The sequence below is a fragment of the Lissotriton helveticus genome, chromosome 7 (genome assembly GCF_964261635.1).
Source record: "Lissotriton helveticus chromosome 7, aLisHel1.1, whole genome shotgun sequence".
Lineage (NCBI taxonomy): Eukaryota > Metazoa > Chordata > Amphibia > Caudata > Salamandridae > Lissotriton > Lissotriton helveticus.
In genome coordinates, this window is record NC_136068.1 from 11,693,333 (window position 1) to 11,765,421 (window position 72,089).

Below are 72,089 nucleotides of genomic sequence, written 5' to 3' on the forward strand. Positions count from 1 at the left end.
TATTACACGACTGAGGTAAGGGTACACCATCGCCACATGGCTGTGGTAAGGGTACATCATCATCATACAGCTGAGATCAGGGGACACCATTGTCATTGGCTGAGGCAAGGGTACACCATTGTCACACGGCTCAGGCAAGGGTACACCATCACCAATTTATCAATTGCAAGCTGCTCCAGCAAAAAATCTCTGCTCCGCATTATTTTGCACGAAGTGTCAAAGATCTGTGAAAACCACCGGTAGAGCCGGATTCTTCACCCACCCTACTTCTATTGTCACACGGCTGAGCTAAGTGTATACCATTGTCAGATGGATGAGGTGAGGATACACCAACTCCACATGGCTGAGGTAAGGGAACACCATCATCACACGGGTGTTGCAACAGTACACTATCATCACATGGCTACGGTAAGGGTAAACCAAGGTCACACGGCTGACACAAGGTTACACCATCGTCAAATGGGTGAGGTAACCATACACCATTGTCGCATGGCTGAGGTAAGGCTACAAAAATCATCACATGCCTTAGGTTAGGGTACACCATTGTCTCACTGCTGAGGTAAGGGCATGCATTCAGCATCGCAAAGGTAAGAGTACACTACCTTCACACAGCTGAAGTACTAACACCGTCACTCCACTGAGGTCAGGGTACACCATCATCACACGGCTGAGGTAAGGGTACACCATTGTCACATGGCTGAGTGAAGGGTACACCATTGTCACAAGGCTGAGGTAATGGTACACCATTGTTACTTGGGTGAGGTAAGTGTACACCATCACCACACAGCTGAGGTGAGGGTACATGATTGTCAGATGGCTGAGGTAAGGGTACGCTATAGTCACACGGCTGAGGTAAGGGTACACCATCATCACACGACTCATGTAAGGGTACACCATAGTCACATGGTTGAGGTAAGGTTACATTATTGCCACATGGCTGCGGTAAGTGTACACCTTTGTCACACAACTGAGACAAGGGTACACCATCACCACACAGCTGTGATAAGGGTATGCCATTGCCACACCGCTGAGGTAAGGGTGCACCATGGACACACAGCTGAGGTAAGAGTACACTACCTTCACACAGCTGAGGTAATTATACACCATTTTTACACAGCTGAGGTAAGGGTAACCCATTATTACATAGCTGAGGTAAGTGTATACCATAATCACATGGCTGATGTAATGGTACACCATTGTCACATGGCTTAGATAAGGGTACAACATTTACCACTAATGTTGAGTTAAGGGTATACCATAGCCACATGGTTGAGGTAAGGGTACACCATCATCACACAGCTGAGGTAAGGTACACCATCGTCACAAGACTGAGGTAATGGTACACGATTGTTACACAGCTGATGTAAGGGTAAACCATTGCCACATGGTTTTGGTAAGGGTACCATATAGTCACATGGCTGGTGTAAGGTTACAACATCATCACATGGCTCAGGTAAGGGTACTCCACTGCCACACGGCAGAGTTAAGGGTACACTATTGTCATACGGCTGAGATAGGGGTACAACATTGTCACACAACTGAGGTAACTGTTCACTGTCTTTACAGGCTAAGGTAAGGGTACACATTCACCACATGGCTGAGGTATGGGTTAACAATTTCCACATGGCTGAGGTAATGGTACACCATTTCCACAAGGCTGAGGTAAGGGTACAGTATCATCACATGGCTAAGGTAAGGGTACGCCCTCGTCACACTGCTGAGGTAAGAGTTAACCATCACCATACAGCTGTGATAAGGATATGCCATAGCCACATGGCTGAGGTAAGGGCACACTATTGTCACACAGCTGTGGTAAGAGTGCACCCCCTTCACACAGCTGAGATAATAGAACACCAACGTTACACAACTGAGGTCAGGGTATACCATCATAACATGGCTGAGGGAAGGGTACACCATCGTCACAAGACTGAGCTAATGGTACCCGATTGTTACACGACTGATGCAAGGGTACACCATTGCCACATGGCTATGGTATGAGTACGCTATAGTCACATGGCTCGTGTGAGGTGACACCATCATCACATTGCTCAGGTAAGGGTACACCACCACCACACGGCTGACATAAGGGTACACCATTGTCACACAACTGGGGTAATGGTTCACCATCATTACAGGCTGAGGTAAGGGTACATCATCACCACATGGCTAAGGTACGGGTACACAATTTCCACACAGCTGAGGTAATGGAACACCCTTTCCACAAGGCTGAGGTAAGGGTCAATAATCGTCAGATGGCTAAGGTAAGGGTACACACAAGGAGATGATGGACAGAGTGCTGAAACTTTTCAGACACTCACCCCCAGTCACAGATCTGGGTTGAATCCATCATCATTTTATAGCTCACTTCGCCACCGCAGTTCAGACCCACCTATATGCAAATCAGTCTTGACCCTGTGCCTTATGGAACCGTCCAGCCCAAACTGTCAAGCCAGGTTTTCCCTGAACCGGAAACAAGCATCGTGAGACTGGTTTCTGGGTAACACCCTTCATCAGCCAGGCTAGCTCGAATCCAATGGAAAAGGGAGCAAGGGATCCACGTCTGGGCATACCCTGCCAACTAGGGGCAAACAAAGCAAACACAAGTAGATGTTGGACGGAGTGCTGAAACTTTGCAGACACTCACCCCCGTCACAGATCTGGGTTGAATCCATCATCATTCTTTAGCTAACTTCGCCACCTCAGTTCAGACTCAGCTGTATGCAAATAAGGATTGACCCAGTGCCTCATGGGACAAGTCAAGCCGAAACTGCAGGGTCAAGACTGATTTGCATATGGCTTGGTCCAAACTGGAATGGCATGGTGAGCAAAAAATGATGGATGAGGCCCATATCTTTCTACTGGGGTGACTGTATGATAATGTTCTGCATTCTGTCAATCAATTCTTGCTTAAGGTAAGGGTACACCATCGTCACATGGCTGAGATAAGAGTACACCATCACCACACAGCTGTGATAAGGGTATGCCATAGCCTCATGGCTGAGGTAATGGTACACTATTGTCACACGGCAGAGGTAAGAGTGCACCCCCTTCATACAGCTTAGATAATAGTATACCACCGTCACACAACTGAGGTCAGGGTGCACCATCATAACTTGGCTGAGGTAAAGGTACACCGTCGTCACAAGATTGAGATAATGGTACTCAATTGTTACACGACTGATGCAAGGGTACACTATTGCCACATGGCTGAGGTATGGGTACGCAATAGTCGCAATGCTGGTGTGAGGTTACACTATCGTCACCCGGTTGAAATAAGTGTACAACACTGTCACACAACTAAGGTAATGGTTCACAACCATTACAGGCTGAGGTAAGGCTACAGCATTGGCACACAGCTGAGGTGACAGTACACTTCTGTTAGACCTGGCACCTTGACTTGGGTCTCCCTTCCACTTTTTGTTGCTGTGCCTCATATGTTTTTGCTGGTGTTAGCTGCTCAGAGCACTGTACCACTGCCAACCAGTGCCACAGTGCAAATGCTCCCTGTGTAAATTGCTATATTGATTGGATTCCATGATTGACTTATTTGGTTTACTGTCACTCCCTAGTCTAGTGCACCAGGAGTGCCCAGGGCTTGTAAATCCAAATGCTGCTAGTGGGCCTGCAGCGCTGGTTGTGCCACCCACAGAAGCGGCCTTGCAAAATGTGTCTAGGGTCTGCCATTGCAGAGCCTGCGTGCAGTCTGGTACTGTCATGCTGACTGGGCAAGTGCACCCACTTGCCAGTCCCTAAACCTTCCCTTACCTTCATGTTAGTCACCCCTATGGTAGGCCTAAGGGCAGGGTGCATTGTATGTATACGGTAGGACAAGCCCTGATGTGTGTGGCATGTCCTAATAGTGAATTACAGCCATTTTTGTTTTTCACTATTACAAGGCTACCTATTCTCATAGGCCAGAATGGGCTATTAGAATTGTTATATTCTATATTCCTAACAGACTCAGGGAACATGGTAGAAATTCGAGTTTAGCATGCCTGAACTCAGAATAATAAAATACATCTTTTAGTGAAGTTTATTTTAATATTCTGTGTTTGCAAATACCACTTTTAGAAAGTAGGTATTTGCTTGCCTAACCATTTCAGCCCGCCTCTGCTAGGATGTGTATCTGCTGTCTGGGTTCTGTGAGTGACAGGGCTGGGGAATTCCAGAGGGCAGGGCTAGGTAGCCTGGTGGTGAATAGAGAGATTTACATCCAGATGGGTGTGAGGAGTGCACCTGGACTCTGAATAGGACTGTGCCTTTCCAATACAGTGCTGACTCCACCTCCCGTGGAGTGTCTGATGTCTCTAGCCTGCTCCCTGAATGAAAAGTCAGAGTCATGTCAACAAAGTGGTCAAGAACTGGTTTTGGCTGGGCACAGGCCCCTCTACCCCAGACGAACAAAGGATTTAGGGGTATAAGTATTGGGACCCTGCTCCCAAGAAATTAGATCCAGATTTGACAAGAAGAAACCTCTGCCCGAAGAGAAGGAACTGGGAAAGCTGAAGGAGGAGTACTGTCCCTGACCTGGGGGATTGGCCTACAGTGGTTGCTTTGCTGCTGAAGGAGAGGAGAAAGACTAAAAAGACTTTATTTTCCAATTGTGCAAAGATCTCCAAGGGCTTGGAAGCGAGCTTGCCCCCTGAACGAAGTCCCAGGACCAGTGGACATCATCCGCCTCGAAGAGAGCTGCTGGAATTGCTGTTTTCGGTAGTTACTGAGGCCGGGAGCTGTGTACGCCTCATACGATCGACTCGCATCCCGCCAAGCACCATATCCCGCAACGTCCGCCTCAATCAACGCGGCTTCCCGCTCGACGACTCGTACCAACGACGTCCACGAGCCGTAGCTAGCACCGTGACTGGCCGACAACACCGCATACAACGCTTCGCCACATCGAATCATCCTGGTCGGAACGACACGTACACTGCCGCTGAGTTCGAGTCTGCCGATCGCACCTGGAGAGAGGTACACTTTGCACGTCCGCGTCGCACCGCATCCAAGACTATATATCGCAGCTCCCGCAGTACGGCTCGTACGCCGCAACGTAAGCTGAACGCATCGCATCAAGCACTGTCCGCCTCAATCAATGCGGCTCCCCACTCAACGACTCGTACAGACGACTTCAGCGAGCCGGAGCTCGCACCATGACTGGCCGACAACGCATCGTGCATCACCTTCTTTTTGCAACGCATCGTCCGTGCCGGACACATAAAGTAAAGGTACTGTGTACGACTCGAACAACATCCGGTACGCATCGGACCGAAGCGTCCGCTGCGCTTGTTAGACTGTTTGTGATATATTCATTGCCGTGAGAGCCTGACAAAGAGTACGAATCGCACAGAACTCTAAAACCAAGCATTTTAACAAGAACTCTTTATTGCTAATAGTATTGTGGATTATTTTTGTCGTTATTTGATCTTGTGCTAAGTCTTATATAAAAGCTGACTATTTTTGATATAAAACCTGTGTGGTGTCTATTTGTAGTGTTGTCACTGGATTACTGTATGTGTTCACAAATGCTTTACACACTGCCTCTGAGATAGGCCTAACTGCTCGTGCGATGCTACCAAGGGGGTGAACAGGGGTTATCTTGGGAGAGTACCCCCTTACCCTGACTAGAGGACAGGGTCCCTACTTGTCACAAGTACCTACCTGTGCCAACTAGAGACCCCCAATTCTTCACACAGCTGAGGTAAAAGTACACCACCATCACACGACTGAGGTCAGGGTACACCCTCATCACAAGGCTGAGATAACGGTACACGACTGTTACACAGCAGACGTAAGGGTACCCCATTGCCAAAAGGCTAAGGTAAGGGTAGGATATAGTCACATGGCTGGTTGAGGTTGAGGTAAGGGTACACCATCACCACGTGGCTGAGGTAAGGGTACACTATTTGCACACTGCTGAGATAAGGGTACACCATTGTCATATGGCTACGGTAAGGGTTCACCATTGTCATGGGTCAGATAAGAGTACACCCTTGTCACACAGCTCATGTAAGGGTACACCGTTTTCTCACTGCTCAGGTAAGTGTATAACATCCTTACACAGCTGATGTAAGGGCACGCCATCATCACACAGCTGTGGTAAGTGTAAACCATCATCACATGGCAGAGATAAGGGTACACCATTGTCATATGGCTGAGGTAATGGTAAACCATTGTCACACTGCTAAGGTAAAGGTACAACACCATCACACGACTGAGGTAGGGGTACACCATTGCCACACGGCTCAGATATGCATACACCATTGTCACGCAGCTCATGGGAGGGTCCACCATTAACTCAAGGCTCAGGTAAGTGTACACCATTGTCACATTGCTCATGTAAGGCACACCATCATCACACGGCTGAGGTAAGGGTATACCATCCTAACATAGTGGATGAAATAGTAAACCATTGTCACACGGATGAGGTAGTTGTACACCATCATTACACGGTGAGGTAAGGGTACCCCATCGTCACACTGCTGAGGTAAGAGTGCACCACTATCACATGGCTGAGGTAAGGGTTCACCACCATCACATGACTGAGGTAAGGGTACACCATTGTCACAAGACTGAGATAATGGTACCCGAGAGTTACACAACAGATGCAAGGGTACACCATCACCACACAGTTATGAGAACGGTATGCCATTCCCACAAGGCTGAGGTATGGGTAAGCTATAGTCACATGGCTGGTGTGAGGTTACACCATCATCACACAGCTGAGAGAAGGGTACACCATTATCACATAGCTGAAGTAAGTGCACAACATTGTCACACAGCTGAAATAAGGGTACACTATCACCACACAGTTATGAGAAGGGTACGCCATTGCCACAAGGCTGAGGTAAGGGTACGCCATCATCACATGGCTGAGGTAAGAGTACACAACCTTCACACGGCTGAGGTAATTGTACACCATTACTCCCAGGCTGCTACCGAGCCACCCCGAGACGCACCCACGGACCCTTCTGCTGCAACGCCTGCAAGTTCACCTGCATCCGGACCTGCACCACTCCAGCAGTGCCCAAGACCTCGACGAGCAACAGCAGCAGCCACCTGAAGTGCATCCTGCTCAACACCCGCTCCGTCCACAGACACGCCGTCGAGCTCTGGAACCTGCTCGACACCACAGCCCCAGACGTCGCCTTCCTCACGGAAACCTGGATGAACGCCTCCTCAGCGCCAGACATCGCCATCGCCATCCCGGACGGCTACAAGATCATCCGGAGGGACCGCACCAACCAGACAGGAGGCATCACCATCATCCACAGGAACTCCATCCGCATCACAACCAACACCGACGACACCCTCGCACCCGCCGAGCACCTGCACTTCCAGATCCACATCAACCCCAGGACCACCCTCAGAGGCACCCTCATCTACAGACCCCCGGGACCACGCACACAATTCAGCGAGGACATCGCCGACTTCGTCAGCCCGCATGCCCTCCCCTCCGCTGACTACATCCTCCTCGGGGACCTCAACTTCCACCTGGAGAACAACAACGACCGCAACACCACCACCCTGCTGGACAACCTCGCCAACCTCGGACTCAAGCAACTGGTGACCACCCCCACCCACTACGCCGGACACACTCTCGACCTCGTCTTCTCCTCCAGCAAGGACATCGCCTTCAGCCACGCCACCGGACTCCACTGGACGGACCACAGCTGCGTCCACTTCAGCTTCAAAAGGACCACGATCCACCACCACCAGCAACAAGTTGCACGCAGAAGCTGGAACAAGATCACAGCCGACCAGCTCGCAACCTCCCTGAGCAAGAACCCACCCACCAGCGCATCGAACCCCAGCCAAGCGGCCACCAACCTCACGAAGTGGATCAGCGACTGCGCAGACGACCTCGCCCCTCTGAGGACCCCGCCTAGCTGACCCGGCAGCAAGAAAGCCCCATGGTTCACCGACGAACTCAAGAGCTCCAAGAAGGACTGCAGAGCCCTTGAGAAAGCCTGGCGCAGAGACCCAACACCGGACAACATGACTGCCCTCAAGCTCGCCACCCGAAGACACCACCAACTGATCCACGCCACTAAAAAAACTGCATTCAAGGTACGACTGGACAACAACGCACACAACAGCAAGGAACTCTTCAACATCGTTAAAGAGCTCTCCAACCCCAACGCCGGAAACAACGACATCACCCCTTCGCAAGACCTCTGCAACTCCCTCGCCTCCTACTTCCACAACAAGATCGCGGACATACACAACAGCTTCAGCACTCAACAGACGCACGCCATGACCGAACCACCGCCCCCAACCACCACCCTCCGTGCCTGGACCCCGATCAGCACCGAAGACACCATCCGCACGATGAACACCATCCACTCCGGATCTCCGACCGACCCTTGCCCTCACCACGTCTTCAACAAGGCCGACGCTGTCATCGCACCCCACCTACGGGACATCATCAACACCTCCTTCAACACCGCCACCTTCCCGGAGAACTGGAAGCACGCCAAACTCAGCGCCCTACTAAAGAAGCCATCAGCCGACCCCTCCGACCTCAAGAACTACCGACCCATCTCGCTGCTCCCGTTCCCCGCAAAAGTCATCGAGAAAACCGTCAACAAGCAGCTGGCCCCCTTCCTCGAGACGAACGGATCCCTCGACCTCTCGCAGTCTGGCTTCAGGGCCAACCACAGCACCGAAACCGCCCTGATCGCAGCCACCGATGACATCCGAGCTCTGCTCGACAACGGAGAAACAGCGGCCCTCATCCTCCTAGACCTCTCCGCGTCCTTCGACACCGTCTGCTACCGTACCCTAGTACAGCGCCTCAGCAACGTCGGAATCCGGGAGAAGGCGCTGCAGTGGACCATCTCCTTCCTCGCCGGAAGGACACAGAGAGTCCGCCTCCCCCCGTTCGGATCAGAAGCCACCGAAGTCATCTGCTGCGTTCCTCAAGGCTCCTCGCTCAGCCCAACCCTCTTCAACGTCTACATGAGTCCCCTCGCAGCCATCGCATGACAGCACAAACTCAACATCATCTCCTACGCCGACGACACCCAGCTGATCCTCTCCCTCACCAACGATCCCGCCACCGCCAGAGCCAACCTACACGAAGGGATGAAGGAGGTAGCCGAATGGATGAAGAACAGCCGCCTGAAACTGAACTCGGACAAGACGGAAGTCCTCATCCTGGGATCCTCACCCTCCGCCTGGGACGACTCCTGGTGGCCCCCCGCCCTAGGCAGCGCACCCAAACCAACAGATCACGAACGCAACCTGGGCTTCATCCTGGACTCATCCCTCTCCATGACCAGACAAGTCAACGCCGTCTCCTCGTCGTGCTTCAACATCCTACGCATGCTACGCAAGATCTTCCGGTGGATCCCCACCGAGACCAGGAAGACGGTCACCCAGGCCCTCGTCACCAGCCGACTGGACTACGTCAACTCCCTCTATGCCGGAATTACCGCCAAACTCCAGAAGAGAATCCAGCGGATCCAGAACGCCTCAGCAAGACTCATCCTGGACATCCCCCGTCGCAACCACATCTCCGGACACCTGCGAGACCTGCACTGGCTCCCGGTCAACAAGAGAATCACCTTCTGTCTCCTCACCCACGCACACAAAGCCCTGCACAACCAAGGACCAGGATACCTCAACAGCCGCCTCAATTTCTACGCTCCCAAATGCCAGCTTCGATCGACCAGCCACGCCCTCGCCGCCGTCCCCCGCATCCGAAGAGCTACCACAGGGGGAAGGTCCTTCTCCTACCTCACCGCCAAGACCTGGAACTCCCTCCCGACCCACCTCCGCCTGACCCAGGACCACCTCGCCTTCAGGAAGCAGCTCAAGACCTGGCTGTTCGAGCAGTAGCGGATCCCCCCTCCCCAAGCGCCTTGAGACCCTCCGGGTGAGTAGCGCGCTATACAAATACTTTGATTGATTGATTGATTGATCGTTACACAGCCGAGGTAAGGGTGCACCATCATAACACAGCTGAGGTAAGTGTACACTGTAATTACATGACTGATGTAAGGATACACCATTGTCACATGCCTTAGGTAAGGGTACACCATTGTCACACGGCTGAGGTAAGGGTACACCATTCACCACACAGCTGAGATGAGGGTATACCATAGCCAAATGGCTGAGGTAAGGGTACACCGTAGTCACATGTCTGAGATAAAAGTATACTACTTACACACAGCTGAGGTAATAGTATACCACTATCACATGACTGAGGTCAGCGCACACCATCATCACACAGCTGAGGTAAGGGTACACCATTGTCACAAGGCTGGTATATGGTTACACAATCGTCAGGTAAGGATACCCCTTTGCCACACTGCTGAGGTAAGGGTACACCATCATCACAAGACTGAGGTAAGGATACCCTGAAGTAACATGGCTGGTGTAAGGTTACAGTATCATCACACGGCTCCGGTAAGGGAACACCAACGCCACACAGCTGAGGTAAGGGTACACCATTGTCATACAACTGTGCTAAGGGTACAACATTGTCACACAACTGAGGTAACAGTTCACCATTGTTGCAGGCTGAGGTAAGTTACACCATCGCCACATGGCTGTGGTAAGGGTACACCATCATCACACAGTTCAGATAAGAGTACACCATTGTCACACAGCTCATGTAAGGGTACACCACTGTCTCACTGCTCAGGTAAGTGTATACCATCTTTACACAGATGATGTAAGGGCACACCATCATCACACGGCTGATGTAAGTGTACACCATTGTCACACGGCTGAGTTAAGGGTACACCATCATCACATGGCTGAGGTAAGAGTACACCATCATTACACAGCTGAGGTAAGGCTACACCATCACTACATAGCTGAGATAAGGGTACGCCATCATCACATGTCTCAGATAAGTTTACATCATTGTCACACAGCTCATGTAAGGGTACACCATTGGCTCACTGCTCAGGTAAGGTTACACCATTAACTCAAGGCTCAGGTAAGTGTACACACCATTGTCACATAGCTGATGTAAGGGCACACCATCACCACATGGCTGAGGTAAGTGTACACCATCATCACACGGTTGAGGTAAGGGTACACCTTCATCACACTGCTGAGGTAAGAGTACACCAACATCACACGACTGAGGAAAGGGTACACCATTGTCACACGGCTGTGGTAAGGTAGCAGAATCGTCACATGGCTGAGGTAAGGATGCACCATTGTTACACGACTGAGGTAAGGGTATACCATTACCACAGAGCTGTGATAAGGATACATCATTGTCACATGGCTCAGGTAAGGGTATACCATCTTCACGCATCTAAGGTAATGGTACACCATCGCCAGATGGCTAAGGTAAGGGTACACCATGGTTACAAGGCTCAGATAAGGGTACAATATTGTCACACTGCTGAGGTCGAGGAACACTATCGTAACACAGATGAGCTAAGGGTACACCATCGCAACTCAGCTGAGGTAAGGGTACACCATTGTCTCACCGCTCAGGTAAAGGTAAACCATCCCCACATGGCTGAGGTAATGGTACATCATTGTCAAAAGGCTCAACTAAGAATACACCTTTGTCCCACAGCTGAGGTTTGGGTACACAATCATCACACAGCTGAGGTAAGTGTACGCCATTGTCACACGGCTGAGGTAGCGGTACACTCCTATAGTATTTTGGGTGCATTCATCTCTGGATTATAGTTGTTGCATTAAATAATGTCACGAGAGAAGGAACAAGCTACTAGAAATACTCAAAGTAAATGGTTGTGAATTTCAGTAACTGTAGCCACTTGTTCATCCTCTCAAATGAGCGGTGTAAGCCCTCCAGTGAGAGAATCCGTCTAGAGGTGAATTACAGAAAATATGTCAACGGCTGCCACTGCTACACTGGGGGGCCCCTCCCAGTCCAGTCCACATGCTGCCAGATAAGCCTGCTCACACTTACATCTCTTCAGAACACCTGGAGTACTGGAGACGCATCTTCCATGTTGTGTAGAATTCACGTGGAACTGTTTGAGCTGGTTACGTTTGGAGCCCTTATTCAGTGTTACAGAATTTCCATTCATCTGTCTTAAGCTGACTGAAGCCTGAGGAAAAAGTCCTGCTCATTTCTGGACTTTTCAACAAAGTAGTACTGTCGCCGGAACTGGGGGATGATTTATTTCGACCCCTCTTCCTACTTTGTTCACGGTATTTACATTTGCATTTGCATTGTGGGTCTGAGAGCATTTAATGTCTTTTATCAATGTTTTAATATGACACAGTTTTTGATTTCTTTATATTGTTTGATCTTTTGGTTGAATTGACTTTGTTTTTGTGACATTTGTCTTATTATATGTTTGACATGGTACTCAAGTTTGTTTGGACCATGAAGGTATTTGATTTCTGAAGTGTATGGCCTTCTCGATAGCTGTTAAACTTGTACTTGGCTGCTCGTGCCCCACTGTGAACGTTAAGCCAGAGATTCCTCCAGGATCCAGTGTTCACAGCTCTCTGTACCACTGTGTCCTCTCTCTATCAAATTTTACCATCTGCAGCTTATCGTTCGTATGACGTCTATCTGTCCCAGTAGTGTTCAGTGATGATTATCTCTCGTCTCTCTTCCTTTAGGGACACAGCTGTGGGGGAGTCTGCTTAGATGGCACCCAACAAGAGTAAGTACAGAATTGGGACAACATTAAAAAGTGTGACCTCTTCGGTATGTTCAAAGGGACCTCCAAGAGCCCAGAAAGGTTTTCATAAGGGACACTCCTGCTGAGGCTTTGTCTCTTTGGGGTCTGATACAAGGAACTAAATCTGACCATGCAAAGCTATGTTTAGAGCTTGTGGTCTACCTTCAGGACAGTGTTAACCCTACCCTCTTCCCTTGGCAAGTTAGTTCCAAATGGCTTTATTGTCTGCAGATCAGAAGTACTTGTGATGATATATGTATAGTGTGTTAAACCTTTGGAGGGGCATCAAGGCACATTATCAGACAGGAGTTACACTATGGAGTGAACAAGCGCATGGTTGGTCTGGTGTTGTGTTTGCAGAGTCGCAGGGCTCCATGGGTGCAGAGGTCTATGTTTAAAGACGTGTCCGCTCTTTTGAAGCGGTTGCTGAGCTGTGTAATTCGAGTCTGTAACTTCCCCACCTTCTGCGCAAAAATGGTGCATGAAAAGCTTCTCTAAGCACAGACATTGCAGACATTGCAGCCATCAGTTGTCCATATATTGTTATTTTCATGAGCCTCCCTAAGAAAGAGTCATGACAGTCACAATCCAGAGGGACAAGGTGTACTTAGAAGCTGCTAGTCTGAGTCAAGTCACTTCATAAGGTGCCTAAACCCCAAAGTCTTCAGGCTCTGATACAATTTGCAATCTCACATCTCCCTAGAACAGAAAGGTTTTATGTTTTTCTGAACCCCTTTATGGATGAGACATTCCATAAATCCAACTTTAGGCCATTCCACCGTGTCACCTGTGTTCCCTGTAGCTGCCTGCCAGCCAGCGCTGTCTACTGAAATTTGTAGGAATCCAGCAGAACCTAAACTTAGGGCCATAGGTAACTGATTGCAGCGTAAACGTGGCGCCTAAAGGGCAGTTATATGAACCATTGTGATAAACAAATTTCTGGAGTGTCATTTGGGCAAAATATTTCATCCTGTCCACAATCGGTAGCCAGTGTCATCTATGAAGTGTTAAAGTTATGTGCTCCCGCAGTTTGACACAAGAAACAACCCTCAAAGTGGCATTTTGAATTTTCTCAAGCGTGCCTCTCTGCTTCTATGGCGCATCCTCCCTTTTAGTCCAACTGTAGCTGACACAAACTACAGCTAAGAGTGTTTGCCTGGCCGTCCATGTTAAGGTGCTTCTCTAAGACCACTCTTAGGGACGTCGTCCTTTTCTTGAGGCTAAATTCAGAATCCCTGTAGGAGGCTGGCTTCGTATAAGGGGCTCACTCATGTAAATGAAGCACCTTGCTCTAATCCAGACAACTGTAATGGTGATTTTAGTGGCCTTAAATACCCTTACAAAGCTCTCTAAGTGATAGGTATGGAGAGCAGCCATCAGGCTTAGTCCAGGAGTGTAAAAAAAGAAAAAGAACCACACAATATAGGTATAAAAATATACATTTATTATAAACACTCCGCAACACATTGCAAAAGCCCACTGGAGTGTCCCTAATTCAAGAAGACCCACAGATGTCACAGATGAACACAAAGAGACAGCGCAGAGGGCATGTGATGCTGAAGTACTTGGCACACATTTTATTGAGTGTATCAAGAAGATGCCCTAGCAGGCCTGGGATTTCGAAAGGTGGACGGGGCGCCAACAAGTGCAGTGGAGTCATAAGGGCCATTCACAATTCAAGTGCTGGTGCAATACTGTGAGTAAATCACTTGCACTTTCTGTGAATCACAAACACACTCACAACAAGCCTAAGTGGAAAAATTAAGTTTTAAAATGGGAACATTGTCAGGCCATTAAGGGTACAGACTTAATGATGGGGAGACTTGGTTTACACTTGGTTCACCTGCAAAAAAGGGCCCTCATATTTCTATTTGGGTTTGGGACATCACACATCAAAAATGATAATAACATTGCATGTGCCAACTACCAAGCTGCATCGTCATCTTTGACACTTAAAGACCTTCATTGGCTGCCTATACATCAGTGGATTTGCTTCAAGGCTTCTTGCATTGTCTTCAGAGCACTTCACGGATTGAGACCTATTGCTCTTCAGAATAAATTGAAATGGTACTCTGCAGCTAGGCCCTTACGCTCCTCCTCTGCTCTCCTGGATGGGGTCCCTCGCATTCAGAGGATGCTAATGGGTGGCCGTTCCTTCAGCTTCACTCCTGCTAAATTGTTGAATGCTCTCCCACTCTCTTTAAGGAAGCTGAACGAGCTGACTCATTTCAAAAAGGGTCTGAAGTCCCACCTCTTTCCTAGGGCTGTGTGATCCTCCTCTGCTTGTGCTGTGATTTTGGAGACAAAGCGCCAGGATACCCTTTGGGTGACAGTATGCGCTATATAATTATGCTATACAATACAATACAAGCTGTCTGTGGATGCTAAAATAATGGGGGTCATGCTCCCACTCAGTGGTACTCCTTTCATCAACTTGGGAAGGTTGAATAAGGCTGAGTTATCCACACTGAGGTTCCAACCAATGACATCCATATTCCAAGGTATAAGCTCCGCCCACCACTTATTCTTATCTTTTGATATCCTTCTTTCCTTTATTGTGAGACGTGTCTGTAAACAATGTGACCTTCCTGAAGTGTCTATATCAGGTTTCAACTCTCTGTAACTGTGCATTATCTGGTTGGACAAAACACAACCCAGAAGGTCACTCGCCTCACAGACAATTGGCATCTCTACAAAGGGCAATAATGCTGTAACATGGCTATTAACTTGCCACGTCATGAGGGCGGCTGTACACAAACAGCACCACGCTTTAGCTTTTCAATTAAACTTAATTCTATAACAGAATACACAGGACTGGCTGAAAGTCATATTCACGACCTAAGGACTAGTATAGAATGTATATTAGGGCTGCAGAATAGTGGAACAGTCAACCTTTCTGTAGATTATATTGAGAAGCTATTGTGTCATGGAAGTTAATATTTGACTGCACAGGGCAACATAACTACTGACCAGGCTATGATTTCAAGATTTATTTATTTAAGTGATCGGTCTTTTAAAAACAAAAAACATTACACCAATGACATTTAAATAGTACTACTGCATACTTATATAAACACGTAAAATCATTAGTAGAATTTTTACACAGATAGTCTACAAAATACTTCTATACATCAATTTTTTTAAATTTCGTTTAAAATGGAGATTTGGGAGTTCATGTCTTCGTGACAGACTATTTCAATCTCCACAGAGTTACAGCCGATTTCCTTTAAATATACATTTAAAAGTTTCACCCCCCTGCATACTAGGGGGATTGAGGCCCCTTCAAGCCAGGTGATTACGGCTTCTCTGCACGTTCGTATGTTCATACTATTCAGTAGTGCTTTTATTAGTGACTTCTGTTCTTTTAGTAACCTAGGGCATACACAAAAAATATGTTGAATCGATTCATATTTCTATCCACAAAGTCTGCAGTCTCGGTTATCACTTTTGCCCTTCCATGCTGGGATTAACAGCCTGATTCATCAAGGTACCGTTTTGCAAGTCTCTAATAGCGATTCATAGCGAATCGCTATTGAGGACTCGCAAAACGGTATTCATGTAGGAATTGCTAAATAAATAGCGATTCCTACATATTCTCTATTTGCGAGTAGCAAATTGCTACTCGCAAATAAGGAATAACTCCCCATTCATTCCTATGGGCCAAAAGGCCCATAGGAATGAATGGGGAGTATCCCTTATTTGCGAGTAGCAATTTGCTACTCGCAAATAAGATAGCGATTTTAAGGGTGCCAGGGGTGTCCAAAGGACACCCTGTAGCACCCCTGAAATGCTAATTGAAACAGGTGTTGCGCACACACATGTCCAAGGGACATGTGTGTGTGCAACATGCAACTTAGAAAAATGCTTTTAAAAGCATTTCTCTAAGTTTTTGCTATTTACCGAGAGGTCAGACCTCTCGGTAAATAGCGGCCCAAAATTGCTAGTTCGCAATTTTTAAATGTGTCATGAATAGCATTTAAGGAATCTCTAATAGAGATTCCTTAAATGCTATTCTTCGCAAATGTGCGAATTCTCTAAAAGCAAATTTTGCATTTGGGATGATGAATCCCAAATGTAAAAATTGCACTCGCAAAAGGCAAGATTCTGAGAATCTTGCCCTTTGCGAGTGCAATTTAGCTTGATGAATCAGGCTGTAAGTCTTTTGTTTCCCACATGCCAAGACGCAGCCTCATAAATTGATGTTTTAGGGTAGGCGAGAAATAGGCTGATAAATATTCCTGTGGCTTCTTTTTTCCACATGAGCTGATAACTGTCCAGGCATGCCGTTTTAAGAAGTAAGGTGTTCTCATCCGTTGAGTGAGACAAGAGTTTTATTGTGGTGTTAATTAGTTTGTTGAAAGCCTTTTTCTGTATGCTGAAATTCCAAATGTCTTGCGCAGACAGATCCTTTACAGCCTGGTTTAAATAACTTTCCCAGGATCCATGCATCCTCTTCTCTTTTTGTCTGCCTATTTCTTTCCAGCATAGTTGGTCTATGGACCCACTTTCAGAAGCACGTAGCCTCTAATATAATTTAATGAAGGCGCCTTTGCTCCGAAATTCCTGATTTTGTAAGCCATGCTCTAGCCACACCTGGGCTGGCAACTGTTGGCATTAACTGTGCCTGCATGGCAGTTAATAGGTTACCGTATGATGGACAGCTTAATTTATTTTTTAGAACGTTAAAACCATATATCAGGTTTCGAGTATTTGACCTCATTGAGGTGAGCTGTGATGTATAGCTCAATTTTTGTTCTACCATGAAACCAAGATATTTATAAGAGGTGACCGCTTCAACTTTTTTATCCTCTATGGGCCGTGTGAATCTCTTGTATTTGGCATCCACCAGGTGCACAACCTTTTTTTTTAGTGAATTCAGTTCTAGCCCTGTACTGACAAATATTTGGCTAAGGCGCTTATTCCTTGTTGTAAGCCGATTGGAATTTGGCTTCATAGTAGTAGGTCGTCGGCGTACTGAAGGCACCTGATTTCCTCATTAGCTATCGATGGGGGATGACTATTGGTTTCCAGAAGAGCGTCTTCAAGATCAGATATGTACAGATTGAATAGAGTTGGAGCTAACACGCACCCCTGTTTCAGACTATTTTGGGTGTATATTTTCTTTGTTGTTCACCGGCCATCCCCTAACTTTACCCGACTCCATGTATAGTTCTCTGATGGCATTTAATAACTTTGTAGGGATGCCCCAGCTGTCCAGTTTTTCCCATAAATATTTACAGGGCACACTGTTGAAAGCTTGCTTAAGGTTAACAAAACAGGTGAATACGCGGGTTAACAGGCAGCTCGCATATAACTTTGCTTCAACGTCAATTAAAGCAATCGATCTGTAATTTGTCAGCTTTGTTGAGTTTCCTCCTTTGAAAATTGGCTGGATGATGCTTCCCCTCAATGATTCTGGGATTCCATTTGTAATGATCAATTTGTTGTAGAGTAGAGTAAAGTAATGGGCCCAATATGAGGCGTCTCCCCTAAAAAGGGCATTGGGGATTCCATTGGGGCCTGGCTCGCCCTCTAAATTTAATTTCTTTATAATTTTTATTAATGTACTTACTTCCGTTAATTCACCGGAGTTTTTTGTGTTGTAGGGCGATATGTTTGTTATTCAAGTTGATGACCCCCAGGGGAATTTCCTTTTTTCGTTCCTTGCTCCTCCTGCAGTCCTTTTTTGCTACTTGGCTGACTGATGTTGATTTGGGAGTTGGTTCTTTATACATACTCATTATGTGTGCTACCCACGTGTCTTCGTTTATCCCTGCGTTTTGATGTCTATTTTTCCCAAGTGGCAGTGAATTTATCTGATACCAGAAATGTTTTCTCTTCCGTTGTATACTTGTCAGAAGAAGTTTATTCCATATTGCAACGCGGTATCTGGTTTTGGCTATTTGACAGTTTTTCTTATATTGCTTTCTTGATTTTTTAAGCTCACTTCTGTCTGGTTTTCCCCCCATTTTTAGCTGGTTTGAGACAGCTCTTATTTTGCGCACTATTAGGCTTTTTTGTTTTCGTCTTCAGGGCTGAACCAGGCATGGTGACTGCTTGTCCAAATGTGCTTCCTGTGACACTTCGAGGGATGTTTCCTCTTGTTGTCCGCGAAGCTTTCCATTGGGGCTCCCTCTAGATTTTCCCAAGCACTTAATCTCTCGCCCTTCCCTCTTTGCGTTGCCTTCGAAATTCCAGATTCCGCTAGGCTTCCTTCACTCGTGCCCTCTTTGCAATATACTTCAGCCATTATCTTCTTAATCCCTGTTCCTCGCCAATTAAATCTTTTTAAGTTTTAGGCATGTGGCGTTGAGAGTAGATTTTTAGTTGCTGTCAGCCTGGCTGTAAATTGCTCCAATTGCAAAGATTGTGGCATGTGATCGCTCTCAACGCGTGAAACTATTTGGAATTTTTGGGGTCTGTCGCGCTACAGTTTCACTCACTAGGGTATGATCAATGCTTGAACTTTTGGTCCCGCTTAAAAAGGTCATTGCGGCTGGTGAATCCTCTTTTGTGTTTCCGTTAAGGTGAATCAATCCTAGTGTTTCAAATTGTCGTCTAAAGTTGATGCCGTTTTTGTTCAGCTTCCCTGGGGTATTATATAAATTGATGTTAAAGTCACCTGAGATGATAAACTGTGCCTGACAATACTGCCTTTGTAATGCTTTTATTATTTGAAACAACATATTCATATGCTCGTCTTTTGTCTCCTCACTTGGGTGAATGTAGACGTTTAGTAGTATTAGTATTGTTGGAGCCCCCTCATTCTTATGCTGTTCCAGCTTGGATATGAGAACCCAATGTGTCCCTAAATGGAGTTTTTCTTATGACCAGTCTAATTTGGTTAAAAAATACGAGGACAAACCACCTTTTGGGTGTTCACATTTTTCCAATTTCATTGCTGGTTCGTGATGTCCAATAAAACCTATAATATTGTAATGAGCCTTGCTCCAAGTTTCTTGGACTAGGATGATGTCATGTGCTTGCAGGAATTCCAAAGCACCAGGGTTCCCTATCAGATTTTCTAGGCTGTGAGTGTTTCACGAGCAGATATTAGAGAATTTTTTAGTTTCACACTTGTCAGGATTGCAAATTAACTCGAGTTTCGGTAAAACCCTCCTATTTTCTTTTGTCACTTGTTTGGGCATATTTAATTTGACTATGCGCCTTCCGAGTGGAGCAGTTATTAGAGTCCTTGTGATTATTAGATTCTCAAAAGCTGTCTGATTTGTTGATGCACCTATGGCACCTCTCAGTAGGGATCACTCACTTTCCATTTTGGGGAGAAGCGGACCAGGGTAACGTCGGGCCTCCATCCTTTGTAATTCAATGGCCAAAGCCTGAAACTATTGCTGATGGGTCATTATATGCTCTGCAATTTCTTTGTGAAGACCAAGTTTTTACTGTTACCTCTGTCTTAATCATAGATGAATGCGGTTTAAATTCAATCGATAACAAATTGGAAGAATTGTTGTATGCTATTTCCCGCACTCCCTTTACCGGTTTTATGATTGTGCCTCTATTTAGAGTGTGAAAGTTACCTCTTGAGATGTAATTTGGGAGTAACACAATTTAGTTTGAATTGTTGACCCTTGGCGTATTTGTACATGGCACCTGCTTCTTTGGTGTATCCCCGCCTTCCACCGTGGGGGGACCTCTATTTCTGGCTTCCTCTTTAGTTATTTTCCGAATCCCGGGTCTCATTTGGACATATCCCTCTGAGTTAGTATTACCTTCCTTTCGGGTGTTGGAAGTTTCCTAAAACTTATGAGCCATGAGGGTTTGCCTATTGGGTGATTTCTCTTGTTCTCCTGCGACTAACATCGATCTGCTTTCGGTATCGCTTTTGGAGAGTAAGCTGGTTGTTCTCTCGTATCCTGTGAGATTAGTTCCTTGAGTGCTTATTAGTGGGGTTTTAGATTCTGAATCTGTTTTTATTTCGTTTTTTAAAGATGGTGACCTGACATTCTTATGTTGCATGAATAATGGCCATATTTTGTTTTTTTGGACTGCTTTCTCTTTGTTTCGTGCTTTTCTTTGCTTCTTTTTTTCTTTTTTTGAGAGCACAGACTTAACCTCCGCTATTTCTGTTTTTTCCCGCCCTTGTTTCTGTTTGTAATAGGGTTAATATCTTTTCCCTTAGAGTTGCTTTCACTTGTTTCTGTTAAGACTGTTATTTCTGGACTACACGTTTGGTTTCATTGAGTGTTGTTTGTATCTTTTTGTGGCAGTCCTGTTGTTTTCCTGGGCAAATCCTCCACTGCCCAGTCTTTTTGTCTTTCAGATGGCCTGGTAGCTTGGGCTTGCACTTACATCAGTATATCTGTAGGGATTGTTGTTAGTGTTTCTGGATCTCCAAATGTTGTTGGGCACTTGCAGTTGACTTGCTGCGCATAGTTATGCTGTTGAGCTCTTGTGATCAAGGAGTTGAGTGTCTGTAGCTTCTTATCAAAACCTACTATGTATGTTGCCATTATGTTTAGTAGATCCACATAGAGATCGTGTTTGTCCGCTTAATGAGAAATTGCTGTTGACAAAAGTATGCCCCAGGTACTGGGAGGTGCTTGATCTTCCATGTTTGTTATGTGAGTATATTTGATTGGAGAGAGATGGTTGCTTGGTTCTGAGAATTGATCCCCTAATTGATGTGAAATGTCTATGGCCCTTAACTTTTCTGTTGTTAATAAGCGCAAGCTTGATGGTGTTCCTTTATCTAAAATTGAAGGACTTTCTGCCTTACACACGTCTGTCCCTGCTGCATGGAATTACAGAGTTGACATAACCTCTTCTTTAACTGATGAGGTCCGTTGAATGTTACAATTTTGTTTCCTCTTTTTGTATGAAGGAGAGGTTGTTGCTGACAGTTCTGATAGTTTGTGGTCAAGCACTTTCCCTTTGGCAGGTGAATTTATTGATTCTTGTTGCAGGATTTGACTGACTCTCTCTCCCTGCTCATCCCAGTTGCTGAGATCGAAGGAAAGAAGAGTTTCACTGAAACTTTGATTGTGAATTACTGCTTCTGTTGTTATTTTTCTTGCTGAGTTTGTTGCTGTGTGTTTGCTGACTGCGCACTTCTGAACTGAGACGTCTGCGAATCCTTCTTGGCTTTGTCCATCCTTTCTGGCTACTGCTTCACTTGCTAGTTGTAAGTCTATTTTGCTTTCCTGGTCGGACCGCTGTTTTCGTAAGGGTGCACCTTCTGTTCCGTTTTCCTGGTCGTGCTGCTGTTTTGTTAAAGGTGCACCTTTGGACTCGTTTTCCATCTGCATCACCGTACTTTTTGAATTTCCCTTGTTTGTTAACCCTTTGGCAGTTAGGAAGTCAGTTGTCTATAACCCTCTTCCCATTTGTTATGGACCAACCTTGCTTTCTTCGTAGCGGAAATTTTCTAGGAGATTTGTTCTCATTTGTGACAGTCTGGGCTATAACTGAATCATGTTGTTGCTCCTGACAGGGGCAGTCTTTCCTGCACCTCTTTGGATGTCTCTGTTTCCCAGGTGGGTGGCCGTGACCTTGGTCAAGGTCCTGGTCAAGGTCCTGGTCCTGGTCCTGATCCCGGTCCTGGTCCTGAGCCTGGGCAGGTCAATTTCTTCCTGAGCATATTTCTGATGCCATTACTGCACCTTTTTCTCCTTCTTGCCGATACCTTATCTTTTTTCTTTTTACTGGGTTGTATGACCCCCTTACTTTTTCATTTGCTTTTTTGTTCTTCTGCTTTTTTAAAAACTGTTTTAACCTTTCGATCGTATGTTTAGGGTTTTGGCAGATGATCTTTAGGCTGTACTTGAGTTAAACTTATTTTGGAATAGCTGCCCCCAGCGATAGACCGTGTGTGTCTTCTCTTTTGTTGGTGATTGTTAATTGTTGGTGGTTTTTTTGTGATTTTGTTCTGGTGTCTGTTAATGTATGTAAGTTTCAGCTTTTGCTCTTTGGATTTTTGCTTTTAACTTTAAACTTTTAGCTTTTGGTGGCCTTTTAGCAGTTTTCAGTGGCAATGGTGATGATGATAGTAAACAAACCCACCCGCTTCTTGCCTGCTCGGTTTTCCCTCCGAAACCAGCAGATACCCGAGCTGGTTCACTACTCCCTGATCGCCCCTTAGGGGTTTGCTTTATTGTTTTACTATCCTGCCTCCTCTAGTGGAGCAATCATCCACAAGTGGGACCAGGTTTTCCTGAGTCTTTCAAAAATCAAGATTTAAAGGTTTTTTTCTTTTCGAAAGTTTTAGCTGTGGACAGTCTGGCAGTGTGGCAATGTGGCAGCGTGTTGAGCAGCGCAAAACCAGGAAGGGAGTAACGAGTAGGGAACACAGACACAAACCCGGGCACAGGGGGTACAGGGCTGCACAGGACCGCCGAGCACCGAGCGGCCCCACCACACCGCCGTGAACAGAAGTCTACAGCAAACCACCGCTGAGCCTGCTTGTGAATATGCCCCCTGCAGCCTCCCCCAGCCTCACCTTTCGTCTTGCCTGCGGCCCATTTGCCACCCGCCTCGGTCGTCTTCACTCGACCCGCGATGGGGAGTAATCAGCTGGGGCTACTGCTGCTGCCGAGGCTGATGGAATCGGGGAAGACGAGTGAGCAATCAGCATAGGCAAAGCGGGTTCAGCAGGGCCACACTGGCCGTAGCGGGCACCGGGCAATACCCCTATGCGCTTCACGGGTGGGGGTCGGTTTTGGGTCCCTGGGGGCCATTTTTGTTACAGGGCTGTTTTTGCAGTATAGCTGCAAAATCATCCCTGTAACAAATTTGGCAGAAAACCGGCCCTGGCAGAGAGCTCGGCGGCACCCCCAGCCCCCCGCTAGGGTGGGGGCGACGAGCACTTTGCCAGGGCCGGTTTCGGTTCCCAGTCCGGCCCTGGGCTTCAGCTGTCCTGTATCCTGCTCACGGCCCGTCCTCTGCCTCCTCCTCCTGCGGTTGGTGCCAGATATGTTATTAATCCAAGATCATTCCTTCGTTGTTTTCAGAGCGCGGCAAGCGCTTCAGTGAGGATTACTCGTGCTTCAAATGTATCCCGCGAGTCTAGCTGTCCTTCGCCATTAGGTTCTAGGACTATCAAACTGTAGCTTTGTGAAGTTGTAAACCCTTTTTTGCATAAGGTAGCCACACTGCAGCCCTATTTAAATAAAGCCTGATCAGGGTTGTATCCTGCAGTCTGACTTGCAAGCTGAAGCATGGTGAACTTAAGGGTCCTATGCCTGGAGTGGTTGTGCTGCAGTCCAGACAACGTCAGCTGCAGCACTGTGTACTCATGAGACATTATGCCCAGGGCAGCAGTGCTGTCAACTGAAGGAGAAAGATGCAGACTTATGAACTGACATCACATATTCACAGACCAATGGTAGAGGTGGACAAGACACTAAAGACTCAAGCGAGAAGCCCAAATCTGTCTCAGCTTGAGGTCCTTTTGAACACTCAAGCCCAACACGAGCCAAGCTTTCATTTCTTATGTGTGCCACCTATGGTCTTACCCTGTGTTGTAAGAATAAAAACAAAGCAATAAACTTTCATGTAAAAAAGGAGAACGAGATACCCATCTGGCACCTCTATTGCACAATTCAAAACCCAAATATCTCGAAACAATCAGGGGTTTCCCCCTTGAACAAAGTGTGTGATCCTAGGCACATATTTTATTTCAATGTGCCTCCTTTTTCTTCATTATAACATGCTAGCACTTTGAAATTTGTGAGCTCAGGATGTGTGCTCTACAACAACTCTCTGGTTTGATTTGATGCTCTGTAATGTTGCTTCAAATATAATAAAAATCAATGCCAAATATATGGTGTACATGATGACTGGCTGGCCTCTTATTTCACTAGTATCATTGTCACCAGGGCAGGGATGGAGAGACATTAATGTTTCTAAATGCATGTTAAAAAAAACCTATCACTTCTAAGAAATGTTTTTATGGTGTACCAAGTTGAAACTCTTCCCGCACGTAAAAGAAATACACTTTTTAGAAACTCAGAGAGACTCTTCTATATCTTTAAATGATGAGTTTGCACGAATTACGTATAGCCCGGGGCTGAGTAGGCGTAGTGCCTCTACGCAAAGTTCCACGCAGTTGGGAAGCAACTCCTTGGCACTTCGCTCCACTTCGTGCCCTCCCGCACTAAATAAAAATAATTTAAAAGGCACCTACCCCGTGGCTGCCTCCTCCTGGAACGGAACGTGGAGTAGGCAAAACTACGTAAACTCCGCTGGTGGAGCATAGTTACCTGCCCAGGTTTAATTATGTATTCATAGCTCGCCTTGTGCATGGACTCTTAGAGCCAAGTGTGAGAAGCTGGCTTGGTATATGGTGCCCACCTATGTAAGTGGGCACCCTGCACCAATCCCGACAACCCCTATGGTGATTTTAGTGGTCTTAGAAAGCTCTCTAAGTGGTAGCGGGGGAGAGCAGCCTTCAGGCTTAGTCCAGAAGGAGTGTAAAGGAGCTTGTTTTACCTGAGCATAGTATTATTGGTATAGGTTAAGTGAAAAAGAACCACATAGTATATTTTTAGAAATATGTATTTAATATAAGATACTCACTAACACATTTAGATATCTCCTACTCGGTGATATCCACAATACTTTTCAATAGAAAACAGATAAGTAGCACAAATACACAGTGGTCACCAGGGGAAGACCAAGCCATATACTAAAACAGTGGTATGCGGATCCTGACTCAAGACTATACCAAGAAAATATAACAGTGAACCACCCAAGGTAAGTAACCAGGAACCCCACGGAGGCCGTGTACAGAGTGGGAACATGACCGTGGGCTCAATACAGATCAATGAGTAAGACGCCGTTGCAATTTTAAAGAAGGACCCTGAAGAAACCCTGTGGAAGACAGAAGGTTGGACAGCCACCCCACTCATGGATACCATAGGAACCAGGGCACCGACACCAGGGATGCCGGGTGCATAGGTGTGAAGTGTCGGAAACTGCGGCCGAACTCAATGGAGGACTTCCGTAAGATGCCACTGCTAGAGAAGGCGTAAGTGTCCGGTGGAACCCAAAGGTGGATTCAAGTTGGGAAGAACCTGTGAGCAGAAGGGACAAACTGGCAGATGCATCAACGTAGCCTTTTGCTATTCCTAAATAGCGATTTTTAAGGAATTGCTATTTAGGAATAGCAAAAGCCTATGCATGTAGGAATCGCTATTAAGATAGCGATTCCTAAACATTCCTTAATTGCTACTCGAAAATTGCTAGTCGCAATTAAGGAATGCTGTACCATTCATTCCCATGGGCCTACAGGCCCATAGGAATGAATTGGAGATTGCATGAGCAATTTGCGAGTACCAGTTGGTACTCGCAAATTGCTCATGCAATTTCAAGGTTGCAAGGGTGGCAAAATGACACCCTGTTGCACCCCTCAAATTGATCTCTGAACATATGTTGCACACACACATGCCATAAGGCATGTGTGTGCGCAACATGAAACTTTGATAAATGCAGAAAAGTGCTTTTTTAAAAGTTTTAGCATGTTACCATGAAGTTCAACTTCATGGAAATTTGCTACTCCTATAAGCGAATTTGCTATTTTTTTGACTTTCATGCATTGCATTTAAGGAATCTCAATTTGGGATTCCTTAAATGCAATAGCAATTTAAGGAATCTCAATTTAGAGATTCCTTAAATTGCGATTTTTGCATTTGGGATGATGCATCCCAAATGCAAAAATACCGGTTGCAAAGGGGCAGATTCTGAGAATCTGCCCATTTGCGACCGGTATTAACTTTGATGCATATGCCTGATAGTCCATGCCACTCAGGAGTGACATGGAGGCCCGGAAGATAAATGCCCTGTGATGTAGAGTGTTGCAGAACTGCTGACAGTGACCTTGGAACTGTAGCTGTGTGGAGGACCAGGTGACACTGTGGAAAACCAGGAGCTGTGTACAAGCTGTCCCATGTTGGATCTCAAGAGTTGAGGGACTGGTCTCCTTCTAGCCCCCAACAAGCCTTTGTAACTGCAAACAATGGGAAAGTGAAGAAGGCTACATGTGGGGACCAGCAAGGTCCAGGTGACTCACCACAAGCAGGGTAATCAGGGAAAGGCCCTTAGCAGCAGTGGGAGCCCACTGAATTAAAAGTTGCCCTTCAAAAGGACTCACAGGCCGAAGGCACAGGAGTCGCAAGAGGACCTAGAACAGCTCACTAATGATGCAGGCCCACGATGCAAGTGCTGCGGTGAGGACAAAGATCTTGGTCACTGGAGATGCTGGAAGTTGGGGCTACTAGGAGCCCGAAGATCTTAGGATAAGCAAGCCAACAAACCTTTGCAACAGCAAATTGACGTGGTGCACAGGGGTTTGGTTCCTGCAGCTCCGAAGACTGCCAATTTGCTCCAGTTCAGGAAGAGCCTGAAGACCTGGCTTTTTAATCTTTAGTCTGTTTTTACTGTCTATTGCTCTTATTGTTTTCCTCTGTTGTTCTTTTTCCCTCATTTTAGCTGTGTTGTGTTATTTTTACTCTGAGCTGCAGGTGGAAAGCGCCGGGACACTCATATCGAGTAGCCGTGCGCTATATAAAAGTTACATAACATAACATAACATACTGCCCATAACCTTGGTGAGAGGACAAGGCAGGCCTTGAGGGATGTGAAAAACCATCACCTGTGTTACTGAGCCTTTCGAAGTCCATGGAAGGTCAGGATCAGCAGACCGGTCAGCTTTGTTGCGGTGCCTGCAAATGCAGGGAAGTGACTCCTTAACTTCGAGGGAGATTCCTTCAGGTGTCTTGGATGTACACATGAATTGGAATGTTCCTGTATGGAGCACATGCACGAACATTGCAGCAGATGAGCAGGGCGACAAGACCAAGAGCAGCTTCCAAGTTGTAGTCTTGATGCCCCGAGCAAAGTCCAGCGAAGTCCAGAGTGCGCAGATGGTCGAAGAAGAAGTAGTGTCTTGAAATTAATCTTGCTCCATTATAAATCTAGGGACCCACCCACAGGTAATAGCATAGGTACCCTAAAGAAAGGGTAGGGATGATTCAGGGTTTCCTCCTACGTGGGACGCACCCTCCATGCCAAAACGGCAACAGTCGGCCGCTGCGCAGCACCACAAAGCGTCCAAAAAAAGAAGGGAGGCGCCACGGGCTGAATCACGGTCCGCGGTGCAACATCAGCCATGTTTCAGAGTACATTTGACCTGACTGCTGGCTAATGGCAAATTAGACTAGCTGAGGATGCAAAGCAAAAAAACAGCATTTTCAACCCCTAGTGGGCGTTATCAATTCATTGTAATGCCCTTTGGTCTGAAAAATGTACCTGCCACATTTCAGAGGTTGGTGAAGAAAGTTCTCACACGTCTGGAAGCCTATAGTACAGCCTATCGAGATGACATAGCTGTCTTTAGCTCCACCTGGGGGGATCTCCTGGTCCACCGTTGACATTTTCTGGAGGCCCTGCAAAAGGCAGGCCTCACTATCAAGGCCACAAAGTGCCAGATAGGGCTGAGCAAGGTTGTGTTCTTGGGCCACCTGGCAGGTTAATCCATTTGAGAGAAGAATCCAGACACTGTGTCTGGGTTGGTCCACTCCCCAGACCCAGGTCAGAGATTTCTTGGTCCTGACTAGGTACAACAGAAGCTTTGTCAAAGGGTATTGGTCCATTGTGACTCCTTTGAATTCTCTAACATCCAAGCAAATGCCAAAGAAAGCTCAGTGGACAGTAAGTTGACAAAAGGCATTTCGTTACCTGAAGCAAGCCATGTGCACTGCTCCAATTCTGCACTGCCCTGACTACTCTAAGACTTTTATTGTCCAGACAGATGCATCTGAGATAGAGGTAGGGGCTGTGTTATCACAACTTAATGCAGAGTGCCAGGATCAACCAGTAGCTTTTATCAGTAGAAGGTTGACCCCCAGGGAGAAACATTGGTTAGCCATTGAGAGGGAGGTCTTTGCTGTGGTCTGGGCCTTGAAGAAGCTGAGGCTATACCTGTTTGCCACTCACCTCATTGTTCCGACAGACCACAAGCCCCTCTTATGGCTTAAACAGATAAAGGGTGAAAACTTAGGTACAACCCAAATTGTCTACTGGTGTACCTGTATAAGTCCCTAGTATATGGTACTGAGGTACCCAGGGCATAGGTACACCAGGTGTTTCCCATGGGCTGAAGCATGTATTATGCCATCCATGGAAAGCCATGCAAACACTGACTTCAGGCCTGCCAAATCTTCCTGAGTAAGCTGGTGCTAGAACCACTTATGAAAGATATAGGTTTCTCTATATCTGAGGGCTCTGCACTTAAACCCTATAAGTTCCCCCTAAAGCATGCCTTTTAACCCTAAAAGGCAACATGCACAGTTCTAAGTGTGAGAGTGCTCCTGCATGAGCGGGCCACCCCTACAACCTTCAGAATACATTCTACTAGGTTGTAAGTGTATCAGCCATTATGATATGTAGAGTGGCTAACTCTAAACTGGCTGTAACAAACCCTGTCATGTGTTGAATCAAACATATTAGAATCTTACCCCGACATTGCAGCCGGTGTGGGAGGTATGATTCCATGCACTGTAAATCCACTCTGGGAGGCCCTCAGTGCTCCCAGTACCAGTCTCCCAGAACTGGACAGCAGGCTAGGGCTACTTCCGACCTGAGACATGTACTGCCCTCCTGCTGCTGAGCCAAGCTCGAGTGGGGGAAGGTAGAACAATAGATATCCTGTCACAGGGAGGGGTCCCCACCTCCCAGACAGCATTTAGTGTATTGTGGCAGGGTGGGGTCACTTGCCAGCACCACTGAGACTGCTGGAAGGTCACATTTGGTGCCCTTCTTGCATACTCCAGTTCAAACCACTTCAGGAAGCCATTGGCTCCTGCTCTGGTGCAAAACTGGACAAAGTATATGGGAGTATCCTCCCCACTGTCCAGCCCCTCCTATGGGAGGGACCACTGAATCATCCCAACCCTTTCCTTAGGGTTACTTGTGGGTAGGTCTCTAGATTTGTCCCGGGATTTGATTCAGATTCAACTCTGCGTCATCTTCAACCATCTGGACACTCTGACCGCGTCATGCTGACCGAGTCGGACTGACCGCATCAAAGTTCGCTCTGGGAAACCGAGACTGTAACCGGGAAGACTTCGTCTGCCTTCAGTGTGATTGTCCTGCAGGTCCATTGCATCACCCATGTCCTTGCTTCATACAGGTCCCTCACAGGGCCTGTAGACATCTAAAGGAATCTCCTTTGGTGTGAAGGAGTCACTCCCCTGCAACTGGAGTAACCGCAGCGTAGATGATCGGTTTGCTGGTCCTGGACTCCTACAGACTCCAACAGGCTCAGAAACATAGGTGACGGTTCTACAACTCCCTCAAGGCCTGACCTCAGACTGAATCTGAAGCCAGTATCCCTTGCCGGAACTGCTAGAACCGAGTCCCTGTGCACCGTGTTGGCTGGCCATTGCTAAGGCTCGGCGACTCTTGTCTCCAGAGATCTTCGGGTCCTCTCAAGGGACTTCTTTGATCCCAGTGGGCTCTCATGGTTGGTTGGGGACTGCTCCAACTCACTTGCACTTGGTGTGTCTCTTGGACCTTGTTGGTCCTAAACTCTACACCTTTTAGCTTGCACCTTTTTTTGCAGTTGTCTGGGTTGGTCGGGGCTCTCGACCGACACAACCCCTCAACTCTCGACATCCCACATGAGACAGCTCGTGAATAGCTCCAGGTTTTCCACAGCATCGCCGGGTCCACAGAGCTGCATCTCTCAGGTCATCGTCAGCTCTCCTGCAACACCTGATATTGGTGGGCATTCACCTTCTGCGCCTCCTGGTCACTCTCAAGTGGCACAGACTCTGTCCCCTGTTCTTGTATGTACTTCATCTCTTGAATCCACCTTTAGGTTCTACTGGTCACGTTTAACCTCTTCAACAGCGACATCTTCCTGAAGTCCTCCATTGTGTTCAATGGCGGTTTCTGATATCACTTCACACCTTTACTCCCGGCTGCCCTGGTGTATGTATTTGGTTTCCTAGTGTCGCAGGGATTCCGTTCTCTTAGAGAACTGTGCATAGAGACTTGGAACCTCAATGAATTAGGGTGTGCCAAAACTCACCATAGTACCCAAAATCCCCTACCAGACTAGCTACAGTGTCTCATTGGTCATTACAAACTCCCAATGCTTAGACAAACCGGCCCATGGACTTAGAATACCTCAGGTAACGTGGAACACATGAACACTCTTTCGTTATACAATCAGTTCAATCCAGAATAGGGAGTAAAAGAGGACGCGTGCACATTTGAAATTTTTATTTACTAATGCAGTGCTCTCAAATGCAGTATCTTAGCTAATACAAGCAAACATATTATAAGAAACAAAGTAATCAGCATAGTTACTAGTCCATAGAATAGAAAAGGTGAAAGCATGTTAAAATGCTAAAATGAATAGGGTTAAACAGCACCTAATTCTCACCCTCCCTAGCTAGTATATTATATTATATCTAAGAAGGTCTCTTTGGGTTTTAGCAGGGCGGGCCCATACCTCTGATCCTAGTGGTAGGGATCACATCATCTTCCACCAGCTCTCTGTATGTGAAGCACCATCAAGTGTATGTGCATGCTCATGTAAAGCAATATAAAACGTGGCTAAAGCCAGAATTTGTCCGCAGCTGCATGTATGTTATGTCTAGGAAAGTGCGAAGATCAGACCTCACAACAACCACTGTGTCGAGTTATCCTAGAAGGCTTCAGCACTCACTGTACAGACACAGCTCACTAAGCAAAGCTGATATCAGAGTAACAACTTATTATTCTTGTGTGAATCAAAACACTCTACTAGGCTCAAAGCTAAAATAGCAGTTATGTGTTGTGTGCAGAAGCAGTAGAAAGGTAAAATGTTGTTTAAACTTCTAATAAGCTCATGCTAACTTAACACAGCATATAGGCAAAGCATATCTATATGACACCCTCCCATGATCCGAGCACGGATAAGATAAGATAATATAAGATAAGGGGCTGATTTTTGAAATGCAGAGTTCAAGAACGATAGTCAATTCAATTTGAGTAAATGAGAAAAAAATATTTTCGTCACGCAAAAAAACAAAATCTCACCATCATGACAATTTAGTGTTCACTATAATCAAAGTCAATAGGTCTGGGACTCTGAAAAGTTCTTCAAAATTTTCAAAAAATCATAACGAGAAAGTTAACAGTCAACAGAGGCCTTGATTGGTTCTCAGTCTAGGACTGAATATGCAAAATAAGCAGCAACCGCTTCCAAAAGGAAGTCACTGTTATCATCGGAAAACAATTCAGCCATCCAATTCAATAGAGGGAAAGAACATACATGCTCTTCAATTACCGGAGCCTCTAGCACCATCAGAGGAAAACTCGGTGGGATCTCAATGAAGCTGTGTGCCAAGAAATCTTGCGTCGCTGCGAATATATCCCAATGACCCAGTACTCCATGCATCGCTGCCAAGGCCATAATCCCTCCGTCAGAACAAAGCAACTCATGAGCAACTAAGGGACTCATGAGGTGATTAAAATCCACGTCAGGAGACACCATATTGCAGAGACACAAATCCAGGGCCCAGTCTAAATCGCAGCTCAGGCAATGAAAGACAGGCTGGACACATGTAAAGTAGGAAAATCTAAACGATAATCCATATGCTGCACTTAAGGTGGCGAGCAGCAGCGTGCCACAGTTTTCAAGCATCCTGTTGCGAAACAGTGCCAGCCGCGACAGTTCGTCTTGGAACACAGGATGTGCATCCATTTTTAATAAAACAAAATAGCACTAGAACGCCTGCAGCCAGCGCCAGTAAAACGGGAAATCCACCAAATAGGCTGGAAAAGATTGAAGGAAAGAAAGCAGGAATGACTCCAAATATCTTTTGAAATGAAGTCACAAGACCGCTGCTAACTACTTAAAAAAAGTGCGCCAGCCCCGTTGTGAAGGATGCGTTAAAGATTTACGAATCAGTTCACCGAAATGCAATGGTAGGTCAGTATTTAATAAAGCATGCACCTCCGTGCGGGTGTTTGCTACTTAAAGGACAAATGTTTCTCGAGCAAATGTCAGGGCAACTCCTTTTTGTGACAATAGGGCTCTTATTCGACTCATCCCATTGAACTCTGCTTTCAAGGTCAGAATCCTTGGCCAGATGGAAACATTCAAGTTGTCATGTGTGGGTGGGTATAAAACAATTTTACAGCAAACCACACGTTCACTGACTGTTACGACATAAGCAATGCCTTTTATTAACCTACAGCAATCTTCATTATTTAAAAGTAAATAACTGCCGTTTGCCAGTAATGTTAAAGTGGGGACGATAGCTGGCATGGGAGTACCTTTCAAAACACAGGCTAAATTAGGCTGTTCTTGATTGCAAGAGCCGTGTAATTGAATATGTCTACACATTAAAGAGTGATCTGGTGTTTTGGTGCCCTCTTGACCTTTCAGATAAACTTCCTTTCCCTGCATCTGTATGTAAAAGGAAGAGACCAGGCTTCATGTAAATAGGAACTACCAAGAGGTTCATATCTAACAATGGCAAAATATTTCATACAATTTGTAAATTTGAAAAGAGCAAACAGTAATGTTATTAACCCGTGGATAAGCCACGTCGCAGCAGTGGCCTCTGCCACAGAGAATTGTAAAGACTCCAATCGTTCAATGTGTAACATGGAAAAAGATGCATCTCTCATTGAAAACAACCGCTGTTTGTCAGTCAAATTAAGTGGGGCAAATAGAGACGAGACATTCATGTAATTCCAAGGCACTCTCCCCGACTTAAGTGTCTGTAGGATCCACGCAAACTGCATAATAAAACGCAATTGATTTTTACCATGGTATAATACAGATACTTCATCTTTTACAATATCAACAACAGATGACACAATATTATCCAACGTTTAAATGTGGGAAGAAAGCGTGTTAATGCTATTATCCACAACTGCAAGCATCTTTTCTAAATTAGCTTGATCAATAGCTCTAAGGCGGGTATCTGCCTCAATCTGTGATATTTTCCAGATTTCATTGTAAACTACATATATCCATCTTCTAGATCTACCTTTAGCCGGGCCTTCAATGAAATCATTCAAATCAACATCGTCAGTAAGTTTAGATAAATGCAGTTTAACTGATGCTATGGTAGAATGTTGGAGCCAATTCTGACATAATTTGCCTACCGAGTAAGTGGTGACAGAATGGTCATTTTCAAAACGAGGATCGACCCTGACCTGTGTAAAGCTAATAGCTAAACCCAGAAAACGATGTTGGCACGAGTCTGCACTTCTGTGCCACAGCAGCCAACCTTTGGGATCCAAACTGGATATGTTAAAGGACGAATTTAAATATAGAGTTTGCAACTCTCTGATTGAAAATTTAGTAGTATTACTCCAACCTGAATATTCTTCCAAATCAGGGAAGGAAGGAGTATTTAATTTTTTAGAAGTCGCCAATCCAAAGCACGTTGCCTGTGAAATGGTAGAATTCAAAAACAACATGTGATTTAGGATGAGACATGCACGGTGCAAAGCCTCAGTGCCTTGTACCTGCCAACTTTTAGAACCCCAAACTGATTTAAGGGCAACAGTTTCCTTCCACAACTTGTAGCCTCCAAAAGCTAGCTGGTCTAGAAAGGACTTTGAGTACAACAACTTAGTATCGGTAAGTCTAACTTTGGACATGGACTTTTCTGTCATTTTAAAATAAAATGAAGCGGGATTGGACTTATTAAAGTCTGTAAAATAAGTGTAATTTTTCAAAAAGGTACTTGAACTGCCTTGTAAAGGAGCTGGGAAATGCTCCCACTGTGTATAATTGAAAGCACTCCTCCTGGAATTAGGTTTAATGTCGGTAGTGAATGCCAAAATGTTGGAAACAAAACAAATCACAATAATTAGCAGATTCTAAATACAAATCTTCAGCATCAAAGGCAGCATAATATTTCAAATCAGAAAACAATGCCTCTACGACCTGAACATCCCAATAATCAGAACATATGTTTTGTTTAACTACATGACCCATGTTAACTCTAAGGACATTAGGGACATTAATGACTTCAGTGGGGCCATGGCTTTGAAATTTAACAGCATCCCATACAATCCCATCCAGGACAGGCCAAGCAGTGATGTTAACAAATGCCAAGTCTCTCTTCAATCTATGGGCAGAATGTGATGAGGAAAGGGGTGCCAATGTTCCATTAAGATGTCTAATTCATGTTCTCTCTTCGACATAGTGTCCATTGACGAATCGGAAAAAATAAAACACAAAACTAATTGACATAAAAAGGTAAATCGAAAGAAGCACCAGCCAAATATATGTCCAAGGGGGAATCAAAAAATGTTTTTTAAATAAACTTGTATAGACTGCAATCCGTGAGGGCTTTCCCGATGTGTGTGAAACAGTGTCAAATGAAAATCTGGATTCTGTGGCCAAACGAGTTTGTAAATCAGGCATCGATAAGTCAGTTGGGTAAGTGTAATCAGTTTCATCAAGTTGAGTACCAGGCAATGTACTCAATAAAGGACTAGAAATTGTAGACATCTCGATGGCCACCTCCGGTTCAGGATTCGAAGTAGTGGTCAATACAGAATTTCTCACAATCGAAGGACAGGAGAATGCTGGTGTCATACTAAGAAGAATCGGTCACTCTGTGTATCTTGACATTGTCAATGGAGATATACCTGTTTTCCTTACGACCAGGAAGTGGTGGTAAAATGACTGTTCTTGTGCCCTTCACACCAAGCACTGGAACTGGAGCACGGTAAGAGGGACCAAATTCGTTCTTGTTCTCGATCTTCTCCCGAACCAATTCTCCAACTTGGGGTAGCCAGCCAACTACCGGGATCTGCAACGCATCATCCGAAGTGGAGGGCAAATGTTCCTTTGCAAGACTGTCTCTTGTCTTTTGAAGAGTCTGTAAAACATTGAGATGTTCATCTACGTCAAAGGAGGTAGCGTCAGCCACCGAATCTAGACCGTCAAGGTCCGGTACATACATCTTGATACCAAAGAGCATTTCGTATGAGGTCCGCCCACCCAGAGACCTTCTAGGGAGATTATTAAGAGCACGCTGCACGCCATTGAGATGGCCCAGCCAGTTCCTGTCAGTGCCTATAACTCGAGCTGTCAATGATTTCTTTAAGTCACGGTTCATTCGTTCCACTACACTGTTGCCCCCAGGCCTGTATGGAGACGAAAACTTGACTTGGACCCCCAACAAACCCATGGCATCCTTATACGCCTTAGAGGCGAAAGCAGGACCCTGACCCGAATGGAAGGTACCACAGGCAAAAATCCCTACAAAGACACACAAATCCCTTATGACAGTCTGTGAATCTGCGCTGCGGTGAGGCCACACCCATACAAAGCGTGTGCATGAATCAACTGCGACTAAGATGTACTTATATGCAGTATCAGAAGAAAAAGAACCGCAGTGATCTAAATAAACACAACCTAGCGGTTTATTAGAAATGAACAACTGTGTTTGGGGCGGACGCGCAGCAGTTGAAGACTTAATCTGCTGGCAAATGTCACATTGAAGGACATAATCGCGCATCTGTTTGTACAGTCCCCGCCACCAAAAACGCTGTTGTAATTGAGACACAGTGGCAGAAACGCCCGCATGCGCAGATGCAACACCTTCATGTGCCGATGTGATCAATGTATTTCTGCGATCCGAGTTGGGAATCAATCTCTCCCCAACGTCAGGTATTTTCACATAAGGAACCTTATCGGGACTTAAGTGGTATGAGTACTTCGAAGGGAATCTTTTAGGATAGTTACCACCCTTCTCAGTGGCAGCAACAGCCGCCAAGATATCATCATCAATCTTACTTTTGGACCGTGTAACTGCTGCAACTAAATAGGTCGATACTGCTGATTTCGCTGCCTCATCAGCAAGCGAGTTGCCAAGAGCGTGGACTCCAACGCGCTGATGACCAAGAGTATGAATTACAAACACGAGCGGCAACTGCTCTTTAAGCTCAGCCACTCGGACCCGGATCATTTTATGTTTTATTGTGCTACCCTTGAAATCACGAAAATCATTCTGAATCCAAAAGAACAAGTTCTCATTGTAAGACTGGACACAGTAGTAAGAATCACTTACAATAAGAGTCGTCACACTAGGATCAGCGTACTCCAATGCAAGCATCAAAGCACCAAGCTCTGCCAATTGTGTGGTGCAGTCCCCTAGAGTCTGTGTGTGCACAACTCTGGACTTGAACTCATCGTTCACCATGGCACCTACCACAATGGCGCATGCGGAAACGTAGGCATGTTTAGAACCATGCACAACCTGCGCCGAACCATCAGTGTGTATGATGCAATGGAAATCCTCCAAAGGCCGCATAGCCAAAGGTGCAGAATGAACAAATTCATATTGCAAAAACTCTTGCGACCATAAGGAGGCATCATAAATAAATGTGACATCCATGGACATCAATGAAGCAGCCTATTGTATCCACCGAGGATGCAAAGCTTTAGAATTAGGTACACTGGCTTTCGTAACTGCTTCCAAAGCAGGACACGGGGTAACAACCAACATGCGTTTTCCTTGTGACAGAGCACGTTCCTTAAGAATCGCCATCTGTACAGCTGTTAAAACTTTCGCCACAGTGGAAAATCGCATTTCAGCCGAAGTGTACAAGTGTGACTTGTAGGCAATAGGTACAGTGTCTCCTTCGTTAAAAGTAAGGTAAGTGAAACCCACCGCCCCAGGGACGAGTCTTATCACCAGGTTGGTGTGGTTATCACGAGTCAGTAAGTATTTAGAAGCGAGCAGTTCAGCCTGCAAAGATGGCAGTATTGCTGAGTGTTCTGGCAGTCAGCACAATTTGGTAAAATTTGGTTGTATCAATGCCTACAAAGGCTTGATACGCTGGGCATATTCCGGAATGTATGTCCTTCCAAAATTTAAAAATCCCAGCAAAGACTGTAATTTTTTCAGAGTTGTCGGAGCGCGCAGTTGTGCGCATTTCTCCAAGAAGTGAGGAGCTAATCCTCTACCTTCATTGTTGAGCTCATAGCCCAATAACAACACTGTATACTCTGCAATGTGCAACTTTGCAAAGTTGAATTTGTCATCGAAGTCCACAAAGCTACAAATTATGCAGTCAACTCGACACAGATGCTCCCAAAGTTTGTCGTCTGTGAGATAAATGTCATCCACATACGAGAATGCATCAGGGTTGATTCTCTCCAAGAGAGAGACTATGCGGGCAGAAAATACGCCAGGACTATTCTTATAGCCCATCGGTAAACGTCGAAATTGTTTTTGTACGCCGCCGCACGTAAAGCTGGTCCATTGGGAACTTAGACCATCCAAATGGTGGGCATAAAAACGGTTGGAAAAGTCAAGCGTGGTTTTAAACCGTTTACGCACAAGACTATCCACTAAGGCAGAGCCGTGAGTATTCTGTACTGCACAGGTACGGCAATGCAAGTTTAAATGCCGGTAATCCAATAACAAATGATATAATCCGTCAGACTTGCTCACAGTAAAAAGAGGGTTATTCATTGGTGACACACATGTTTCAATCACACCTTGATATTCCAATTGTTCAAGGATTTCCGCAACGGAAGCCTTAGCTTCACCTCTGATGGGATATTGAGGTTGAGGCTGTGGCTGTGACCGCAAAGGAATTTCGTGGTGTGGGAAAAATTTATCCCAACCACAGTGTGTACGGTAAAGAGCCGGCGCAAGGGCTCTAGCCCACTCTTCTGCAAAATTCAGCGCATGCTCCTTCGAGACCATGTGCGCGAAACCAGGGAGGATTACCTCCTCCCATCTTGGAGCTGCGAGAACAAAAGATGGGTGCCAGTCAGCCTCCACAAAATGTCATAGGTAGTTGTAAGATTTTCCCAAAATATCCCTTTTATGGTACACTGAATGTCACCTTCAATGAACAGGACTATTTCATAAAGTCTGTCAGTGGGAGCAACTCTAGTGTCAGCTGTTTCCACAACAACATAACGATCAGTCGCTGTCACCTTCCGTAGTGGACGAGCGCCTCTTGCACTATGGTGATCTCCTCGCGCTGTCTAGCAAGGTCAGAGCCCATGTCTCATTCCGAAGCTGCGTTCTTACTATCTGTGGCATATCTCGCTATTAAAGCGGCGACTTTATTTTTCTGAAACTCGGGTCTTTTTGGTGTAGAATTGTCCTGCTTGCCTTTACCGTCTATTGGGCGGGGCTGGTCTTATCCTTGCTGGCCACCCCGACCTCTGCCTCCTCCTCCACCAACGGTCGTTGAGGCCGATGACTCCTGAAAAGAACGAGGAGAGCGTTGATCGGAAACCTGAAATCGATAAGGTGATTTTTATCGTCGCGCGATCGCACAAGTCATAAACACGTTCTGTAGGCGCAGGCAATGGAGACCAGGACGAGACTCCTGTCTCTGTTGTTGTTGCTTCCCCTGTTTTTGTTTTTTCGGCCCATTTTGCTTTTTGGTCTTTGTGAGAAGTTGGCCTGGTATATGATGCTCACTAGTTCTAGTGATCACCTTGTACCATGCCAAGCAACCCTTATGGTGCAGGTTGTAAAGTCAACCTTATAGACAAGCTATCCTAGGGGTAGCATGGACTAAGCAGTCTTAGGCTAAACTCTGTAAAGGCATGTGAAGCAAGCTGTTTTACCATACACAATCCCTTGAATACCAAATGAAAGGACACCACACAGATATATATTGAAAATATATATAGATTTATTTCTACAAATAACCCTGATACTCTTTATGAGCACAGAAGCAAATGCGTTAAAACAAAACACAGTTTAAATACACAAAAGTTGCACAATTTTGGATGAGCCCTAGGGGCCACCTAAACCATATACTAAAATAGTGGTATAAGAACCACTATGGGGAAAGTGAAGAGGCCTAGGGCCTGGGGAATCGCTGGAGCTGTTCGGGACTAGCAGTGAAGAAGTCGGGAAAGGCCCGCGGGACTCGGGTGCAGTGCGGAAAGTGCACGCTTTACCAATGCAATGTCAATGGTGCGTAAAAGTTACAAAGTTAGTTAAAAAGGAACCTTCCGAGTGACCTAGAAGGATGAAACTGTAGACACAGACACTAGAGGTGTGTACCAGTGTGGGAACACTGGCGGAGCTGAGTTACCTCACCCACAGGAAGCGGGTGCATAGGGTCGAAGTAGTGTCGGGTTTCGTCACGCAGGTCGATGGTGCTTGGAGCTGAAGATGCTGCAGGCGACTCGAGGTGAAGAGTTCCGGTGGATCCAAGGGTGGATCTGAAGAGGTGAAGACCTGAAAGCAGAGGGGACAATGTTCAAATTCACTAGCCAGTGACTACCGTGGAACCAGAGTGGAACCAGGCGATGTCGGGTGCAAACAGGCGTCGAGGTGTAGCTTCTCTCTGCAGCCACGTGGACACGAGGGATCGAAGACGTCCAGGAGTCAGTCAAAAGCTGTCCCACGCAGGCTTCTCGCTGCTGGCGGTGTCGGCAACTTGATTGGAGCAAACAGGCCTTGGCTAATGCAAGCCACGCAGGAATCAAAAAAGGCTTGTTACGCGGACCAGCAAGGGCAGAGCAGGTACTCCTTTTTACAGGAGTGAGGGCAAGTCTGGAGCAACCAGACCCGCAGTGTAAATTGAAGGTTTCATCGCCAAGATGGCCGCTAGCCACGTGGCAAGTGGCCGGGATGGCGCGTTGAGTGGCACGATGCAAAAGGGCCCCACGCAGATCGTGGAGATGCTGGGGGGCTGATCTTTGGTGCAAGGGCTGCTCGAGGTTGGGGCTTCTCAAACCCCTAAGCACAGCGTTGAGGGTGCCTCTGATGCTGCGCAGTCAGCTTCTCGGGGTCTTTCAAGAGGTCCGGTCCCACGTCTCTCGGTGCCTCCACAGGTCCCTTCTTTGCAGGGACTGTGGATCGGGCAGTGAGAAGTCTGGGACTCTGGGTCTTGTCAGGCTCTGGGCTCGGGCTCCGGCGGGAGGCGGCGGCAAAGCAGATGTTGAGTTGCTGGTTGGTGCCTGTGTTCACAGGGTGGTCACTCCTTGGCCACAAGGGAGATTCTCTTCCGTCTTCTGTGCAGCAGAATGTCGAAGTCCAGTCTTCTTCTGTATTTCAAGTTGATTCAGGATGATCTGAAGTCTCAGGACACAGCTCCCACTCTTATTCGAATCTGGGGGGCCGGATCACCTACTAGGTCCCTCCTCTGGGTGGAACCAGGAAGGGGGGTGGTTACACCCCCTTTCCTTTGTCCAGTTTCACGCCAGGACTGGGGCTGGAAAGCCCCAGCACCGGTTTGAACTGGCCTATGCACAGGGACACCTTGTGTGCCCCAGGCATGTCTGATTCTATTCAGCCCTGTCCTACCCAATACACAAAATCCTGTCTGGAGTGGTGCTAGCACCTCTGCAGGCAGGAAACCCTTTGTCCAAGCTGCCCTCGCTGGAAGGACTCCCAGCAGCAGGAGGTCAGACTTGTGTCTGTGGTGGCAGCATCCATTTTGGGATGCGAAGGCTCTGTTTAACTTTAACCGGGGTTCAGGCTAGGTACATGTCGTGTCCCTCTAGAAGGGTGGAATGCTACCCCCGTCGCCAGAACTGGCGAGGGGGTAGTATTCAAATTCGTATGACACTTTACTCGACATGTTTTGATAAAGCCAAACCCAAGATAGCATTTAACCGCGAGGTTCATAATGCACTTAAGAGTATATGGTATGGCAATATCATGAAACAGCTAAAGGACATGGTTCCGAAAGCTGCAGACAGGCTCAGCTCATGCCAGAGCACCATCTCACATATTTCCAAGCACTCTGCCTCCAGGATTGATGAGGCCTTCCATAGGAGTGGCTGATAGGAACATATGTGTCCATTTTAGGTTAGGTATAGGCATACTACACCTAGGTAAGGGGTGGTTACACCGACTTACCCCAGCTGAGTGATCAGCCAGTTGTGTCAAATATGGAGGCCAGGCCAGGGGTTGCACAATACATGCTGCAGCCCCTGGTAGGCCTTGGAAGCACCTATGCCCTGGGTACCTGGGTACACTGTTACAGGGGCCAATAAGGTGAACCAGTTCCAATTTCGTTATGCACCTAAAGTACATGGGTAACAATTTAGAGAGAGAACAGCAGGCTGTGGGTCTGATTAGCAGGCCCACAGCCACATTAAGTCATAAACCAGTGAAGCAAAAAGCAAAAATTTGGGGTGACCATAGGATAGCAGACCCTACTCTCCTACACAACCCCCCCCCCCCAAACGCAGGGACATTAGACTATCCTTGACCAGTTGTGTCTTCATGTTCTAAGTGGAAGTACCTGGAGAGACCATCTGCATTACCATGGTCAGTCCCTGGGCGGTGCTCCACTGTAAAGTCCATCCCCTGTAGGGAAATTGACCACCTGAGCAGTTTGGGGTTTTCACCCTTCATCTGATTAAGCCATAAGAGGGGCTTATGGTCGGTCTGAATCTTGAAGTGAGTGCCAAACAAGTATGGTCTCAACTTCTTCAGGGCCCACACCACAGCAAAGGCCTCCCTCTCAATGGCTGACCAACGTTTCTCTCTGGGGGTCAGCCTTCTGCTAATGAAAGCAATGGGCTGGTCTTGACCATCTACATTAAGTTGTGAAAGCACAGCTCCCACTCCCAACTCAGAAGCATCTGTTTGGACAATAAACTCTCTTGAGTAGTCAGGACTCTTCAGGATAGGTGCAGAGCACATGGCCTTTTTCAGGTCATCAAATGCCTTTTGACAGTATTCTGTCCACTGAACCTTTTTGGGCATCTTCTTGGATGTCAGATCATTAAGAGGAGTCACAATGGACCCATAGTTCTTAACAAACTTCCTGTAGCACCCAGTCAGGCCCAAAAAAGCTCTGACCTGAGTCTGGGTAGTTGGAGGAGTCCAGTCCTTTATGGTCTGAATCTTATTCTCCAGTGGTTGAACTTAGCCTCCACCCACAAGGTGGCCCAAGTACACAACCTTACTCTGCCCTATCTGGCATTTGGTTGCCTTGATAGTGAGGCCTGCCTTTTGCAGAGCCTCTAGCACTTCCTTCAGGTGGACCAGGTGATCCTCCCAGGTGGAGCTAAAGACAGCAATATCATCCAGATATGCTGCACAAAAGTCATCCAACCCAGTAAGGACTTGATTCACCAACCTTTGGAAGGTGGCAGGTGCATTTTTCAAACCAAAGGGCATCACCACAAACTGGTAATGCCCACTGGGGGTAGAAAATGTTGTCTTGGCTTTAGACTCCTCAGCTAACCTGATTTGCCAGTAGCCAGCTGTCAAGTCAAATGTGCTCAAAAACTTGGCAGAAGTCAATTTGTCTATGAGCTCATCTGCCCTTGGAATTGGGTGAGCATCTGTCCTGGTGACAGCATTGAGTCCTCTGTAATCCACACATAACCTCATCTCTCTCTTTCCATCTTTGGTGTGAGGTTTGGGGACCAGAACCACTGGGTTAGCCCAGGGGCTCTCTGAAGGCTCAATGACACCTAACTCCAGCATCTTTTGCACCTCAGCCTTGATGCAGTCTCTGACATGGTCAGGCTGCCTGTAAATTTAGTTCTTTACAGGAAGACTATCACCAGTGTCCATCACATGGGTACACCAGTTAGTCTGACTGGGTGTCAGGGAGAACATATGTCGATATGACTGCAAAACCTGTCTACAGTCATGTTGCTGATGTTCAGTGAGGCTGCCATCTAAGGCCACACCATCAACTGAGCCATCCTCAGGATTCTGAGTCAGCAGGTCTGGGAGAGGGTCACTCTCTTCTTCCTGCCCCTCATATGTAGCCATGAGCAAGCCCATGTCTCTCCTGTCAACATATGCTTTCAGCCTGTTAACATGGAGCACCCTGTGGGGGCTCCTGGGAGTTCCAAGGTCCACCAAGTAGGTAACCTCTCCCTTTTTCTCAATGATTGTATGGGGTCCAAACCATCTGTCTTGGAGTGCTGCTGGGGCCACTGGCTCCAACACCCATACCTTCTGTCCAGGCTGGTACTCAGTCAGGACAGCCTTTTGGTCATGCCAGGCTTTCTGTAAGGCCTGGCTAGCCTCAAGGTTTTTGGAGGCCTTCTCCATATACTCAGCCATCCTGGAGCGGAGACCAAGTACATAGTCCACTATGTCTTGCTTGGGCTTTTTGAGAGGTAACTCCCATCCTTCCCTCACCAGACATAGGGGTCCTCTTACAGGATGTCCAAACAACAATTTAAAGGGGCCGAAGCCAACTCCTTTTTGTGGGACCTCTCTGTAAGCAAACAGAAGGCAGGGCAGAAGGATATCCCATCTTCGCCTGAGCTTCTCAGGTAATCCTTTGATCATGCCCTTTAGGGTCTTGTTGAATCTCTCAACAAGCCCATTGCATTGTGGATGATAGGGAGTGCTGAACTTATAGTTAACACCACATTCCTTCCACATAGCTGTCAAGTAACCTGACATGAAGTTTGCACCTCTATCAGATACTACCTCCTTAGGAAACCCCACTCTGGAGAAAACTCCAAGTAAGGCCCTGGCCACAACAGGAGCTGTTGTGGTCCTAAGTGGAATTGCCTCTGGGTACCTGGTGGCATGGTCCACCACCACCAGTATGAATCTGTGCCCAGATGCTGTAGGGGGATCCATTGGTCCAACAATGTCAATCCCCACCCTTTCAAAGGGTACCCCCACCACAGGTAGTGGTATTAGGGGGGCCTTTGTGGTACCACCTGCTTTGCCACTTGCTTGGCAGGTTACACAGGAGCGACAAAACTCCTTGATATCCTCTGACATGTGAGGCCAGTGAAAGTGACAGACAAGTCTGTCCCATGTTTTGTTCTGGCCTAGGTGTCCTGCTAAGGGAATATCGTGTGCCAAGGTAAGAAGGAAGCCCCTAAATTGCAGAGGTATGACCAACCTCCTGGTTGTTCCAGGCTTGGGGTCTCTACCCTCTGAATAAAGGAGCCCATCATCCCAATAAACCTTATGGGTACCTTGAGCATTCCCAGCAGCCTCAGCAGCAGCCTGCTGTCTGAGGGGTTCAAGAGAAGGACAGGATAACTGAGCCTGCCCCAAGTCTGCCCTAGAAGGTCCCCCTGCCCCCAGAAACTCAACCTGATCAAGTTCAAGCTCTATAGGGACAGTTCCTTCAGGGGTCTCAGAATCATCTTCCTGTGAAGGCTGATCCTCACTTGTAGGCATTTGGGAAGGCACAGCCTTTGCCCTCCTGTTCCTTGTCTTGGGAGGTACTTGGTCCATTGTTCCAGGATCCAAGACCTGAGGTTCAGAGAGGCACTTTTTGGCCTGTGACCTGGTCACAGCAAGGACATGTGATGATATCCCTAACATCTCTGCATGAGTCCTGTACTCAACTTCTGACCATAGAGAGCTCTCCAGGTCATTGCCCAACAAACATTCTACTGGGAGATCAGCACTAACCACAACTCTTTTTAGGCCAGTTACCCCTCCCCAGGAAAAGTTAACAATTGCCACACTATGTGTAGTAGTGACATTGCTGGCATTGGTCACCAGGTAATTATCACCTGGTATGTACTGTCCAGGGTCCACAAAGCTAGGTGTCACCATAGTGACACTGGCACATGTGTCCCTGTATGCTTGAGCCACTTTTTCATTAATTAAAGGTGTCTGTCTGTACTTGCCCAAATTATTGGGACTGACAGTAGGGGAGAAATCAATCTCCCCATCACAGATCAGAACAGCCTGTGTGGGGACTCTGACTAGGTCAGAATCTCCATCAGTTCCCAAGGTGATACCCACTACCCCCTTAGTCTGTGGTCCAACACTGCCAACTGTACTAGCGGGTGCAGGTGCCTTAGGGGCTGCAGTGTTGGTGGCTCCACCCTTTTTACAATCACTTGTCCAGTGAGTGGTGTTTTTGCAAAAGCTACACCAGGCTTTTCTTTGACCTTCTTTCGTCTTCTTCTTGGAAGTTTGGGACCCACCCTCAGTATTAGTTTGGGGCCCTGTTGAAGACTTCTGGTCTTTAGCTTTCTGCTCCCCACCCTTCTGGTCTGTTTTCTTTTGGTCACCACCCTGGTTCTGGTTCTGGTTCTTTTGCTTAACTCTGGTTCTAACCCATTTGTCTGCCCTCTTTCCCAATTCTTGGGGAGAGGTTAGATCTGAGTCAACCAAATGTTGATGCAACTGCTGGTTCTGACAGTTATTTAAAATCTGTTCTCTCATAAGCAAATTGTACAATCCTTCATAGTCTGTAACCTTACTTCCCAGCAACCAGCCCTCCAGAGCCTTAGTGGCACATTCAACAAATTCAGACCAGTCCTGAGTCTGTGTCTTCCTGGTGTCTCTGAACATTAACCTGTACTGTTCAGTGGTTAAGCCTAACCCATCAATCAGAGCACTCTTCAGGACCAGGTAGTTTCTAGAATCCCCATCACTAACTGTGAGGAGTCTGTCTCGGCCTCTACCTTCAAAGGAGAGCCATAAGATTGCTGCCCACTGCTCCTGAGGGACCTGCTGTACTTTGCAAGCTCTCTCAAGTGCAGTCATCCACTTGTGGATATCATCCCCAACTTTGTAGGGGGGCACAATCTTACTCAGGTTTCTATTGTCATAGGACCTGTCTTTATCCTTAGGGATAGTGCTGCCACCAGTGGAATCTAATCCACTCTCTCTAGGCTGCCTTGCTCTAGCAAGTTTCTCTTTGGCCAGGGCAACTTCTAATTCTTGTCTCTCGATCCTAAGTTCAGCCTCTCTCATTTTGGCCTCATGTTCCCTTCTCTGAGGGCTAGTGAACTCCCTTCTGGAGTTACCATGAGAACCTCTAGAAACATGGGAAGTATTGGATTCACCTGAGTGATTCCTCCTCCTCCTATGCTCCTGGTTAAGTCCATTTGGGGGTCTGAATGGGTTGGGCCCACCTTCAGTCCCAAATAAGCTTAGGTTAGCCTGGTTAAGCCTGCTGACTAACACCTGGCTAGCTCTATCATCATCAGACTCACTTTCTTCTACCTCCTCCCCCTCTTCTTCTTCCTCAGGCTGAGAATTCCCAGGGGTTTGGTCTTCCTCATCTATGTGGATGACAGGGGCAGGGGCATCAGGGTTATCATCTTCAGTGGGAGAGCCTCCATCTCCAGTCCCTGATGTGCCTGGTTTGGAGTTCTTTAGAGCTTCAGACTAGTCTAACAGCTCTCTGAGGTGTCCTGCTGTAGGAGTAGGACCTGTTTTGATTCCCCTCATGGAACACAGTTGCCTCAGTTCCTTAAATGGAAAGATAGCAAATTTGGATGGTGCCCTTGGAGGGTCACTCTCAACAGAGGTGGTTCCAGTGGATCCCTCTGCTCCAGACATTGCTCTAGTGTGGTGGATGTGTTGCAATCTACCTACACTTGTGTTTTCCTGCAAAACCTATCTAGTAGTTGTAGTCAGGGTGTGCTACTCCCTATCCTCTACAACAACTAGGTTCAGTAGAACTTAAGTATATCTAGTCTTGTTTTAGTGTACCTATCAGGTACCTGTATGATCTTTCAAATGATATTTTCAAAGATTGTAATGGTAAAACAACAGCAAGCTCAGATCCCAATCCGCTGCTCACCAATGTGAGAAGTTGGCCTGGTATATGATGCTCACTAGTTCTAGTGATCACCTTGTACCATGCCAAGCAACCCTTATGGTGCAGGTTGTAAAGTCAACCTTATAGACAAGCTATCCTAGGGGTAGCATGGACTAAGCAGTCTTAGGCTAAACTCTGTAAAGGCATGTGAAGCAAGCTGTTTTACCATACACAATCCCTTGAATACCAAATGAAAGGACACCACACAGATATATATTGAAAATATATATAGATTTATTTCTACAAATAACCCTGATACTCTTTATGAGCACAGAAGCAAATGCGTTAAAACAAAACACAGTTTAAATACACAAAAGTTGCACAATTTTGGATGAGCCCTAGGGGCCACCTAAACCATATACTAAAATAGTGGTATAAGAACCACTATGGGGAAAGTGAAGAGGCCTAGGGCCTGGGGAATCGCTGGAGCTGTTCGGGACTAGCAGTGAAGAAGTCGGGAAAGGCCCGCGGGACTCGGGTGCAGTGCGGAAAGTGCACGCTTTACAAATGCAATGTCAATGGTGCGTAAAAGTTACAAAGTTAGTTAAAAAGGAACCTTCCGAGTGACCTAGAAGGATGAAACTGTAGACACAGACACTAGAGGTGTGTACCAGTGTGGGAACACTGGCGGAGCTGAGTTACCTCACCCACAGGAAGCGGGTGCATAGGGTCGAAGTAGTGTCGGGTTTCGTCACGCAGGTCGATGGTGCTTGGAGCTGAAGATGCTGCAGGCGACTCAAGGTGAAGAGTAAGCATGGGCGGATCTAGCGGATCTCACGTACGCGAATTTGCGTATTTACGGATTCGCAATCCGCGAGAATATGCGAACTCTCGCGGATTTGCGGATTTTCCCGTTTTTTGTGTTGGCGAGCGTTCGCGCGGATTTTGGGACAATTTCGCAATTGCGAACTTACTTTTCGGCTCGCAACGGCCGCGACTATGTTGTTTCTACGTCTGGTTTATCATCACAGGTTCACAGCACCCTCTGTTTCACCACTGCCACCCTCTGGGACACCCATGCCACCCTCTGGTACATCCTCACTGCCACCCATTAGGTTTGTTTATCACTGTAGTTTATGGGGGTTGAAAAAAGCAAGCACACCTCCCCTACTTCAACTGCCATGAATTAATTTGGGGTTGATTAATGTGTCAGTTATTTTGAAAGTTCCAGTCTGGCTGGCACCTGCTTCCTTCCTTATCTGTAATTTGCTTTCTGTTGCAGTGCAATTTTTTTTTCACAGGACCTTTATGGTCTACTTGTAGCTATTCTATGAGCCTGCTGTTTGGGTCATAGCAGGGTCATAGAATAGTTGCAAACTCTGGAGGGGCCCCTCAGGAAGCACTAGAGTGAATGTTACTAATGTTAAGTTTGAACTTTTGCACCTGCTCATTGCTTTCAGTTTAGCAAAAATCGTTTTTTCTGCAATTTCGCGCGTTTTTTGGGGCGCGAATCCATGCGAGATCGATTTCGGAAGCCGCGAATGCTTGCGAATACACTAAGTTTTTCTTTGCGACGTGTATGTTCGCGTGATTTTGTGCGTGTTCGCGAGGCGCTTGTAGCTATACGTTTGCCAAGTTACCCTAGCGGTCGTACACGGGCGCGGCCATCTTGTTTGCATGACGTAATTCCGTTTCCGGCCGCTATGTGTAATCTCGCAAACTGTGCTGCTCGCTAGTACAATTTCGCGCGTGCTCGCGAGGAAAATCTCGCGCGAACTTACCCACGCGGTCGTGAACGGGCGCGGCCATCGTGTTTCTCATTCATTGCTATGGTTCTGGGCATGCTTTCTGTATCCTCTCTGAATCTCTGCCATCCTTTGCTTGTTTGAAGTTTATTTGATCTATTTTACTTATGAATCTATCCCTCTATTTTTCTAGCTCTATATTTTTGTGTTTTCTGCTGCTTTTAGTTACTTTTAAACTACTTTTTTAAACTCTTTTCTTTTCTTCTTCACTATTCTAGTTCTTCTTTATCATTTAACTTTATTTCTGCCCAGACCATGGTAAAGGGAGCCGGGAAGCACCCTGAGAAGGGGAAGGGTCCCGCACCCCGTGCCCGGCTCCCGTGCGGGCGTGTGAGGGGGGAGCAAGTGGTGCCACGGGAGATCTTTAGCGCGGAGGAGGTGGCCGCACTCATCTTCCACGTCCAGCGCCGCCTCCCCAAGACGATCCTGGGAGGCGGCAAGATCGCAACCGGCTATGGCATCCGGGAGCGCCGGAAGCGGTGGGAGAAGGTGTGCCGGGCCATGTTTAAGCTCTCTGGGGTCCGGCGCACATATAACCAGGCCACCCACCGCTGGACAGATGTCATGGACCGGGAGCGGGACTTGCTGGACGCGCTCGGCGTAGAGGTCCCCGGGCTTGGTGAGTAGTAGTAGCTATTCATCACTACTCTGTTTTATCCGGCTCTGTCATTTGCAAATCTTTGTTCTTTACCAAGAGCAATAATGCTGCCGATTACATTGTAGGTAAATTATATTTCAAAATCTTCTATGCATTTCAGGTGCACTGCTCTCCTTCTCAGTAGCCTTGCTTGCTACTATGCTTATTTGTTTTGTATTTTGTGTTCATTTCATTGGCCTGAGAAATTATGTATGAGTGTAGTGTAAAGATAAGAACTGCGTAATGCTAGACACTAAGGGTCATATTTTCAATTACCGGCGCATCCATGCAAAGTAGCAGGGGTGCGGCAGTAATTGTGTGCCATGCCACCACCACCCATTGGCCCAAAATGTCACAGAAGCATTACGCATCTGTGCCGTAAAGGCGGCGCATTGCTGGAGTTGCGTGCCAACGATGGCGCAGCTCCAGCAATGCTCTGGGGTACCCTATCTCCCCAATGCTGCATCAAGCCGTACGTCGGCTTCAAGCGCGCAGGGTTTGAGTCATGCATCATTGTCCTAAAAGTGACTGATTGACATCTTGAAGATTTCCCTCAGCCACTTTTAGGATTCGTTCCTGTGCAGGTACGCCCTCCCTTGCGCCGGAACGCCCCCTGATGGCGCAGGGCTTTACAACGTGATGCATATATACGCCGCACCAACACCATGGCGAGTCTTTTGTTCTGCCGCTGCGTCACAAAAGTCATGCAACAATGGAGGAAAATGAGCCGCAAGGGACTTCTAAATCAGCCCCAACAGACTGAAGTCCAGTCCTTCCTTTAGACACATGGCTATAGGAAGAAATAGTGGCGGTGGTCGGTGGATTGATAGTTTGAGTATTCACTGATCTGCAAGCAGGATGGACTTTGTCTGTCACTTCGCGTGCTGCGGACTGCTGCCTGCCAGGCCTAGGCAAACCTCTTTAGTAGTCTGTTTATTGAGTTACATAGGAACTTTCTAAGTCAACGGTCCGCAAATCAGGCAATACGAATAACGTAGTATACCACATGAGATAGATCCCGTGGAATAGTTGTCTATCTATTTGCTATTTCTCCAAAATATTTTGTTATTGTTCTTTTGAAATGTTTGATTTGGTTGACAAATCTCATCCATGTTTTCTGGTCTTTCTTTCTTTCATGTTGTACATCAGCTCCCCCCAAGGGCAAGAGGACACAGGAGGAGGGTGCTGTTCAGGAGGATGCAGGCCAGGATCGGGCAGGCGAGGGCTCCTTTGCTGGCCCCAGTAAGTTTAAATTTTAATAAAGAGTACCTATTTTTTCCTAGCGTTCCTCATTCGATTTTTTCTAAATCGTCTTTGATCTTCTTGTAGACTGGATATAAATTCTTATCCTGCCTCGAATATGACTCCATGTGGTATTACTAGATTATTCTTATTAGTCTGTCTGTGTAGCTAACTAAGATTGGACATTTGGCAATTCCATTGTACTCTCATTCTATTCAGCAATAGCTCTATGCACTGTCTCCTTACTGACTAGATAGTGTGGCAGAGTCATTTAGCTCCCGAAGTCACCGATGATTGATCCCCAATGATCTTTAGATTATCCTACGCAGGACAAGAGTACGGAGTCACAGTCAAGAAGTGTCAGAGGCACTCATGCTTGCAAAAATTCCAAAACCTTTAGCTCATCCACTCTAGTCTGGAGGACCAAAAACCACAGAGTCTATTTAAGTTTAATAGCTTTATTAAAGGTAAACACATTTATTAAAATCAACTTTGTCATAAAACTATTTAACTGAAAACGGAAAAGTGCTTAGTGCTGACGATTAATTAGACACATTTCTTGTGGTCGAGCCGAGCTCTCACCTGGTTTGAACTTGATCCTGGACTCGTGTTCTTAGAAGTCAAGCTTCTGTCTGTTAGGAGAAAAAGTGGTGCATGTTAAAAATAAAAAGCAAGCATTCATCAGTTGTGCATAAAAGTGCAGCAAGACAACAGCCTTCCCTGGAAAAAGGGACATTTTTACTTTGGAGTAGACAGTCACAAATTATTACATTGTATTCTGTTTTTTTAACATTTCTTTATTACTCCTAGACCAAATATTATATAGTAGTGAGTGGTGTATTCTAACATTCTTAAATGTACTTTGTAGGTGGAACATCTGGTGGCGGGGCCAGCGCGGAGGTGGCGGTGTTGGGCGAGGACTCGGAGGACTCTGGGGAGGAAGCGGTGCAAGAGCCGGCGGACGGTCCTGTGGGGGTTCCCACGGTGGTGGCGGGAACAGGTAAGCTATATATTCCTTACTTATTGAGATTGAAGACTGCATAGTGTGCTTTCTGCACAGGTGTATTACAAATCAACCAGGTAGTAGCCTCCTCGAAATGTACTCCGACTTAGCTGTGAAGTTTTTGGTGAGAAGAATCCCAATAAGATCTTAGATGAACGTGATGGATGGGATGAACGAAAAGCGAAAGAAGGGTGTAAGTAAGTGGGACGCGAAATTTTATGATGGCTGGCAAAGAAGAACGATATGTGTTTGCTTGGCCCCCGAGGTGGCTGGGAAGGAAAGAATATGGTATGGTGCATGGCTGGGTCAATGATGAAGCAAGGATGGGTGGAAGGACAGCAGCCTGGGTGGGTGAAATAGAAACTGTATGTGTGCGTATACTTTGAATGAATGGATGCCTGGAGCATGGTAATCTCTGACTCTTAGATAGCACATGTGTATCTAGAGAGAGTAGATGGTCGCTGGATGAACTAAGTGTTACCTTGAAGAGCATGTACCACCGCACCCGCACGTCCGTTCCAGTGTAGGGAAGGCAAGGAAAAGAAATTGTAAATGTGTCCAATACTACCATGAATAGTAGCAGTACTTTGTATTGCAACTGCAAGCACAGCATATATCCGGTTATTACGGTGGACACTCCGTACCTCTCTTAATAACTTTAGTTTAGTTGTAGTACGTCATTCATGTGTGGGTGTATCACTGTTCACTCAATATTAAGCAAAGCACCTAAAGTCATCCCATATGTCATCAAATACGTCCCATGTGAAGTGATAGATAATCAAATTATTTAGCTTCTTCATTTTCCTTTTCTAGTACTCATTTGCACTGTAGGGTGAAAGGTAAATTAATTAAGCAGTAGCCCTTGTAATAGAGTATTCTCAGTGCCACCCGTAATAGAAAAGTAATAGCTTCACCACCTGCATGTACTGGACCGGTACAGTAACGCAAGTCTGTCTCACTCATCATGGTGTGCAACTGTTTTTCTCGGGTGCAAGTTCACTGTGCTGCCATTCTGCCGGCTTGCATAAGATAACGTACCAATTTTCCTAAACAAGAGAGAAGAAGAAGAATAAGACTGGGGTACTGTCATAGTCGACTGTAATGGAAGTCCATAGTGGTCGTAGAATTTGTTCATTAAACTACCACTAATGTTAGAGCAAGGATGCAGAAGTGGGAGGTTACATAGATACTGTCCTCAATAGTTATGTACTGTGCTTTCAATTTGCTACTTGTACTGTGACCCAACTTTCGGCTCATTCACTTTGTGTTATTAATGCTAAGGAGCATTGGTTACAGACTATGTCTTTCTTTCTTCATATAGTTGCTCCTTCCAAATCAACATCACGGAGGGAGCAGGCTGGAATGGCCCTGCAACGGAGCCTGGATGCCACTGTCGCCGAATATCGGCGGCTGGTGGCCCTGGAGGAGGAGGAGGACACGCAGTCGACCGGTGCAACCACCACAACATCCTCGACTGGGACAGCTGCATCCTCCTCCGTGACCCCACGGGCCGCCAGCATGCGCAGTGCTCCAGCGGTACGGAGCCGGGCTAAGAAAGCCAACCGCCACCGCCAAGCAGCAGAAAGACCAGCTGCCCCCCACAGGAGCTGCAAGGCACGCCAGCGCCGCCTAGGAGTCCGAATGTCCTACCTGGAGCAGGAGGTCCTTACGTACAAGAACTTGGTGGAGGGCCTCCGCTTCGACCTTGCCACCCTCCGCAAGGAGTATGATGCCCTGGACGCAAAATTCACCAGCACCCTCCAGTAGTGGAGTGTCCCTTGCCCTTTTTTTAGAGACTTTTGGGGGGTGGGATTTGGGAGTTGGGTTCTTTTTGGGACTTTTCAAAGACAATCGTTGGGGTTAGGGAGGGTCTTGAGGGAGATTATTTTGTTAGGGCTACATAAATATACTTTTTTGAACTTTATCTGACCATACCTGTTTTTTACTGCTTTTCAGTCTGGTGGGTGGGGGACGGGGGTGTAACAGTAAGTTTGTTTTCATGAACAGTCGTAGGACTTTAATAGTACTACCGTCAATCTCTCGTCTAGTCCTAATACTCCATTATACTACCTCCCATCAAACGCTTATCTTACCTGTAATTTGTGTTAGAAATTAGGGCTAGGCCCAGGGCTGGCTCCACGTGAAATGGGGATTAACGTTGGCAATCCTGGGCGGGTGAAATTTCCTCATTGCGGTGGTACTAGTGGTGTGACACAGTGGCAGTTGCATGCCTATGGAAAAAAAGAAAACGTTTCCTGGTTTGTCCCTACTGTAGCATTACAACAGTTACGGTACGATCGAGAATATAGCAGGTGACAGTACACTAGAACAGTGCCATAATGTAGCCTAACAAATGGTAAAGTATTTGCTTGCAAGTATAACTAGTACTTGCGTTGAATTTATTTGACATTGGCTCCTACTACTAGAAGAAATAGTACTGAAGCTGAGTAAGTCTAGAAGATATCCTCGTATTCCTTCGCCAGCCTGTTGCTATGACCTTATCCTCCCCAGCAAGTGTGTGGAATTATTGATGTCATTTTAGTCAGACATCAAGCAAAACAACACAGCCCGGGGGAAGAGGGTTAGGGTTTGGAAAATGGATGGGAATGGGTTTTTTTTTTTGGGTAGGTTTTGTGGAGAGAAGAAAAAAAATGCACAGCCTGGACAAACAATAATTGAAGATAAAGAAATCTTTTGGTACAAACTAAAGCTAAGCACATGCAGTCACACTCATAGAAGAAAACAATGGATACTGTATCTGTATTCTGTATGTTGTTGGAGTTGTCCTGTTGAATTTGGTAAGTAAGTTGCATGCAGCAAACAATTCCTCTTATTAGCGGCACTCCTCCATTCCAGCTGACGCTTCGTCCATCAATGTTGGTGACCACTGACAGAAGACACCCTGTCCACTGCCTGCCTGGCGGATGTTGACTGAAACCCGGCCTGTAATTATTGAACGGAAAACAGGAAGTGCTATTACAATACCACTGATAAATAAATAAAAGGTATGTACGCTGTGTGGTGCAAAAAGTCACACTTTGATTTCCCTAATAGACAGTACAATATTTTTGAAATTGCGTGCTCATTCTGAGTCACCTTTTTAAGGATAAATAAATATGGCCAAAATATTATAGCGGATCTTTCCCCTCAAGGTAGGTGTACTGTAAACTGTGTTTTAGAACACAATTTGACCTTCCCAGCAATGCTCCCACCAAGACCCTTACTAAAGCCAGTCGCAAAAATGTAGAAGACCCCCAATGAGATCTCCAAAAACGATGCCTAGCAGAAAAATGGTGACAAAACGTACTTTGAAAGTAACAGTAGGCCCAAATACACCCTTACCGACCGTGGATTGTATTCAAACCACTTGCAAGCAAGCAAAAGTATCCATAGCCAGCATCGCTCCAACAGTGCTCTAAAACCCCAGAACTGCGTTGCAATAGAACACCCCGAAACACATGCAATCCTGCTGCTAGGGCTAACCCTAACAAATCCTAACTTACAAAAAGTGCCAAAAGGTGTTTCCTTATGGATTTTGTCCAAAACACTTCTATCCGTTATTAGACCTTCCCAGGAATGCCCCAGCCAAGACCCGCCAACCCACCCGCAAAAAAGCACGCGACAACCCCCCGAAACAGCGAAAAAGATAAATCTCATACTTACTATATCTCTCGGCCTTAGGTCCAAACGCTCTGTGCAGCTAGGTCATCATCATAACTCCTGTTTTCCACCACGGATTTCCTGAAAAGCAAATGCAATCAAGATTAGACTGTCGCAGCAGTGCTTCGACAGAGACCCCGGCCGCAACCCACCCACGAACAGCAGGAAGCCCCCCAAAACGCTACATTGAGCAAGATGTCAGAAGAAATAGCAAAAAAAACGCTTTTCCTTAAGGTTTTTGTCCAAAACACTTCTATCCGGTATTAGACCTTCCCAGGAATGCCCCAGCCAAGACCCGCCAACCCACCCGCAAAAAAGCACGCGACAACCCCCCCAAACAGCGAAAAAGATAAATCTCATACTTACTATATCTCTCGGCCTTCGGTCCAAACGCGCTGTGCAGCTAGGTCATCATCATAACTCCTGTTTTCCACCACGGATTTCCTGAAAAGCAAATGCAATCAAGATTAGACTGTCGCAGCAGTGCTTCGACAGAGACCCCGGCCGCAACCCACCCACGAACAGCAGGAAGCCCCCCAAAACGCTACATTGAGCAAGATGTCAGAAGAAATAGCAAAAAAAACGCTTTTCCTTAAGGTTTTTGTCTAAAACACTTCTATCCGGTATTAGACCTTCCCAGGAATGCCCCAGCCAAGACCCGCCAACCCACCCGCAAAAAAGCACGGGACAACACCCCCAAACAGCAAAAAAGCTAAATCTCGGGGGGAGGAGCCAAACTCGCGTCCGAGATGGCCGCGTTTTAGCTCGGCTCCGTTCGCCTGCCTGTTTTTATCGCCTATCCTGCTGTTATCCTGCCCCGGGAAGTCCTCTTTGCTATGCTGTAGTGCTAAGACACCTTGCAGGCACTCACCTTTTGCTCTGGTTGTCCTTGGGTGCCGTGGATCCTGCACGTCGCTCCCACTCGCTTCGGGGCCTCCGGAGCGGGTTGGCCTGGATCTTCTCGGCGGCGCCCGGACGGGGCGGAGCGCGATGGTCGGCCTTTGATGGCGCTGTGGACGCGGTCGTAGAGGCCGTTGTGCGTATAGGCCGGCTGTGGCTTGCTGGCCGGCTCCGGTGGGCCGGTGGCCTTGGGTGGAGGCGCTGCCTTCCGTTGACGGGGGTGACCGTACATTCGGCTTGCTCCCCCTTTGTTCTCCGGTCCGGCCATTTTGACTTCCTCCGCCCGGACTCGGAGAACGGGACCGGCGGCACTGGGGAGCCGGCGATCCCCCTTCTTCTGGTGGCCCCCCTTCCTGCTCGGGAGGTGCCCTGCTGCCGGTCGGCTGGTCTTCATTTGCCTCGCTGCTGCCCGGACGGGGGTTGACGGACGCCGCGGCCCCGCCGGGCTTCCAAGATGGCGGCCGACCCTGAATGTCTCAGCCGGGCCTGGACGAGCGCTGGAGGCCCGCCGCATGGCCCGGGTGCCGGATACTGTAAAGGTTTTCCTACACTTGAGGACATCCTGGACGCCCTACACTCCTGGCGAGCTTCGGTGGCCGCACCCGTTGTCACCCTGGAGGTGGATCCTCTCTTCGGGCCGTTCGGGCCCCCTAAACTGGATGCGGCTTCGTCGCCGTTGCAGGGTGCGGCTGGAACTATCCTGGGAAGCATGGGCCCGGCGACTGTCACGTCTGTGGGTGTGTGGAGTTCCGTTGCCCTTCATCGTCCTGCGTTATCTCCGGCGCCACTGGTCCGGGGGCCGGATCCCGTCTGGACTGGACTCGATGGTTCTTTCTGCCTCTCTTCGCCTCGAATGACCGACCATGGCTCCTGTGCCGGCCCCGCTGAGTCGGCTTTTCTCGAACTGTCCCTGAAACTGTGCCTGCATTGCGTGCGATGTTCTCTGACTTTTCCGGATCATCCGGGTTTTACTCCACGTATCTTATCTGGGCTGCCGTTTGATCTCCCTGTTCTTCGCCTTCTGTTCTTCGTGGGCTGGTTCTTAGTGAATCGGACGACTACAACTTTGGACAAACAAGGACAGGGTTGAGACGGACTTGCCTCTGTGTGCGGTAGTCTTGTACTGGTTGGATGATCTGCATGTAACGGTATGACTAGGTTTGAATTTGTGGTGCTCCTGGTGTGTATCCTGATACTTTTTTGACTTCCCGAGGGCTCTGCCTTTTTCTCAGGCGGGTGGGTGGGTGCTGATAATTCTGTTCCTTGGCCCTCTCCCGTGCGTTTTCTTCCCTTTTCCCTTCCCCCCCCCCTTTTTGTCTTATGTTTCCGTCTTGCCGTTGCTCTTCTATATTTCGGGTTCTAATTAGGGCGACAGGCACGCTGCCGGGGGGTAGGCCATAGCCTTCTGCAGGGGTGCAGGGTGGGCTTGCGGGGTGGGTGGGGGGGTCTGTCACTTTGGGGGGTCTTTTTCCCCCCCTTTTTTCTCTCCTTTTTTTTTGTTCTATGGCTCTTAAGTATTCTCTTTTTCGGGACTCCGTCTCGTCATGTGTCCCCCTGGGGTGTTTCTGATGCACTGGCCTGCCGGTCTTATTGTGATTATGGCTCACTGCGTGTTCTGTCACTAATCTTTATTGTATGCCGTGTACCGGTTTATGTTTTCCTGCTTCGTTGCCGGGGGGCGCATGTTTGAGGAGGAGCCCCTTCCTTTTTCTTTTTTCTTCCTTCCCCTCCCTCTTTTGTGGGGGATTACCTTCCTTTTATTGGGGTGTGTACCGTATTGATTGATACGATGGGCTCTTTTTTACATCCGTTTGTTAAGTCTGGTTGTAGCTGTGGTGGGTGGGCGCTGGACGGCGAGCGCAATTGCTTCTCCTTGTGGTACTTCCGTTGGGATTGTATTTACTGCCATGTTTAGTTCTCGTTGGATATATCCTGTACTTTCTATGATCGCCTGTTCGCGGCTCACCACGGCCCCTCCCTTTTTGCCTGACTCACTGCCCGTCATGATCCTGTACTTCCCGTTCCCATAATAGAAAATCAACCTTCACATATCCTGTCCATGCTGGTTGCTCTATGGCTTTCGGCCTATATCTCCTGTGTTCTTGTTGTCATATCCTGTGGATACTTTTGTACTGCTGATTATGCTCCTGCTATGTGGTGGCCAGCCCGCTGGGTTGTAGGCCCGTATTTGTGAGCACTTTCTGTACAATAAAGGTTTCAAAAAAAAAAAAAAAAAAGCTAAATCTCATACTTACAATATCTCTCGGCCTTCCGTCCAAACGCGCTGTGCAGCTAGGTCACCAATCATCATAACTCCTGTTTCCCACCACGGATTTCCTGAAAAGCAAATGCAATCAAGATGAGACTGTCGCAGCAGTGCTCCCAGACCCCAAAACTCACCCACAAACACCCGGAACCCCGCCAAAGAGCACCTCAAAGGCAAGCAAGTCAGCAAAAACGGCAAGAAATTTCCACCTCATATTTGGTCCAAAACACTTTTATCCATTATTAGAGCTTGACAGCAATGGGCCCAAAGCCGTCAACTCACCCGCAAAGAAGTAGAACACCCCCACAAGTGCTGAGTCTTTCTTCATTGGGCGTAATCCAGCACTCTGCTTTGAGGGAAATCGCAGTCTGGAGGAGGAGGATAGAGGAGCATGTTCTTCTGAACTTGTGAACCTGAGGAATGTAGACTGCGGCACCTTCAAATCAATAAGCAAACAAGTGAAGACAGTTCTGCTGATGGGCTTGTTTTTGTGGTTAGGTGATTAAAGTTTGAATTAAATTAACTGTGCAAAACAAAGAAAGACAGACACACAGGAATAAAAGTGAATAAGGACGAAAAAGAAAGTTATTGATTCATTGTCTCATTTTCAGGGCTCGCTGTCAGGGAATAAGAATAAGAGTTCGTCATCATACTCTGCGAATTCAGGCAGGATGAGGTCAGCGTCACCGAACAGAGAACAAATTCCCTCATCTACGTTGCTGTCCTCCTCGTCTTCATGCGGCGTGCTTTCTCGTACTTTGTAATCTGGTGGTATGAGGTGCTGATTCATCTTGATCATTGTTAGCCTCTCCACATTTTTGGGCGAGAGGCGGCTCCGTTTGGGAGTTACAATGCCACCAGCAGCACTGAAAACATGTTCAGAAGACACACTTGCGAGTGGGCAAGACAAGTAGTTTATAGCCAGGTTGGAGAGCTGTGGCCACAATTGTTTTTTGCCATGCCAATACTGCAATGGCTCATCATTAAGAAAGACCTCTGTTGAGTCATTCAGATAGTCCTGCACCATCGACTCAAGGTCATCAGCGGTTCCTCCACTTTGCTTACTGTTTGCTGTGCCTGTGGCTTTTTTTCGAGAACCATACCCAAGCAAACTTAGCCAATCCTCTACAGCAGCCACTGTTACTGTTGTGTGTGGTGCAGATGATCCAGTTGCCGGTGTCTTTAACGGCTGAGAGGTCTCTTGTGCCCCAGCCACAGGTGCAGAAGTGGATTCTTGTGACTGGGGATGGCCTGCTGATGCTGATGCTGATGTACTGCCTTCTCCTTCAATAACCTGCCGTTCTTTTTCAAACCTCTTGGCTGACCAGGCTAGCCAATGTTTGTACTTTTGAACATCTTCATCAGTAAAAGGAAAGAATGCTTCGCCTGCCAGCGCCTTTTTGTAGCGTGGATCCAGAATAGTAGCACAAATGTAATGCTGTTCTGACTTGATCTTTTGAAGACGTTCATCACCACGTAGGCGCTCTAATAATTTCTCAGACAAAATAAAAGGGTCTTTTTTTACATCTTTTTCAAACTCAGAAGACACCGCCATCAGTTGGTGCTCCAGCATGCACAACAATGGGATAGCTTTTCCCAAATTACAGTCCTCCTGGCTGACTGCACGCGTGAAGAACTCAAAAGGACGAAGCATGTCTGTCAGGCTTTTAACTATGTCCCATTGCGCCGCAGCCATCCGCAGGTCCTCCTTCTGAGATGTACCCTCTGTTAAGAAATAGTGATCGAGTACCGTATACTGCTCATACAGACGCTCAAGCATGTAGAAGGTTGAGTTCCAACGTGTTGCCACCTCCTGGATGAGTGCTTTCACTGGCATTCGACGTTCAAGTAGCAGCCTCCTCAGATGCTTCCGGGCCTTAAAAGAATGGCTGAAATGGTTGCACATTTTGCGGCAGGTGGCCATTACCGCGAACGCCGCACTGTCTCTATCACTCAAGAATTTTTGAACTACCAGGTTGATACAGTGCGCCAAACACGGCACTCTGAAATAGCCACCCAGCGACATGGCCTTAACTACATTGGCGCCATAACCAATCTGGCGTTTTTGGGGATAGCATTTTCGAGACCTTTTTGTTAAACTCGTCCAAAATGTTTTCGGATGTGTGACTTTTCTCCAAGCCAAACATGGCTAGTGTTGCATGTTTCCGAGCAGCTTTAAAAACTTGGTCCGGGTCAACACCTGCGTTTAGCATTGCTTTAACACCTGAAAAAGAGACCCAGTGTGCAGTGATGCACATGTAATCAGCGCCTGCGCCACTGGTCCACATGTCTGTTGTCAGATGTATTGTGTGAACAGCACTCTTCTGCAAAGCTGCCCCAATCGCCTCCAGCACATCTTCATGTAGTGCTGGAACCGCAACTCTGGCAAAATAGAACCGGCTAGGAACCTTCCATTTAGGGCAGAGCGTTGCCACTAATTCTAGAAAACCTACCGCTTCTACAAAAGAAAAAGGGAGAAGGTCCACAGCTAGCATTTTAGCCAGCTTAGTGTTATACAGACGCGTCAGTGGGTGGTTGCGTTCATATGGCACGTCTGAAGAAAACATGGTTCTAATGTTGCCCTGGACCAAGCATTTACGGGCTGATAATGACTTCGTTGACCCAATTTTGCTCGCTGGTGAACTTTTGTGCGTTGGTGTCTCACTCGCTCCAACACTCTTAGTGTGCCTCACATTGGGTGTGCTGCTGACAGGGGTACTGGGTGTAAGGGAAGTGTTTGACACGTCTTCTTCCTCCTCGTCATCATAAGATGCAACATCAACGTTTTCTTGAATTCGGGCTTCCTTGATCGCATCTAGGTGCGCAAACCATTGGACAGTGTGCTGTCTCCTAAGATGACCTCTCTGGCCTCCGGTACCATAGTTGGTACCTGACTTACCACGACTAACTGCAAGCTTACAAAGGGTACAAATGGCAAACTTTGGATTTTTTTGACAAACAGTAAAGAAGTCCCAAACTGGGGACTTGAAGTGTCTGTGGGGCCTGGAGGAGGCGGCGATACTGGTGGTGGTGGTCATGAAGCTAATGCCAGTTGAAGTGGAGGATCTGGATTGCCCAACTTTTGTACGTTGTGCACTTTCACCGCCACTAATTAAGGTCGAGGTGGATGGAGGTCCCTTCTTTGCAGAAAGAAATATGGAAGCGGGACGAGTTGGTGTACTACTTAACTCCAATGATTGTGGTGTTTCCACTGCCTCCTCATCGACAACATCATCATCATCACGCTCAGCAGCTCTTCGGGCTAGGGTCAAAATGTCTGTTTGCTGCATGCCCGCTGGGGCTGCAGTGACCTTTATGATGACTGGGTCGTCATTGTCAGAGTCTTCATCAGCAGCAGTATCCGCCACTTCTTGTTGAGCCTCATCACACTCCATAACTCTGAGACTTTGGACGAGCTTCCTTTTACGCTTAACTACCTTTGTCAGATCATGGTGTGCCTCACTGTCAGACGGCAGTGGTGCTGGTTCCCAAGTTTGATCCATATCATCAGAAGGAGGTGTGCTTGAAGAAGATGTAGACACCACCCTTGATCTCTTCCTTGCTAGGGGTGTGGAAGACAATGAATGATCATCAGGAGGAGTGGCTTCCTCAAATGATACCTCGCCTTGATTGTCGATTTCCTGATGTGCCCCTACTTCGGGAGGAACAACTATTGTGGGCACTTGTGACCCTCCATGCACCTCTGCTTGCGCATCTCCTTGCGCTGCCTCTCCTTCCACATGTACTTGGGCTTGTACTTGCATATGTGGTTTTTGTTGCGGCTGTGGTTGTTCAACACTCGTCAGATGAGAAGCGTGGCTCAGTGGTTAGAGGCGGCAGACCCGGAAGCTGAGATCGGCCGTGGACCAGGGTTCGATTCCCCGCCTCGGCGGGTCTCGGGCTCAAAAATTCCACGGACTCGACAATTCTCGCTCCGGTGCCTACTCGACTCACTGGGTCACACTCTGCGACTCTGGGCAATAGCTTGCTTAATCTCCACTACGGCCCCTCGTGGCGGGATGCCTGGCTTTCACCTTGTGGATACCCTGCCGGAGTATCTCACAGGGGAATACCAGGACGGGTTCCCTAAGCAAGCGCCTTGATACCTTCGGGTGATACGTGCGCTATATAAGTCGCAAAACATTTACATTTACATGAGTTACAACAACCTGTGTTGATTGAGGGACATTGCTGCTACTTTCTTGCGATGAGCCAACATCACTGGTCGATGGTGATTGAACAACTAGACTAAGTGCCTCTGCAGCACTGAAGGGCTTGGACTTAAGTTGGCGTGGTGGTGGTGGTGGCACTGAGCCCAATGGAGCGGGGGTGCTGCTGCCAGCTTGGTCCCCAGCAGATCCCGCTGCAGGCATACTTTTTTTTTACTCCCAAAAAAAGGGGCGGGCGGCACACCAGTCTCCTTGGTAACTTGCTTCTTCTGCTCCTTACTGGCACCTTTCTTGCTAGAGGAGCTACGGGTAACTTTTTTTGGGGCCATCTTCTTCAGAGCAGGTCAGTACAGCAGGCAGCAGTTGCACGAGTTGCAGAGTTGTCTGTGTCCAGACGTGACGTCGCGTGACGTTATGCTGCACACACACACCGCTGCAGGACTTCTTCCTGGCACTGGTGGTTCTCTTGAGTCTTGTGCACCTAAAAGCAATGGAAGACAGAGGAACATCAGTTCAGTTATACACCCCAAAAAATCGACAAAACACAGAAAAATCAGCACAATCCCATGCCATCCATGATGTTTACATTGAAGACACCCCACAGAAAGACTAGGGCCATGCAAGTATGCAACACTCACTACCCCTGGGCATAATGGATGAAAAGTAGGCAAAATAAGTGCAGGCCTCAGACACTGCCTCTCTTCAAAATGGCCCCTTACACCCCAAGCCAGTCCACATCAACAGTACACCCCAAAAAAACAGAAAAACAGCCAAAAATCACCACAATCCAATGCCATCCAGGATGTTTACATTAAAGAGAGTGAGACCACACTACATGCACACTCAGTCCATGCACCACTACCCCTGGGCAAAAGGCCCCACCAGCAGCCCCAAAAAAACGACAAAAAACAATAAAATCAGCACAATCCCAGCCCATCCATGGCCTCAATGGTGTTTAAATTCAAGAAGACACCCCTCAGAAACACTAGGCCCATGCAACACTCACTACCCCTGGGCATAATGGATGAAAAGTAGGCAAAATAAGTGCAGGCCTCAGACACTGCCTCTCTTCAAAATGGCCCCTTACACCCCAAGCACATGTTGCCTGTACCAGCCAGCACTCAAGATGGCCACCACCACCACCCACATGGCCAGTCCACATCAACAGTACACCCCCAAAAAACAGAAAACCAGCCAGAAATCACCACAATCCAATGCCATCCATGATGTTTACATTAAAGAGAGTGAGACCACACCACAGGCACACTCAGTCCATGCACCACTACCCCTTGGCAAAAGGCCCCACCAGCAGCCCCAAAAAAACGACAAAAACACAACATTCAGCACAATCCCAGCCCATCCATGGCCTCAATGGTGTTTAAATTCAAGAAGACACCCCTCAGAAAGACTAGGCCCATGCAACACTCACTACCCCTGGGCATAATGGATGAAAAGTAGGCAAAATAAGTGCAGGCCTCAGACACTGCCTCTCTTCAAAATGGCCCCTTACACCCCAAGCCAGTCCACATCAACAGTACACCCCAAAAAAACAGAAAAACAGCCAAAAATCACCACAATCCAATGCCATCCAGGATGTTTACATTAAAGAGAGTGAGACCACACTACGTGCACACTCAGTCCATGCACCACTACCCCTGGGCAAAAGGCCCCACCAGCAGCCCCCAAAAAACGACAAAAAACAATAAAATCAGCACAATCCCAGCCCATCCATGGCCTCAATGGTGTTTAAATTCAAGAAGACACCCCTCAGAAACACTAGGCCCATGCAACACTCACTACCCCTGGGCATAATGGATGAAAAGTAGGCAAAATAAGTGCAGGCCTCAGACACTGCCTCTCTTCAAAATGGCCCCTTACACCCCAAGCCAGTCCACATCAACAGTACACCCCAAAAAAACAGAAAAACAGCCAAAAATCACCACAATCCAATGCCATCCAGGATGTTTACATTAAAGAGAGTGAGACCACACTACAGGCACACTCAGTCCATGCACCACTAGCCCTGGGTAAAAGGCCACACCAGCAGCCCCAAAAAAACGACAAAAACAACAAAAAACAGCACAATCCCAGCCCATCCATGGCCTCAATGGTGTTTAAATTCAAGAGGACACCCCACAGAAAGACTAGGCCCATGCAAGTCACCACCCCTGGGCAAAGGGCCCCACCAGCAGCCCCCAAAAAACGACAAAAAACAATAAAATCAGCACAATCCCAGCCCATCCATGGCCTCAATGGTGTTTAAATTCAAGAAGACACCCCTCAGAAACACTAGGCCCATGCAACACTCACTACCCCTGGGCATAATGGATGAAAAGTAGGCAAAATAAGTGCAGGCCTCAGACACTGCCTCTCTTCAAAATGGCCCCTTACAACCCAAGCACATGTTGCCTGTACCAGCCAGCACTCAAGATGGCCACCACCACCACCCACATGGCCAGTCCACATCAACAGTACACCCCCAAAAAACAGAAAACCAGCCACAAATCACCACAATCCAATGCCATCCATGATGTTTACATTAAAGGGAGTGAGACCACACCACAGGCACACTCAGTCCATGCACCACCACCCCTGGGCAAAAGGCCACACCAGCAGCCCCAAAAAAACGACAAAAAACAATAAAATCAGCACAATCCCAGCCCATCCATGGCCTCAATGATGTTTAAATTCAAGAAGACACCCCACAGAAAGACTAGGCCCATGCAACACTCACCACCCCTGGGCAAAGGGCCACACCAGCAGGCCCAAAAAAACGACAAAAATCAGCACAATCCCAGCCCATCCATGGCCTCAATGGTGTTTAAATTCAACAAAACAGTTGTATCATGCACCCCTAACCAACCCTGGTCCTACTGGATACTGTGGCTACCCACAATATAATTTATTTAATGCTCTGAAAAAGTTCCAAAATTGTACTTGCAGCAACTGTAATGCCCCAAACAAACTTACTTGTGAAAGTTGATTTCTAATCCAAAAGTGATCCAAAGACAGTCAAAAAGGCCTCAAATCCAAATATCCAGCAGCACCCACAAAAAGTAATCCTTCCAGCTCCAGATCCAAATGAAAGTGACCAGGAGATGGACAAAGCACTGGGAGGAGCCTGCTTGACAGGAACAGGAAGTTGGAGACTGTGGGGCACTTCCTTCCTCCCCCCCCCCAAAAATGGACTCCTTGCAAAAAAAAAGGCCATGCAAATGTCAACCTGAGGAGTGATTCTGATAAAAACCATAATTTTCTGAAGGTTTATCCTGTTTGCTGGTGATTTTCTTGTGCAGAATTGCAAAATCTCTATTTCGCGAGTGTGAGATTGTTCCTTTCCGCCGCAACTACGTGTTCGCAATTGCGAACTCTCGCGAGGTGTGCTGTGCAAGGTGGCAAGCCGCGATTACGTATTCGCGGGCGCCAAACTCCCGCGGGATCACGCAGCAAGATCTAAAATGGCGCGGCACTAGAAAAATATGATCGAGAAAAACAACTCGGCAAACGCTTAATGACGGAAAGTGAACGCCGTGCACCACGCCGCGCGCCGCAACCAAGCAAAAAATCCGCCGCGAGCGGATTCACGGATTTTCGACAAATTCGCGAGAGTTCGCGGATTGCGAATTTGCCGAAAATCCGAAAAATCCACGAGCGGAGTGGATTTTACGCCCATGCTTAGTGAAGAGTTCCGGTGGATCTGAAGAGGTGAAGACCTAAAAAAAGCAGAGGGGACAATGTTCAAAGTCACTAGCCAGTGACTACCGTGGAACCAGAGTGGAACCAGGCGATGTCGGGTGCAAACAGGCGTCGAGGTGTAGCTTCTCTCTGCAGCCACGTGGACACGAGGGATCGAAGACGTCCAGAAGTCGGTCAAGAGCTGTCCCACGCAGGCTTCTCGCTGCTGGTGGTATCGGCAACTTGATTGGAGCAAACAGGCCTTGGCTAATGCAAGCCACGCAGGAATCAAAAAAGGCTTGTTACTCGGACCAGCAAGGGCAGAGCAGGTACTCCTTTTTACAGGAGTGAGGGCAAGTCTGGAGCAACCAGACCCGCAGTATAAATTGAAGGTTTCGTCGCCAAGATGGCCGCTAGCCACGTGGCAAGTGGCCAGGATGGCGCGTCGAGTGGCACAATGCAAAAGGGCCCCACGCAGATCGTGGAGATGCTGGGGGGCTGATCTTCGGTGCAAGGGCTGCTCGAGGTTGGGGCTTCTCAAACCCCTAAGCACAGTGTTGAGGGTGCCTCTGATGCTGCGCAGTCAGCTTCTCGGGGGACTTTCAACAGGTCCGGTCCCACGTCTCTCGGTGCCTCCACAGGTCCCTTCTTTGCAGGGACTGTGGATCGGGCAGTGAGAAGTCTGGGAGTCTGGGTCTTGTCAGGCTCTGGGCTCGGGCTCCGGCGGGAGGCGGCGGCAAAGCAGACATCGAGTTGCTGGTTGGTGCCTGTGTTCACAGGGTGGTCACTCCTTGGCCACAAGGGAGATTCTCTTCCGTCTTCTGTGCAGCAGAATGTTGAAGTCCAGTCTTCTTCTGTATTTCAAGTTGATTCAGGATGGTCTGAAGGCTCAGGACACAGCTCCCACTCTTATTCGAATCTGGGGGGCCGGATCACCTACTAGGTCCCTCCTCTGGGTGGAACCAGGAAGGGGGGTGGTTACACCCCCTTTCCTTTGTCCAGTTTCGCGCCAGGACTGGGGCTGGAAAGCCCCAGCACCGGTTTGAACTGGCCTATGCACAGGGACACCTTGTGTGCCGCAGGCATGTCTGATTCTATTCAGCCCTGTCTACCCAATACACAAAATCCTGTCTGGAGTGGTGCTAGCACCTCCCCAGGCAGGAAACCCTTTGTCCAAGCTGCACTCGCTGGAAGGACTCCCAGCAGCAGGAGGTCAGACTTGTGTCTGTGGTGGCAGCATCCATTTTGGGATGCTAAGGCTCTGTTTAACTTTAACCGGGGTTCAGGCTAGGTACATGTCGTGTCCCTCTAGAAGGGTGGAGTGCTACCCCCGTCGCCAGAACTGGCGAGGGGGTATATTCCAATTCGTATAACACCTTACTCGACATGTTTTGATAAAGCCAAATCCAAGATAGCATTTAACCGCGAGGTTCATAATGCACTTAAGAGTATATGGTATGGCAATATCATGAAACAGCTAAAGGACATGGCTCCGAAAGCTGCAGACAGGCTCAGCTCATGCCAGAGCACCATCTCACATATTTCCAAGCACTCTGCCTCCAGGATTGATGAGGCCTTCCATAGGAGTGGCTGATAGGAACATATGTGTCCATTTTAGGTTAGGTATAGGCATACTACACCTAAGTAAGGGGTGGTTACACCGCCTTACCCCAGCTGACTGATCAGCCAGTTGTGTCAAATATGGAGGCCAGGCCAGGGGTGGCACAATACATGCTGCAGCCCCTGGTAGGCCTTGGAAGCACCTATGCCCTGGGTACCTGGGTACACTGTTACAGGGGCCAATAAGGTGAACCAGTTCCAATTTCGTTATGCACCTAAAGTACATGGGTAACAATTTAGAGAGAGAACAGCAGGCTGTGGGTCTGATTAGCATGCCCACAGCCACATTAAGTCATAAACCAGTGAAGCAAAAAGCAAAATTTGGGGTGACCATAGGATAGCAGACCCTACTCTCCTACAGTCTTGGGCTGTTCGTCAGCTTGTTAAAATCTGGTTTGTGGCGTAAACATTATCGGCGCCATCTTGTCCTTTTCAGATCCATACGTGCGCGTAAGCAGCAGCCATTTTGATTGCCATGGCCTCTCTGCCCACTCCCGATAGCCAGCGCGTCTCTCCCCCCTCACTCTCTTGTTTCCCCAAGCATCCCCCCCCGCGCTCCGGCAACCCCCGATCTCTCCTCCTTGAACCATAAACGAACCATAAGCGTGATCCTGCCTCATCGCAATATCCCGAGCCGAAACCATATAACCCTTTCATCCCTTCACGGGAACAAGCCTTTGACATCCTCTTCCTCCCTGCCCGATTGTCCAAGCTGTTCCCAGGCCACCGCCAGGCCCCGCAGATGTAGTTTATTGCCCCCTACAGTAGGAACTCACCCCATCAAAGGAGCGGGGATTAATCAACGCTTTCGCGCCCCGAAGATCTGACTGATCACACACATCCCCGTTCCCAGCGGAACTTCCAGCTGCGCGATAACCACCACATGCTGAGATCGGGGTGGGAACTCTACTGCAGATGTGTGTGGGAACGGGCCTGGACCGGGGATTCTGAGGATGTCTTTTCTGTCCTTCAAAGAAACATTATGGATGCAGTGTATGTAATAAAGCCATAAACCTGTGTATAAGAGGCCAGGCAGGCCTCATAGATGCGGTTAGAGCACCTCAAGAAGATACCCTGTTGTCTGATTTGACGTGTTCTGCTCCGTCGGAATAAACTCCTGTTTCTAGCCTTCCAGTCTCCAGCGCCTGCCTCTTTGTTTGATAACGTTGAGTCGAGTTAGAGGCGGCTACGCCGGGCAATCTTAGAAGAAAAGGGCTATCGATCGCATCTGCTTGCCCTTTTTACAATTGGCGTCCCAAACATGGGGCCCATCAGCGACACGTGGATCCAGTGGGAGAGGTCCCGACGACAGTGTGAACAACTGCAACGATCAGGAAGAGCTCCTGCCCGATAGACCCTCGTCTGGCAGCCAATCATCCGAACTTCACCGGTTCTGAGCAGACCTCTCTCGAGTGATCTACGGTCCTGACTGGGAACCATCAGGAGTGCCACAGCAATTACGGAGAATAGAGGACGATCGGGCGCTGGAAGCGGAAGACGAGAAACTGTCCATGCGGTCCGGGTAAGGTCGTGTAACACGACGAATTGCGAATTGATTGTTTGATTGTTTGAAAATACTAGTATTACTCATTTGATTGTTTCTGAGAGATTCTCTGTCTGCAAACAGGGAAGAATAGGAGTATTCTCTCTTTGCAGATAGTGAAGGGTAGGTAACGCAGGCTTTTGCCCTCGTTGTAATCCGTCGTGCCTGCTTCCCTCTCCATTTGATTGATTGTTATCCAAGCATTTACTGTTTTGGAATTGGTTCTCTTTGGATCATTCTCTATTTGCAAACAGCAAAAAACACAGTTGATGGACAGAATGTAGAACAATGTCATACACTCACCCCAGTACAAGGATCTGGGCCTAAATCCATCGTTTTTTTGCACTCCACACCACCCTGGGATAGACACTGGCTATATGCAAATCAGCTCTGACCCTGTGCCTCATGGGAACAGTCCAGTCCGAACTACCAAGCCATGTCTTTCCCAGACCAAAATCAAGCATCCAAGGACCGGTTTCTGGCTATCAGCCTTCATCGGCCTGGATAGCTTGACTCCAGTGGTGTGGAGAGCCTGGGACTCACGTCTGAGCATACCCAGCCCACTCGGGGTGAAAATTGCAAAAAACACAGTTGATGGACAGAATGTAGAACAATGTCATACACTCACCCCAGTACAAGGATCTGGGCCTAAATCCATCGTTTTTTTGCACTCCACACCACCCTGGGATAGACACTGGCTATATGCAAATCAGCTCTGACCCTGTGCCTCATGGGAACAGTCCAGTCCGAACTACCAAGCCATGTCTTTCCCAGACCGGAATCAAGCATCCAAGGACCGGTTTCTGGCTATCAGCCTTCATCGGCCTGGATAGCTTGACTCCAGTGGTGTGGAGAGCCTGGGACTCACGTCTGAGCATACCCAGCCCACTCGGGGTGAAAATTGCAAAAAACACAGTTGATGGACAGAATGTAGAACAATGTCATACACTCACCCCAGTACAAGGATCTGGGCCTAAATCCATCGTTTTTTTGCACTCCACACCACCCTGGGATAGACACTGGCTATATGCAAATCAGCTCTGACCCTGTGCCTCATGGGAACAGTCCAGTCCGAACTACCAAGCCATGTCTTTCCCAGACCGGAATCAAGCATCCAAGGACCGGTTTCTGGCTATCAGCCTTCATCGGCCTGGATAGCTTGACTCCAGTGGTGTGGAGAGCCTGGGACTCACGTCTGAGCATACCCAGCCCACTCGGGGTGAAAATTGCAAAAAACACAGTTGATGGACAGAATGTAGAACAATGTCATACACTCACCCCAGTACAAGGATCTGGGCCTAAATCCATCGTTTTTTTGCACTCCACACCACCCTGGGATAGACACTGGCTATATGCAAATCAGCTCTGACCCTGTGCCTCATGGGAACAGTCCAGTCCGAACTACCAAGCCATGTCTTTCCCAGACCGGAATCAAGCATCCAAGGACCGGTTTCTGGCTATCAGCCTTCATCGGCCTGGATAGCTTGACTCCAGTGGTGTGGAGAGCCTGGGACTCACGTCTGAGCATACCCAGCCCATTTGGGGTGAAAATTGCAAAAAACACAGTTGATGGACAGAATGTAGAACAATGTCATACACTCACCCCAGTACAAGGATCTGGGCCTAAATCCATCGTTTTTTTGCACTCCACACCACCCTGGGATAGACACTGGCTATATGCAAATCAGCTCTGACCCTGTGCCTCATGGGAACAGTCCAGTCCGAACTACCAAGCCATGTCTTTCCCAGACCGGAATCAAGCATCCAAGGACCGGTTTCTGGCTATCAGCCTTCATCGGCCTGGATAGCTTGACTCCAGTGGTGTGGAGAGCCTGCGACTCACGTCTGAGCATACCCAGCCCACTCGGGGTGAAAATTGCAAAAAACACAGTTGATGGACAGAATGTAGAACAATGTCATACACTCACCCCAGTACAAGGATCTGGACCTAAATCCATCGTTTTTTTGCACTCCACACCACCCTGGGATAGACACTGGCTATATGCAAATCAGCTCTGACCCTGTGCCTCATGGGAACAGTCTAGTCCGAACTACCAAGCCATGTCTTTTCCAGACCGGAATCAAGCATCCAAGGACCGGTTTCTGGCTATCAGCCTTCATCGGCCTGGATAGCTTGACTCCAGTGGTGTGGAGAGCCTGGGACTCACGTCTGAGCATACCAAGCCCACTCGGGGTGAAAGTTGCAAAAAACACAGTTGATGGACAGAATGTAGAACAATGTCATACACTCACCCCAGTACAAGGATCTGGCCTAAATCCATCGTTTTTTTGCACTCCACACCACACTGGGATAGACACTGTCTATATGCAAATCAGCTCTGACCCTGTGCCTCATGGGAACAGTCCAGTCCGAACTACCAAGCCATGTCTTTCCCAGACCGGAATCAAGCATCCAAGGACCGGTTTCTGGCTATCAGCCTTCATCGGCCTGGATAGCTTGACTCCAGTGGTGTGGAGAGCCTGGGACTCACGTCTGAGCATACCCAGCCCACTC